Source organism: Rattus norvegicus, chromosome 15, assembly GCF_036323735.1.
Source record: "Rattus norvegicus strain BN/NHsdMcwi chromosome 15, GRCr8, whole genome shotgun sequence".
In the NCBI taxonomy this organism is placed as follows: domain Eukaryota; kingdom Metazoa; phylum Chordata; class Mammalia; order Rodentia; family Muridae; genus Rattus; species Rattus norvegicus.
Genome location: NC_086033.1, coordinates 24,411,276 through 24,482,819, shown reverse-complemented (window position 1 = coordinate 24,482,819; position 71,544 = coordinate 24,411,276). Strand labels below are relative to the sequence as shown.

At 45.5% G+C, this 71,544-nt stretch overlaps 1 protein-coding gene and 1 non-coding gene across 6 annotated transcripts; one reads left to right on the top strand and one right to left on the bottom strand.

Annotated features, from left to right (window-relative positions):
- The first annotated feature begins 50,110 nt into the window (after nucleotides 1-50,110).
- On the top strand, nucleotides 50,111-59,944 carry Otx2 (orthodenticle homeobox 2). Of its 5 annotated transcripts, NM_001100566.1 has the most exons (6): nucleotides 50,360-50,446; nucleotides 50,598-50,673; nucleotides 51,397-51,559; nucleotides 55,129-55,344; nucleotides 56,317-56,468; nucleotides 58,300-59,944. In NM_001100566.1, the coding sequence occupies exons 4-6, from the start codon at nucleotides 55,248-55,250 to the stop codon at nucleotides 58,918-58,920; spliced, it is 870 nt and encodes a 289-aa protein (NP_001094036.1). In that variant the 5' UTR covers nucleotides 50,360-50,446; nucleotides 50,598-50,673; nucleotides 51,397-51,559; nucleotides 55,129-55,247; the 3' UTR covers nucleotides 58,921-59,944. The 5 variants fall into 5 exon arrangements, with proteins under 5 accessions (XP_038949211.1, XP_006251900.1, XP_038949213.1 ...); XM_039093283.2 differs by lacking the exon at nucleotides 51,397-51,559 and having other exon boundaries at nucleotides 50,111-50,446; nucleotides 56,293-56,468; XM_006251838.5 differs by lacking the exon at nucleotides 51,397-51,559 and having other exon boundaries at nucleotides 50,126-50,446.
- Nucleotides 59,945-64,855: 4,911 nt separating this feature from the next.
- On the bottom strand, nucleotides 64,856-64,962 carry LOC120097203 (U6 spliceosomal RNA). The gene has a single exon (XR_005494440.1). It is a non-coding gene; the product is annotated as a U6 spliceosomal RNA (small nuclear RNA).
- Nucleotides 64,963-71,544: the final 6,582 nt, after the last annotated feature.

Genomic DNA, 71,544 nt, shown 5'->3' with positions numbered 1-71,544 from the left:
TGACTTTCAGAAAGGAAATGTTTGTTTTTTGTTTTTTTTCAAATGACCAGTCCAAAGCAAAGTACCAAAATTAAATATATAGCAGGAGTGACGACTGGACTCAGAAGAAGCAGACAGACAGTTTAATCATTGTTATAGGTGCACAGATTCTCATGTCAAATTAATAAATCCAATATTTCTCAAACGTTGGTCACGGGGCGGAACACAGCGTTTCTCTTATTCCTATCCAGCCCTTTAAGACCTCCAGACCTCTAAATTCCACGCAGCGCCTATCACATGCTACTGAGTTGGCATGTTTGCAAATTGCATGCAGTGAGATTTTTCCATACCAACAGCCCTGTCTCGGATTCCCCAGCATCACGACCAAAGGAGTATTGCTTGCACATTTTCTCCTCTTCTCTTTGAGTTCGGTGTGGCAGCCTGCATTCCTCAGCACAGGCTACAGTCGGCATGGTAACTAGTTAGCAGCTAGCCGCTGCACTTGCCTTCTGCCAGACTTCAATTTCTTCCTAAGAGTCCCTTTTGGGGGGAAAGGGTGGGTGTTGGGGTTGGGGAGGGGTGGCGGGGGAGGGGGTGCCGGTATAGGAAGTAGTGAAAAGAGGACGGAGCAAGAATTAATTGGGTTGGGACGGTAGCGGGGGATGGGCAGAAGAATGACTTAAACGCGCTTTTTTTTAAAAGAGTTATCTGGTCCACCCAGGGCGTTGGTGCTAAATTACAAGGGCAGAGGGGGGAAAAAAGTCCTAATTGGGGTGTGGAGGCAGTGACAAACAAAGCTTGTCCGCGCCTGGAATCCTCACTGTTGATACCGCAGGTACCTCAAGGCGGTGGGAGTGATTACTGTTGACTTTGCGTAATTGCAGGGGAGGAGTGCAGGGAGCTGGGACAGGCGGGGCTCCACCCAGTGGGGTGGTAGACAGACACAGGCAAAACCTCGCAGGGGCTAAACAAACCGACTGACAGAGCTCCCGGCCTGTTATTAAAAATCTGGCAAAATGTTCATCTCTTGACAAAAAATGTAGGGAGACTAGTAATGCTTAGCTTTGGATTTTAAAATGGCTAATGCCAAGTTGTCTGTCAAAGTTAATAGGGCGTTGCTGCTGCTTTATGGAACAAAAAAAATTCTTATACATGTTATTCATTTATTCATTGCTAAAAAAAATCATGTATCTGCTAAAATTTTCATTTAGGAAAAAGGGTTCAAACGTGGTTAAACCTTGATTTTTTTTTTTTTTTTTTAAAGCGCTGTGACTGCAAACAACTTTTTCTCTTGTTTTGGGGATAATCAGAGCCACACTTTCATTAAAATGGTAACTGCTTCATTCCTTGACAATAGATTAAAACCTGTATCCAAGATTACACTAAAAGACATTAAACCTGCAATTATCTTTTTAACTTCTTTTGTATCAAGAAGTATGCTAAATGGTTAATTGACTGTTAAGTAGATAGCTCTGTGGTCATAGGAATTAATCAATATATTGACTATTTCACATGATGATTTAACTGTTTCTCCTTCGCTCTCCAGGAAGCCTTCCTGGGTGCCACTCTACACAAACCACCTTTCATTCTAAGTTTTACACACATATGAACATGTAAATTATCCTGGTCTTTGTCAAAATCTTTTGGGGGGGGGCTATTTCTTTTCTTATTGTCTACATTCCAAAGCTTGTAATTACAGAGGATTAAAAAAAAAAATCCCCAACCGGGAGTTGGTGGGAAAGGGGACTTAAATCTTTCTAATATTTAATTTTATTCCCTAGCTTGCTTAATGGAGCAATACATTTTTTTTTTATTATTAGTTTAGAACTGCTGTGAGTTTGGGGCATTGAGAGTTCATTTCAGTGCTGTGGTTCCCAAGCAGAAGACCCTAGATTTGGTCCCCAGCATGAGTTCAAAAAGCAAAACAAACAAACAAACAAAAATGTTTTTACAATTATCAACCAGAAAATTCCTGAAAGTTCCCTAAAACGTGTCACGTTTTCTCTTCTACGTCTGATTTTTTTTTTCTTTCAGTAAAATCAGTACGTTGACGAGGTTGATAGAGATGCTCGCTCCTGGGCCCTACCTAATGAACAGTTTGGTTTGGTCGCCCCCCCGCCCCGCCCCCTTAATTCTCAGGGCACCAATCAATCTACCAGCTCTTTGGAAAACAGAGACACCTGAAGCCTCCACGCCGGGGAAATACACAAACGTTCTTCAACTGCTGAGAAACAAACACGCCAATAGGAGATGGGCCGACTCCCCGCTGCTCCTGTTTGCTCACTGTGAGCTCATTATTTCGGCTGGGAAAGTCACTATATGAATTAATAGCAAATATCTCCGCTGAAAATAAGTGTTTACCAGTTTAGGGGCCGGGGGATTTTTGGCAAAGACCTGGCTTTTTGTCTGCCTGCCTCTCTCTCTCTCTCTCTCTCTCTCTCTCTCTCTCTCTCTCTCTCTCTCTCTCTCTCTCTCTTTTGGCGTGCGTATCCCTGAGGTGTGTAATTAGAGCAAGGGAATTTGCACATAGTACTTTGGGGCTTTAATGAATAGAAAACACAGGATATTCCAGCAATTTGGTGCCTAATGTCAGAGTGTGCATTCCCCGTGTGAGGTATCACAATAATAAGGGCTCCGTGACAATGAAAGCGCCCGCGATCCCATGCAAAGAGAAAGAAAAGTGACAGCATTTGTTCCTAAATTCCAGTACAAAATACATGAAAAAGAGCAATTTACATTTAAAACAGACAGACTTTGAACTTGAACGTACTCTCGGAATTAACGGCTGATTAACAGCTGAATATTGAAATCCTTCAGGACAAAGATCTTGGCTGCTGATATCAGGTTACATTACAAAATTGAATATACAATATCAAATGGTTCTAATCACAACTACACTGGCCTTACTGTTGCAATCCTGAACAGCTCAAAGCCTACAAATGAACTTTGAGCCTCTGGAGCCTTGGCGCGAAAGGTAGAAAGAGTAATCAGCATTTATTAAGCGCCAGTCATATGCCAAATGCATTTATTAAGCACCTGTTATATGCCAAATACTTTTGCAGGTTGGTCAAATTGAATATTTTACAAGTAGAGGACTCCGGCATAATCACCGTGCAAATAATAATAATAATAATAATAATAATAATAATAATAGTAATAGTAATAGTAATAATAGTAATAATATGTTTTTGCTGGAAAACAATAGAGTCAAAGGGATATAGCTCAAAGGTACAGTGCTTGTCTAGAACGTAGGAGGCCCTGAGTTCCTTTTCCAGTGTAAAAATACAAAACCCTCGGTCCCCAGCTCCGAAAAAAAAAAAAAAAATACAAAACCCTCAACTTAGGTAGACGGTCTACTGGAGACCATTTTGCTAACCTAACATGGTAGGTACACAGGGAGCAATACTCAGCTGAAGTGACCACACAGGGATAGCCTCAGCTATTAGTCAAGCTCTGCAGTGGTTCACCTAGTAGTTCAGGCTATCCCTCTTTCCCTTCTGGTTGCTTGGTCATTTTGTTTTGGTTTTGGTCTTAGTTTTTGAATGTTTCCCTGACTCTCCTGAAACTCACTCTTTAGAGTAGGTTGGCCTCGAACTCAGAGATCTGCCCGTCTTTCCTTCCTGAGTGCTGGGACTAAAGGTGTGGGCCACCCACACAGCCTAGGTTTGTTTAGTTCTTAATATAGTCTAGATGGTTTATAGCCTCTCTTCTGAAACTCACTATGCTGGCCTCCAACTCACAGATGTTCTCCTGCCTCAGCCTCCCAGTGCTAAAACTACAGGCATGAAAATTACACTCCTGGTTCGATTTGTTTGTATACACTTTATTTCAAAAAGAAATGAACATCTCACTGGTCCCTCATCCCCAACCCTGAGCTTTCAGTGATACGATGTATCCCAGGTTGATCCTGAACTCCTTACCCCTCTACCTCCTGAGTGCTGGGACTACAAGTTTGTGCCACCATGTTGGTTTACAGAAGATTGAACCCGGTGCTCCATGCATACTAGGCAAGCACCCTGTCAGTTCTTTCTTATGGGTAACATTTACTTCTAGGGCTGAGTTTAGAACCCAGGGCCTTGAGGATTCTGCAGTCAGTTACACACTCAGCTCCTCAAGTACAGTTTATATCCACTTTGAGAAACAAGCCAGGTGAGCCGTAGTGATGAGCTCTTGTAGAAGTCTAAGGGAAACGGAGACAGCAGGATCCAAGTTCAAGGCCAGCCTGGACCACACGAGTGGGGCTGGAGAGATAGAGTTAAGAGCCTTTGCTGTTTTTTTTTTTTTTGTAGAGGACCGAGGTTGAATTCCCAGCACCCACCTATGGCTCTGACAATTACCAGTGACTCCAGCTCCAGGGGATATAATACCTTCTCCTGGCCTCTCAGACACCAGGCATGCAAATGGTCCGTAGGCACACACTTAAGTAAAACAGCAGTGCATATTAAACACATAAATACTTCTTTTAAAAGTCAAAACAAAACAGAGGATCAGCTGGTAAGGTGCTATGCTAAGCCTGAAGATCTGAGTTCAATTCTCGGGACCCACATAGTGGAAGGAGAGGTGTGATTTCTTCAAATTGTCCTCTGACTTCTACACATATGCATAGTGTGTGAGTGAGTGTGCGTGAGTGTACATGTACACATATACGTACGGATCAGGTATTTTTTAAAACACCAAAATCTCCCTGTTGCACTTCCTGTATTACGGTTTCCTAAGGCATCAGAAAAACAGGTCAGGGGTTGGGGATTTAGCTCAGTGGTAGAGCGCTTGCCTAGGAAGCGCAAGGCCCTGGGTTCGGTCCCCAGCTCCGAAAAAAAGAACCAGAAAAAAAAGAAAAAAAAGAAAAACAGGTCAACCTTAAAACAAATCGCCAAGAGCGTTTAATACAGTCTAGGACACAGATCTTCAACAGAAATGTGGGACAGTGCCTGTGACCACAGCCAGAGGCTGGGACGTGCGTGGCTCCAGAATTAAGGCATTGACATAACAGAAAGAGCAGACTTCACCTTGCCAGGCCGCAGTTCTACCACATGTACACTGAAAGGCCAATCATAACTGACCAAAAATCTATACTTGGTTAATGACCACAGAGCCAGTGATAGGAAGCTGACTTAATCCACAAATAGGAGAATTCCTGCAGGATAAGCTTTAGGTAAATACTTACCTTGTGGTCACCACACGAAAACACCGGTCAGCCTAGGAGAGCCACAGTCCCCAGTGAAGTGATTACCGTGTTTCCACCACACCTTTCCCACAAGGACATTTCTGACAGCATCCACGCACTAAGTCCTCAGGTTAAATTGTTTTTCTCTCTAGAAGACTTTCTCTCCCTCCTTCTCCTTCCCTTGCTTTTCATCTTTCCTGGTCTCTTGGGGACCCTGAAGAACCACTAAAGAAAGAACCATATGTGTGTGTGTTGGGGGGGGGGTTGTCACTATTCTAATGCATGGTAAGGAAGAAGAAAACACGCTTGTGTGCTCTTCTGGGGGTGTGTGTGTGTGTGTGCGTGTGTGCGTGTGTGTGTCTTATTATCTTCATCAACAAGTAAAACAATTTAAACATGAAGATTTTGAAGGTAAGTGTAACGGTGCATGTCTCTAACCCCAGCACTGAGGGGCTGAAGCAGGAGATTCCCGAGTTCAAGGCTAGCTTAAGCTCCAGAGGGAGACCCTGTCTTAAAACGGAGGCAATAAAATAACATTTTAAACTAAAATGTATTTGCTAGTGTTATTATTTTGTGTGACGTAAGTGTGGGTGCGTGTGTCCCACGTGTTTTGGAAACTGTTTCTCTCCTTCCAAGGTGGGATTGAACTGAAGTTGGAAGTTGCTTTTCTCTTCCCCCAGCTTTACCTATCTCCCCTGCCCAACCAGGAAATATCTGGGGAGCGTTTGAAGGATAAGGCTGTGTATATTCCGGTTCCATCAAGACTCACTGACTCTACGATGTGGGTCCCGCCACAGGGTCACTACCCTCGCCGGTCTCTAGAGCCCAGTTTCCTCTCTACCCTGCTCAAATTCTCTGATTCACTCAGGAGTCCCTCTCCAAGCTCCTCCAATCCCTGGCTCTTCTTTCATTACACTGTGGTGCTGACAAAAAGTATCAATCATTCCTGGTTAAATTAGGTAGAACAATCTGCCCTTCTACGAATAAATGCGCCCGAGAGAAGCACAATTCTGCTGGCTGGCCTCGCGCTGAACACATGCGGGGCACAGTTCCTACTGTCCTTCACATGGCCTTCACCCTGTGTTTCAAAGCGGCTGCCGGTGAGCTCCGTGGAGCTCCTTCCTATCAGACGTAACCACACACACACACACACACACACCCGCCACCGAGTTTGAGCCCCAGTGCCATGAAGTAACATACACTTTTCTCACAAGAAAGAGTACAGACAGACTGAAGAAAAGGTCATCCAGAGACTGCCCCACCTAGGAATCCATCCCATTTGCAACCACCAAACCCAGTCACTATTGCTGATGCCAAGAAGTGCTTGCTGACAGGAGCCTGATATGGATGTCTCCTGAGAGGCTCTACCAGAGCCCTACTGATACAGAGGCAGATGCTCACAGCCAACCATTGGACTGAACAAGGGGACCCCAATGGAGGAGATAGAGAAAGGACTGAAGGAGCTGAAGTTTGCAACCCCATAGGAAGAACAACAATATCAACCAACCAGATACCCCAGAGCTCCCAGGGACTAAACCACCAACCAATGAGTACACATGGAGGGACCAATGACTCCAACCTCATATGTAGTAGAGGATGGCATTGTCCAGCATCAATAGGAGGGAAAGCCCGTGGTCCTGAGAAGGCTCATTTCCCCAATGTAGGGGAATGCCAGGGCACTGAGGTTGGAGTGGGTGGGTGGGTGTGGGAGCATCCTCATAGAAGCAGGGGGAGGGAGGACAGCATTTGAAATGTAAATTCATAAAATATCCAAGAAAAATACAATTTTTTTTAAAATAAAGACTTATTCATTTATTATATATAAGTACACTGTAGCTGTCTTCAGATACACCAGAAAAGGGCATCAGACCTCTTTACAGATGGTTGTGAGCCACCATGTGGTTGCTGGGAATTGAACTCAGGACCTCTGGAAGAGCAGTCGGTGCTCTTAACCACTGAGCCATCTCTCCAGCCCGAAAAATACAATTTTTAAAAAAAGAGGAGAAAGGAAGAGTACAGTCTAGGGAGGAAGCCTTCCCTCCTTGGCTGTCTTACTCTATCCCCTCTGCTTGTTCTCTTCAACAACCCCTGCATCCTTCTTTTGTCTCCTCCACAGTCAGCCACTTTTTATCATTCGGTTACTTTCCATTTCATCCAAACATTGAAGCACTTTGAATCTCCACACCTCACTCCCATACATTGGACTCACCGGTACCAGGGTTAATTCTTCACTTAGTAAGCTTTGGATGGACCGTTGGGCTCCCAACCAAGCAAGGCCAGTCTTCCTACTTGGGCTTTGCATCCCACTTCGCACTCTCCTATGGTATCGGCTAAAACGTACCTTATAACCTTCATTTAGCAATAAAGGCAAGGCTTCCTAATGGCTCAGCAAGTAAAAGCATTTGCCACAAAGGCCTATGGAAGCCAGAGCAGAAAGAGAGAACTAAATCCTCAGGTTAAATTGAGAGAAACGGGTTTTATTGTTCTTTGGTTGGTTGTTTTTTTGTTGTTGTTGTTTTGTTTTGTTTTGTTTGGTTTGGTTTGTTTGTTTGTTTGTTTGTTTGTTTTGAGACAGGAATTCTCAGTGTCGCCCTGGCTGTCCTGGAATTCACTCTGCAGAGCAGGCTGGCCTTGAACTCAAGAGATCCTCCTGACTCTGTCTCCTAAGTGCTGGGACTAAAGGCACGTGCCAGCACCGTCCGGCTGGAACTAATTTTCTGAGTGGCACACGTTTACTGTGGCATGTGTGCCTTTGCCAACAAAATTCCTCAAAGAAGTTATGAATATCTGATCTGTGGTCCTATTGTGGTTGTAAATATCTCCCATTCTCCCAAGCACACACCTATTCCTCCTACCTCCTTTCTATGAACATTCTGCCAAAATCGTCTTCTTAAGGACAACCGAGGACCTCACCTTGACAATCTCATTGTCAGTCTTGGGTCTTAGACTGTTCCCTTAAACCTCTTCTGGGTGGTGTCTCTCCATCTGGAAGCACAAGACTCAGACTTCTTCTTTCTCTCACTACACTAGATCCTTAGAGAACCCGTTTAGTCATATGACATTCATTCATTCATTCATTCATTCATTCAGAGTTTTTTGAGACAAGGTCTCTCTGTGCAGCCTTAGCCATTCTAGGACGTATAATGTAGACCAGTCTGGCCTCAAACTCCCAGAGATCCTTCTGCCTCCAGAGCCCTGGAATTAAAGATGTATGCTTCCCACGTGTGGTGATTAAAGGCTCACCATCTCTGGTTAGTCACAGAGTTTCATCATCCCTTCCCGGTGGTCCAGGCTGGCTTCTCTCTTCTACATGGTTCCTACTCTGGGCTCCCACTGTGGAACCAGAAGCTATTCCTTTAAGTGGGCTCCTTCTTATGCCCTTACTTAGTACCACAGCCCCCTTGGGCCTGAGACCCTACAATGCTCATGTTGGTTTCTACCCATACGTTCTCCTGATACTACCTACCCCGTAAACCTCCATCCTTTGTATGGGAGGTGGTAGGGGACAAAAAACAAAGTAACAAAACAAAACCCAAGACCACAAGGGCAGCTTGTGGCTACTGTGTCCAGCCCCATTAACTGTGTCACTAACAGCCATGGACTGTCACTCGTTGCCCCTAGTGAGAAAGCAGAAGGTTCCATCTAACATAGCCATTGAGAAGTCATTACTTCGGTGAATTTATTGTGGCCTAAATAAGGCCTGATCTTTAGTACTGTAAACCAGAAATACAGTGTGTGTGTGTGTGTGTGTGTGTGTGTGTGTGTGTGTATTTACTCACCTTTTTGTGCCCTAGTTTCTTCAGTCGAAAAAGGAATGAAGAGAGTGCTTGTCTTGTAGGATAAAAATTAAGAGGGTCACCTGTTTTCTGTAATGTCTGGTAACTACAAAGACCTCAACACACACACACACACACACACACACACACACACACACACACACACACGTTGAAGACTGCCCCCTGCCCCAGCATAACTGTAGCCATTTTGTTCCATGCCCACCAGTGATTTCATATTATTCCTGTAATATGCCTGCCAGCCATTGACACAGAAAAATAATCACATACCCTGCTACATTTTGTACATTTTTGAGGATCCCTAGTCTTCCAAAATCCACAACTATGATCTTCGCTTAGGACCCATCAAATTAAAAGCCAATATGAACTTCTATGTCTAGAAAGGCTTGCGTCAGGGCTGACCACCAGACCACACTTCCAGCATTATGAGCACACAGTGGCTTTTGCTGTTTTAGCCTTTTTAAGCTGACCCTGAGGAATGTCCAGCTCACGGCTTTGATCAATCAGTCTTAGGGTGTGCGTTCAGGAAACCATCCCTGCTTAACTGAGACTGGTGTTTGTGTAGTTCGTGGGGCGACTCCTGGACCAACAATATCAAATTAATCTTCCTTAGAGCAGAGAGCCTTGCTGCAGCTCACTAGTCAGATGCATCAAGATCCCCCCTCACATCCATTAAAAAGCCAGTATCGTAGGAATGCAAACCCCACACGTAGCAGGCTCCTTCTACAATCAAGGATTCCCAGCTCCATCACGCTCAAAAGCTAGGACAGTAATTGGAAGTAAGAAATGACCCTGCGTGTGAACCAAATTCTACAAGTCTGGAAGTTAAGTACAATTCTCCCTTTTTCAACGGACACATGGGGAGCAAACGCCAAGCTCCAGAAGTTGCAGCTGAGTGACTCTGTCCCACCTTGGCCAGAGAGATTTTCCTCAAAGGAAACATCTGAGCAAAGTCACTCTTAAAAACCGAGCATTGTTCATAGAAGACAAAATCCTCAACCTCCTAGTTACACAAAGGTCTGGCTCCTTCCACCTCTGCCTTCGGTATGAGGATCTGATAAGGCAGACTACACTTCCATGCCTCGCTCCTCCACTTTCCAACCCTGAGGATTTATTCACTTGTGTGGGCCATAGTTTCCTCTTCCGCCAAAAAGGAATGGAGATAGTGCTTATCTTATAGGATGAAAATTAAGAGAGTCACCTGCTTTCCGTGGTGTCTGGCAACTACAAAGAACTCAATAAACTTTATCTTTCATTATCTGCAACCTCTCGGGGCCTGCCATACCAGCTTTCTGTCCATCCCTTAAAACAGGCTACAATCTGAGATCTTGCCAGTGTGACTTCCAGACCAAATGCTTATCCTGTCAGAAGGATTCCCCTTATCCGCTAAGCATCCTTAGACCTAGGACTACTTTCTCTGACACATAACCCTGTAATCTTGGGATCTGTACCTGGCTCAACACCGGTCTTCTTAGAGACCATCTATCTACACAGTGGATATATTCCCCTCAGAGCAGTGCAGGCCTGCAGGCGCCCCATCTAGATTTGTTTAAATGAACACTTAATTGTTGCCAGACTCAGCCTGGAGAGCCCTCAGCCAGATACTGTCTTCCGAGGAAAAAGCTAGGAGAAAGTGGCCTTGGGGGACACTCTCAACATCCCAGGGCTGACAACCCCCTTCTGATTTGCACATTCTTTCTTTGTATGTGCTAATGAGTTTGCCCTGGTTTCTAGGGCCCTAAGACAACTCTGTACCCTAGGCTACATTTCAGTCTATTGTCTTTTAGGTTTTGCTCTCAAAGGGCCTCTGGTTTCGATTCTTCCTGGTTTGGGGTGATGGTGGACGGATGCCTTTGTATCTCTGTTGTTGACTTGCACCTGGACCAGTATTCTACCTGCCAGGGGAGACACCCTGGGGCTTGGGGGTTTTTTTGTATTTAGATATTTACTGGCTTTTAAACTCCACTTTACACTCTGAACTCCTATTTCAGTCTGAGGAGTATCTGCACCTTCCTATCTTGACATCTCCCAGTGCTGGTGGAGTCCTTACAAAGACCCAAAACGGGTTTTTCTGGGTTTTTTTGTTTTTTGTTTTTTGCTTTTAATATCTTTTCTTATTTTATGTTTATGACTTTTTGCCTGTCTGTATGTCTGTGCTCTGGGTGCATGAAGTGACCCAGGAAGCCAGAAGAGGGTGTCAAGTCTCCTGGCACAGAAGTTACAGACAGTTATGAGCGGCCTTGTGGGTGCTGAGAATCAAGCCAGATCCTCTGGAAGAGCCTTTCACCACTGGCCATCGATCTAGTTGCCCTGGACATTCTTGTTTTACCTCTGACCAATGAAATACACAACACTGTCCTCGCCATGGGAGGCGTATCATTCTCCCTTACATAGACAATTCCAACTGGGTTCACAGATGAGAGTTATAAACATAGATGGCCTTGGACAGTAAAGTAATCGAGACACCTTCGATATCTCTAGGTAAAGCTGACTCCTAGAACTCCGATGCTGTCCCTCTCTCAAAGGCTGACGCTTTCAAAAGCTGGATGTCAACAAATAGAATTGGAGCGCGCTATGCATCCTGAGCCCCTGGAAGTTTGCAAAGCATCGCTCCGGGGCTTTGGTATTATTTCCACAATGTGAAGACATAGTGTGGGCCAAAGAGGTGTGAGGAAACACCACAGCTGAAGGTTATGCTAAGCAGAAAGTACCAGGAACACAAACTAAGGTTGAGGAAAGTCTCTCCCTAGGGTATTTCTTGCTTTTATTTTTTACCCAGATCCTAGACTTGTGGTGAATTCAGATAAGCTCTTGACCTTTCTGGGTGATTATCCAAAGTCAACCTTCTTGTGTCTGAGGGTCACCTGTAACTCATTAATCTCAGCCCGGCATTGTTTTGCAGGGATGTCTGTTCCATTTAAGATAGAAAACTCCTATGCAGATAATGTGGTGGGTTAAGTCACTCACCTTTCATCCCTTGATGGCTGGGTTCAAACCGAACTCAATTCTGCATACGTCAGGATTACATTGGATGTGTTCTCTCCTCCCAGGAGCCATTTATCTGAGGGACTTGAATACCTAAAAGGGTGTCACACGCATCAGCATCCACTTCAGGGCCTTTACAGGAAATAGAATGGCCCAGAGGTTACTGGGTCAGAACTGGAGAGGAAGGCACTGTTTAGGGAATCTTGCTGAACGCAGGTTTTGGAGGAGGCTAATAGGGTTTTTGCCACCATCGGTGCTGCCCATAAGAGCAAGGCCACTCTCACTGTTCCATGGTGGCAAATTGCTCTTCATTCGGAACCTTCCATGGTTAGACTGCACTGTTGATCCCTGAGCCTGAGTGGTGGGGCTAACAGTCAACAAAAGGGGTGCAAACTGGAGGACTGATTGCTTGTTTTGTGCTGTGGGTAGAGCCTAGGGCCCCCACATATGCTAACTAAGGCTCTGCCAGTTAGCTGCATCCTTGGGTTTTTGTTTTGTTTTGTTTTGTTTTGTTTTTGCTTTAAGATAAGAGTTTCAGGTAACTCGGGTTGGCCTAGGACTGGGGATATCCCAAGAATGACCTTCGACTTCCTGATTTCACTGTGAGACTGCTAGAAGTCTAGTTAAGGGCTTTGTGTGTGCTGGGCAAAGTGAACTACAACGAAACTTTTTTTTCTTTTTGCAAATTTTATTCCGTTTCTTTTTTTCTTTTTTTTTTTTTTGCTTCTTTTTTTCGGAGCTGGGGACCGAACCCAGGGCCTTGCGCTTCCTAGGCAAGCGCTCTACCACTGAGCTAAATCCCCAACCCCTCCGTTTCATTTTTAAATTCAGTGTGCACGTGTCTCTGTGTGGATCCACATGTGTCTCTGTGAGGGTGCACGTGTGTCTCTGTGTGTGGAAGCACAGATGACCAGAATCACCAAAGGCCTAGGACCACCTAGAGCTGAAGTTACAGGAGGTGATGATTCCTGGAAACAGAGCTGGGGTCCTCTGCAGGAGCACCACGTGGTCCGGGTTTTGGTTTTTCTATTTTTCTTGCTTCTTCCTTTGGTGTTTTGAGACAAGGTTTCTCTGTGTAGCCCTGGCTATCCCGGAACTCACTCTTAGAAGAGGTTGACCCTAACTCACAGACATCTGCCTGCCTCTGCCTCTTGAGTGCTGGAGTTAAAGGCATGCGCCACCACTGTCTAGCTGTAGTACACGCTCTTAGCTGAACCCTCTCTCCAGCCCCTGGTTTTATTTATAATTATACATCTGAACATCCTTTTATTTACTGTTCAATTCTATTCCCTCTTCCATCAGGAAATACAAGTGTTCTTCATCTGGGCAAGAATCTGAAATGAGGAGTCTGGAGGAAAGTAATGGCCGTGCTTTTGACCTGACCTGTCAGACATGGTAGCCTAGTAGACATCACACCAGCTATAGAGTCAAGCTGACGGAGGGCTCTAAGCCTTCTGCTTGACTCCTTAAACACTTCCAGTGTCTGCTGCAATAGTTACAGCACGGAAATCACCAGAACACCTCTGCTGAGTTAGATAAGATGAGGCCATGTAAAATACTTGGAACAGTGGCCAGCCATGTTCCAGGGGCTCAATAAGTACAACCCCTCTGAGGTTTAATTTCTCCAACTTTACGATATAGAAACCAAATCTGTTCAAAACAAAACAGAATCAGAAAGCTGTGTCTGCTTAACCCCGAGGAACGCTTCGTTAGATGGAGACAGGCCGGTTCATCAACTTCCTACCCTTTCTCCTTTCTCAGCTGCCACCTCGCCTGCCCTGCCCTGTTGCTTCTGAATCCCATCCAGCTGCAGTACAAGGGAGGCCAGAGTGAGGACAGGGTGGGGACACTCAGCTCCCCTAATCATCTCCAAACAATGTCCATGTCCGACAGAACTGCTTATTCTCAGTGTCAGGCCAACCAAATCAATGCACAGAGCCATGTTTTTCTTTATAGGGGAAGTATCCATATATGTAAGTGTATGTGTGCTCACGCAAGCATGAAACACCCACCCATCTCCCACCCCCCCACACACATACACACACCCATACACACACACCCATACACACACACCCATATACACACATATACACACATACACGCACACGTGCACACACACATACACACACATACACACATACACACACATACACACACGCGTGCACACACACATACACACACATACACATACACATACACACACATACACACATGCACACATACACACACATACACACATACACACACATACACACACGTGCACACACACATACACACATACACACACATGCACACACACACACACACACACACACACCCCACACGATCAGTGACCAGCGTTCACACTCTCTGGACCCACTGCCTGTCTCTTCACCATGTTCTTGGTATCTAAGAACCATTTACACAAGTCTTATAGCTCTGCCCCAGGAGAAGTGTAAGAGGATGCTTGCATGACGATGAGGAAATAGAGATGGACCTAGCTCTAAGCGTAACACGAATATCTGGATCACACGCACTGTGAAGCATGCAATGGGCGTCGCGCAGCTGCCAGCTGGTTTTTTGTTTGTTTAGTTGTTTTGTTGTTGTTGTTGTTATTTGTTTGTTTTTCATAACTTGAGAACCACAGAGAGCCTCTGATACAATCCAGTTGGGAGGGCTGGGGGAGTTTGCATTCCCTCCCTAGCTGGGCACCTCACAAAAGGATGAGTGGAAGGGAGACAGAGGCCACCTGTTGAGTCTGGCTGCTGTTGCTGTCCTTATTTACTGGGGCTGGTTTGTAGGGATGAGGGATATTTTCTTCTTCTTTAAGAGGAAAAACAGATTTTTAAACTGGGGCAGTGGGCTCATTGCTTTAATTGTAACACTTGGGAGGCAGAGACAGGCAGAACCTTGAGCTTGAGACCAACCTGGTCTACAAAGTTTCAGGATATGTAGGGTTTCACACAGACAAACCTGTCTCGAAAAAACTAAATGAATAAATAAAATAAAAAAAATTAAGTTACGTTTGCTCATTGTATATATGGAGGAAGGACCCACGTGCTGTGGGGTTTGACCACTTGTAGGGTGTGTTCTCTCCTTCCAGCACATGGGCCCTGAGGATCTAAGTCAGGTCTTCAGGCTTTGAACCATCTTATCAGTTCTGAGAGATTATCCCCCCCCCCTTTTTTTTAAAGATAGGATTTGGTCTCAAACTCATAGAGATCTGCCTGCCTTTGCTTCTTCAGGAAGGCGTGTACCACTTCCCTGGCTATCTTGGAACTCACTCCGTAGACCAGGCTAGCCTTGAACTCATGATCCACCTGCCTCTGCCTTCCAGATGCCGGGATTGAACGTGTGCTCCTCCTCTGCCCAGCATTCCGCTTTCTGTTGTCATTCCCCTCTGGTTTGTTTATAACAGAATTTGAATTTGAATAACCCAGCCTAGTTCAAAAATCCTTCATTAGCCAAGGATAGCCTTGACTTTCTATTGTTTGTTGATGCCTCCTAAATGCTGGGATTCCAGGCACGGAGTACCATGACTGGCTGGTTTTTATAATTTTTAAATAGTTCACAGCCTGCCCGTCTATAGAGCTAGTTCCAGGACATCTAGGGCTACACAGCTACACAGAAAAACCCTGTTTTATTTTATTTTATTTTTTTTTTTTGGTTCTTTTTTTCAGAGCTGGGGACCAAACCCAGGGCCTTGAGCTTCCTAGGCAAGCGCTCTACCACTGAGCTAAACCCCCAACCCCAAAACCCTGTTTTAAACACACACACACACACACACACACACACACACACACACACACACTCAAGAAAATAAATCTTTAAAAAATAATACATTACTGTTTAACTATTTTTTGTCCAAAATTTCTTTTGACCTCCCCTCTATTTAAAATTGTAGTAGAAATTCAAAAGAAGGCTTTCATACTATGGAAAAATTACATGACATTCACATTTCAATGTCCAGGAATAAAATTGTGAACATGTGTTCATTTGAATACTATTCATGCTTCCAGAGTCGCCACAACTTTAAAAAACAAAACAAAACAACAACAAAAACAAAAACAAAAAAAAAAAACAGGAAAGGCATCGCAACCGTCCAGTAATGTTTTCCCTTCAGTCGAAGGGAAACATAGAGATACTGAACCGATGCCCCTTGGTTTACCTTGAAGCTTCAGAATCCACAATCCCAATTATGTGTTTAAGGGCTTTCTCACATAGCTTGATTTTAAGCAAGAAGAATGGATGGAAAGACCCAGGGATGTAGAGGAGAGGCTGCGTTGCTAGTGCTCCTGGGACTGGTACAGCCCACAGTCCTGATTCAACTTATTGTGTGGCACTTGCAGAGGCCGAGTCCTCTTCCCTAACTGCCTCCGTCCTCTTCCCCAGCTTTTGAGACAGGGCTTCCTACTGTCCAGGCTGGCCTCCAACTCTCTAGCAGCCAAGGAGGAACTTGAACTCCTGATCCTCTTGCCTCGCCTCCCAAATGCTGGATGGCAGGCAGGCACCACTGTGCGCAGCCTTGCCTCCATCTTTCCTCTGTCCCCTACCCTCAGTCCATAGCTCAGTCCCTTAGCTATCCCACACCATACTTGGGCAGTCATTTCTCCACATTCTTCCTTTCCCGTCTCTCCTCATTAAAATGACATCTCTAAAAAAAGTAGTTAAATACATATATACACATATACACACATATATACATATAATATATGTACATATAAACTACTCATGCAGGTCCCCCAAACAACTGGAGCAGGGGCTGTCCCTAAGCTTGCTGCCTACCTGTGGATCCTGCACCCCTAAATAGACAGCCTTGTCTGGCCCGAGTGGGAGAGGATGTTCCTAGTCCAACAACAACTTGATTGTGAGGTGGGGATATGGGGGGCTAGGGGATGGGAGGGTGGGAAGGGTGGATGGGATGATGCCCAGAGTGGGGCTTCCCCTTTTAAGGGCCGTGGGGAAGGATGTACTGGGAGGACAGGGAGGTTAGATATTGGGTTGTAAAGTGAAAAATAAATTTAATTTTAAAACCCTCCATAGTTGATTCTAATGTTTAACTACGTAGTTCTACGTCCTACCTCAAATTTTCATTCATCCATTGCTCAGAAAGGAAAGTTTCAATGATGTGTTCTTATCCATGCTGCCTTGAGATGGGATTGGATGCTCTTCCCTGTGCTATGCTAAGTCAGGCCTATTCTCTGGTCTGCCACCTTTACCTTGGTTTTACTTTGGTCTCCTGCTTTCAAACTTAAACTTTCCCTACCATCCTTCAGTAATCAAATAGTGCTTAGTTTTAGTCTAGTTTCTTTGTTTTTTTTTGTTTGTTTGTTTGTTTGTTTGTTTCTTTGTTTTAGACCAGTCCTATCTGGTCCAAGCGGTGTTTGAACCCCCCCCTCTTCTTCATCATCACCACCATCATCACCACCATCATCATCATCACCATCACCATTATCTTATTTTATATGTATAGATGCTCTGCCTGAATGCATGCTTGTGCACCACATGTGTGCCTTATTCCCACAGAAGAGAGTGTCACATTTCCTGGGTCTGAAGTTACAGTCATGAGCTGCAGTGTGGGTGCTAGGGGTCAAACCCAGGTCCTCTGTAAGAACATTGAGCGATCTTAGCCGCTGAGCCATCTCTCCCTCCCTATGGTCTTGAACTCTAAGGCCAGCTCGGTGGCACACACCTTTAATCCCAGAGTTTGGGAGGCAGAGACAAGTAGATCTTTGTGGGTTCATAGCCAGCCTGGTCTACAGAGTTAGTTCCAGAACGTCTAGGGCTACACAGAGATTAGTCCTTCACTGGAGGACTAATTAACAGAAGAGCACCCAACCACTCAGGCTTGCTCTTAAGACCCACTCTGTTGGAGATTTCTAGAATACAATAATACAGATAAATACAGATAAACTACAGTCCCATACTGTATTTATTAGTCAGGATTCTCTAAACAAACAACTTATAGAAAGAATCTCTGTCTGTCTGTCTGTCTGTCTGTCTGTCTGTATCTGTTTAAACCTATATACATATATAATATAGATATAAAGGTATCACAATGGCTTACAGGCTGTGGTCCAGCTAGTCCAACAATGGCTGTCTACTAACAGAAGGTCCAAGAATCCAGAAGTTCAGACTACAAAGCTGGATGTCTCAGCTGGTTGTCAGTATATGCTGGAATCCAGAAGTAAGCTCTAATGACAATTAAGAAATGGACTTGCTAGCAAGGTGAGAGCAAGCTTCCTTCTTCCATGTCCTTATGTAGGCTTCCAGAAGATGTGGCATGGGTCAAAGGTGTGTGTCTTCCCACCTTCAAGGTCTGGACTAGAAGTGGATTCACCCACTTCAAACCAAGAAAAAAAAATCCCTCACGGATGTATGCATGGAATTAATTAATTCCAGTTAATTCCATATGGAGACAAATTGACAACTAGGAATAGACATCACACTGCACATTAAGCCTTCAGAATTTAATCAGTTCATAACAAAAAATTTGCACCTTTGAATAACATGTATTCCTTCCTTCTTTCTTCCTTCCTTCTTTCCTTCCTTCCTTCCTTCCTTCCCGTCTGTTAGGAACAGAGCATTCTAGAACTCAGTATATAGCTGAGGATGATCCTGAGCCCCCAGCTTTAACCCCTCAAAGCCAAGGCATCTGCCACCACACCCAGTTATGTGTCTCCAGAGCTCGAACCCAGGGCTTCATGCATACTCTACCAATGGGGCTACAGCCCCATCCCTGCTCCTACATTTTCTTTATGTGTTTCTCCACTGATGGACGGCTGGATGGTATTCATACCTTGGCTACTGTGATGCTGATGTCTCTTGGAGCTGCCTCTCCCAATCATTATTTTAAATGTTTTGAAATGAAATAGGACCTTGCAACAGGTGGTGATGGTACACACTTTCTAGCCCTCGGGAGGTAGGCAGATCTCTGGGTTCAAGGCCAGCCTGGTCTACAGAGCAAGTTCCAGTACAGTCAGGGCTGCCTGCCTTTGCCACTCTCTGAAGTGCTGGTATTACAGGTGTGAGCCACCAGGCTCAGCTAGCCTTACTTTTTTGAGAAAGTTCAGGAGAATTTCCCACAGTGACTAAAACAATTTTTGTGCTCCCACTGCCAGTATGCAAGCCCCTTCCGCATTCTCATCGTCTCTTCCCTCTCCTCTTCTCTACAGCATCCTGACAGCGGTGAGGTGAGGTGAGGTGAGGTGAAGTGAGGTAAGGTGAGGTGAGGTGAGGTGAGGTGAGCTTGTAGAACTAGAGTTTCATAAAGGTTACTCATTGTCAGAGCCCGAATGTGCAGAACTAGAGTTTCATAAAGGTTGCTCATTGTCAGAGTCCAGATGTGCAGGGCGGGACGTGCCTGAGGGAGAGCCAGAGATCGGACTTGCCAAACCAGCTATCAGCCCCAAGGACACTGACCATCCGTAGCTACCCCCTCCCCTTCCTTCACCCCCCTGAGTGAGATGAGTCACCCTACCTGCCTGCCGAGCTGCTGGAGAGCACGTACTCCTTGCTGATGTAATTTCGCGCCGAAAGTAACTGTGCACCATTTGAATTGACCAATCATGTGCAACCGCGTGAACGCCCCTTACCTCCCCTATATAAACCCCCGAGTCTGGAGGCTCGGGGTCGATTCCTCTGTCTCCTGTGTGAGATACGTGTCGACCCGGGATCCCGCTAAGACCTGGGATCTCGTTAATAAAGCTACCTCTTGCTGTTACATCAAGAATGGCTCCTCGTGATTCCTGGGGGCACCCCACCCTGCGATCGGAGCGAGAGACGTGGTTCCCCGTTTAGGGGTACGCTCTTTCATTTGGGGGCTCGTCCGGGATCGGAGCGTGACCCCCCGGAACCCCGAATGCCCCTTGGAGGTACGTTGGTGTGAGTGTTGAAAGCGGCCGCCGTGTATGTGTATGTATGTGTGCGTGTATGTTGTGCTTCTCGTACTGTGTATTGTGCCATGGTCTAAGGTTTAATTTGAGTGTGCTCGGGTGGAAGGGCTTCCCACCCCGAATGTGAGCGCACCCCGTATTTGAGTGCACTCGGGCGGAAGGGTTTCCCGCCCCGGACAGAGAGTACACTTGGGCAGATGGGTTTCCTGCCCCGTATTTGAGTGTACTTGAGCGGAAGGGTTTCCCGCTCCGGACAGGCGCCTGTGAGTAGAAGGGTTTCCTACTCCGAATAGTCTTTTTCTTTCTTTTTTTCCTTTTTAGAAAGCGCACCGGGGGACGCCCCAATCGCGCAGGTTCTGGGACGCGTGAGAGACGTTCCATGAGCCGAATTTTGTCGGGAGGACCCGGCAACGGACAGTCAAAAAGATCTGACTGTGACTTGACTTCGGAGGTTGCGTTCGGCTGCCTATTTGAGTATAGGCATGGACAAGTGTGCTTAGATGTGTTAGTGTCTGTTGTCTGTATTCTATTCCTGTGTTTGGTATCCCAGAAGCAGCTAAGGTTAAGCTGAAGTTTGGGCCAGGTACTGAAGGTACCAGGCATCTGTGGAAATTGATTATAGGATGCTTTGTCTTGGTCTTGTTTGTCTGGATTGTTTTCTGTGGTATTGTAAAATAGTGTTTTATCTGTGCTTGTGCTCGCAGCCAGCTGTGATAAGCTGGGGAAGAGTTAAATTTTGCCTGGGAGTAAAGAATCTTAAAGGCGGAGTTTCAGCAGGTATGACACTTAGTGCGTAGCTGCCTAAAAGATCAGAAATGCTGTTAACAGGCTATAAAGGGAGGACAGGCTGTGTTAGAAATGCTACAGGAAGAATAATCTAAAAAGGCTGAGAGCTAGGTGGGGCTATAAGGAATTTCTGACATTTGCTCACAGTAGGAGAGCGCTCATTTAGAGAAGTTCTTTAAGGAAGCCTGCCTTATCTGCGGTCTTTATTCCAAGGGAGGAGTCAGTCTCCAGCACTAAATTACTTGGAGGTGGCCAAGGTCAGGATTAATGTTTTCTTTTCCTTGGCCCCTTTAAACCCAGTGAGACAGTTTGGTAAAGGGCTACTACTGAGGTCCTGATAGCCCCAGGTGAACTGGTTACAATTCTTTTATCAGCCCCCTGGCATCTAGCACCCAGGTTCTAACCATCTCTCCATCCTTTTGTTATTAGTTGTTACTAAAAGCCTAGTGTCATTTGGAGGCAAGTTCTCTTGAGAGACAAAGCTACGGAGCTCACACTGAAGAGAGATGCTCCTTGAGGGAAAACCTAACTCTAGAGAGATAGTCGATAACAGATTGGCTGCCTCTCTGCTCACCTTTCCGTTTCATAGACAAAGCTTGTGCTTATTTGTACAATGGCCTTTTCGTTCCAAGAAAGGCCTCCTGGTTTAACTGTGTGACTAAATGCTGTTTGCCCTCTTCGGTAGACTCTATTCTCAAGATTCTCTTGTTTTCTCACCATCCCATTTGATATGCTTGTTAGTAACTGTTACAGGTCTTCTTTACCACCGAGGAAAGACGGAATCCTACTAGAGGCCAGAAAAAAAGGGTTCCAATACGGATAGAAGGCCCTCACTTCTGCCTGCTCTCTTCATACCCCTGAAGGTAGGGAGTGCTCCAGGTCTGCCCCCAGGCTCCAAGGGTCGGTCTCCTAGGGGCTGGAAAATGCCCCACCAATCTGGCTAAGATAAGGAAAAGATATGAAGAGAAAGTTACAGAAACTTGAAGGGTTAAGCTAAGTCACTGAGAGAGTTATTGTAAGTTGTAGAGAAAATAAGTTGATGCGTGGTTCAGGGTCTGTGCAGAAAAGTGGACAGCACCTAATAGCTGTAGAAGAAGATGCAGAGAGACTGAAAAAAAAAAAGAAAGAAAGAAAGAGGATAAAAAGAGCAGGAAGCTAGGGAAGAAAAGAGACAAAAAGAAGAGGAAATTAGAGAGCTAAAGAGAGATAGAAGACAAGAGAGGAACATATACTGGCCACAGTAGTTAGGGAACCTAGGAAGATAGTACCTGGCAACAGAAGAGAATTCCTGGCTAAAGATCAGTGTGCCTAATACGAAGAAAAAGGACATTGGGTCAGGGACTGCCCCAGAAAGAACAAGAGGGGACACTGGAGAGCCTCTTGGTGCTGGCTATGCACAGAGATAGAAGGGAAGCCCGCCCAGTTGTTTTGTGGAGACAGGGACCCAATGCTCTGTGCTCCTATGCCCCCCAGTGGGCCAATATCCAAAGACCTTGAGTGCAAGGGGCTACTGGCAACGAACAATATTTATGGACTGCCCGAAGAACAGTGGACCTTGGCGTGGGCCGGGTAACCCACTAGTACATGGTCATCCCTGACTGCCCCTATCCCTTGCTCATGAGAAATTTGCTGTCCAGAATGGCTTGTGTGGGCTGAAATGGCTGGGTGAGGCCATGTGTATGCATATCTGCAGACTGTGTATGTGGAGCTTAAGACCTATCTCAGTGCACCAGTACCTGATACTGGGAGATGTGTGACTTAGTCCTGATCTGCCTGGAACACATCACTCCTGCCAGCCGGGCACTAACAATTATCACCCAATCCAGGACTTAAACTGTGATAGAGTGGCTGATGTTCTGCCTTTGAATAGAGTGTCCCAAAAGATGGGACCACTGGTCAGCTGCCATGGACTAGATTCTCCACCGGTTGGGGACAATCTGGTCACTTTGCTGCCCAATCCGGACCTGGAGCCACCACAGCACAAGTGTCAAGTACTGGCAGAAGCCCATGGGTGGAGGAAAGACCTCTGCGACTGGCTGATTGACCCCTGCTGAAAGCCGAGGACCTTGTCCACAGACGGGAACAGTTCTCTTCATGAATGAAGGTCAGAGACAAGTGGGTGCTGCCATGGTGGACAACACAATGTCATCTGGGATGGCTCAACCCCCCAGTACATCAGCGCTGCAGATGCCTTTGCCATCTCTTGGATGCCCTGATGAAGCCAACAACTGTGAGTACTATTCATTGCTCAGGATATCAGGAGGGAAGAGATTCAGTGACATGGGGCAATAACGAAGCAGATCAAGTGGCTCGAAAAATGGTTATGCAGGAGCCCATCCTGGTTGCAGGCCTGCAAGAGACAGCCACTGAGAACTAGGATTGGACTAAGGGATGGCCTCACTTAGAAAAGGCCCAAATTGCTTAAAAGATAAAGGGCAATGGCACATTGAGGGGAAAGCTATACTTCCCAGAGAACAAAGAAAAGACTCACTTTGCCAAATACAGAAATGGACTCAATTAGGAGATAAGAAGTTTGTCCAAGTAGTTAAGGTGTATGTAACAGACTTTAAGATTTTAGCCAGAGAGACAGTAGAAAGTATAAGGTATGTCAATAAGTGAATGCTTAGCAAGCAAACAGGGCAAAGAGACCTAGAGAGTTTAGTGAAAAGTCGAAGTGAACTTCACTGAGATAAAACCAGAAAAATATAATCACAAGTATCTCCTAGTGCTTGTAGATACTTTTTCAGGAATAGATAGAAGCTTTCCTCACCAAACGAGAGACGGCCTCTGCAATCATCAAGAAGATACTGGAAGAAATCTTCCCCCGATTTGGAATGCCCAAGGTAATCTGGTCAGACAACGGCCCTACTTTCGTTGCCAAGGTAAGCCAGGGTGTGGCCAAGTATTTAGAGGTCGATTGGAAATTACATTGTATTTACAGACCTCAAAGTTCAGGACAGGTAGAGTAAATAAATAGAACTCTAAAAGAGACCCTGACCAAATTAAATTAACCATGGAGACTGGCGCAGACTGGGTGACACTCCTTCCCTCTTGCTCTCTTCAGAGCAAGAACTACCCCTTTCAGATTCAGCCTTACCCCCTTTGAGATCTTATATGGGGCCTCAGCCCCCCTGACTGTATTAGATGATGTTACTGAACCAACATGTCATAGTGCCATAGTAATAATGATTTGTGTGCCAGGCTAAAAGACCTACAGGTGATACAGAAAGAAATCTGCTCACAGCTGACAGCAGCCTATGCCCCGGAGACCCCTGAGACATCCCATCAATTCCAGGTTGCAGCTACACTGAGCCCAGACATTCGAGCCTCACTGGAAAGGACTGTACCTGGTGCTGCTGACCACCCTGACAGCTGTCAATTCTCAGCCCTCACCAGCTGTGTACTAGCTGTTGGGGCTGAGAGCTGGGACCTAGAGGGAAATTCAGTCATGTTTGTCCTGGGTTCTATCAAGATAGGTGTGGGATAGGCTTGATCTCCATTACAAATTATGTAACATTGCATATGTTAGTACTCTTAACACTTCTTGGGACTGTGCCTCAGGGATCACAGTCTGTATAAGCTTAGAAGTTCTAAAAGCTAGTCATGACCTTGGTGGATAGGCTTGGATGGTGTCCAGGTTAGAATCCTCATGTTAAGACAACAATACCAAGCTGTTATGCTAGATGAAGCTGAGTTCTCCATGAAGTTCTAGGATTAGAACTATTAACAAAAAAAAGAAGTGGGGAATGTAGAACTAGAGTTTCATAAAGGTTACTCATTGTCAGAGCCCGAATGTGCAGAACTAGAGTTTCATAAAGGTTGCTCATTGTCAGAGTCCAGATGTGCAGGGCGGGACGTGCCTGAGGGAGAGCCAGAGATCGGACTTGCCAAACCAGCTATCAGCCCCAAGGACACTGACCATCCGTAGCTACCCCCTCCCCTTCCTTCACCCCCCTGAGTGAGATGAGTCACCCTACCTGCCTGCCGAGCTGCTGGAGAGCACGTACTCCTTGCTGATGTAATTTCGCGCCGAAAGTAACTGTGCACCATTTGAATTGACCAATCATGTGCAACCGCGTGAACGCCCCTTACCTCCCCTATATAAACCCCCGAGTCTGGAGGCTCGGGGTCGATTCCTCTGTCTCCTGTGTGAGATACGTGTCGACCCGGGATCCCGCTAAGACCTGGGATCTCGTTAATAAAGCTACCTCTTGCTGTTACATCAAGAATGGCTCCTCGTGATTCCTGGGGGCACCCCACCCTGCGATCGGAGCGAGAGACGTGGTTCCCCGTTTAGGGGTACGCTCTTTCAAGCTGAGCTGAGCTGAGGTGAGGTGAGGTGAGCTGAGGTGAGGTGAGGTGAGCTGAGGTGAGGTGAGGTGAGGTGAGCTGAGGTGAGCTGAGGTGAGGTGAGGTGAGGTGAGCTGAGGTGAGGTGAGGTGAGCTGAGGTGAGCTGAGGTGAGCTGAGGTGAGGACTCTCACAGTATTGACCTGTCTTTTCTCACTAATGATGCCGACCATCTTTTAACCTGTTGGACATTTGTATGTCTTCTTGAAAAATACCTATTCAGGGCTGGTAAGATGGCTGAATGGGTAAAGGAGCTTTCTACTACGTCTGATGACCTGAATTCAATCCCCAGCTCCTACACAATAATAAAGAACAAGGCTGACTGTCTTCTAGCCTTCACGTGTACACTGTAGTGCAAATACACACAGAGACACAAACGCACCACACAAGCACACACAAATTAATTAGTTAAATGTAAAAAAAAAAGAAATACTCAATATCTTGACCCATTTCTCCATGGTGGTATTTAATACATAATAAATTCAATATCTAAAAATAAAACAACATATATATTGAGGGCCTGGGGATGGAGCGCAATGGTAGGCGTTCATCTGCCTATCCTAGGTGAGACTTTCAATGCCCAGCATTGAAAAGTAAAATAATTAATAAGATAAAAATTTTGGGGGCTGGGGATTTAGCTCAGTGGTAGAGCGCTTACCTAGGAAGCACAAGGCCCTGGGTTCGGTCCCCACCTCCGAAAAAAAAGAACCAAAAAAAAAAATTTTTTTTTAAATCTGCAAAGACTCCAGATATGTAATTTCTTAAAATCCTTCTAATACATTTTATTTTCAAGTAGTTTGTTTGATAGTATTCAAGAAGTCACTGCACCTACTATTCCTCTGAAAAAAAAGAGGAAAGAAAGAGTAAGGAAATATTCACTAACAGTTGACAAACATTAACAGGGCTTGGGCGCTCAGCGGGAGAAGGCTTGTCTACAAAGTGCTATGCCGGGGTTCCATCTGCAGCAAGGGGAGATGCTGGGATGGTACGTGAAATGGCTCACACTCATGTGTGCATTTTAGTTGGTGGATCCTGCTTCAAATGTCATGCAGATGGGTGAGCCCCACTGGGCTCTGCATTGTTTCTGCCAAGGCTGGGGATGAAAACAAATAAGCCACCCAACAAAACCGAACAACCCGAGAGCATTCAACCCCTTACTCCTCTTGACCTGACAGTTTTACTTCTAGGAATTTATGGTTTTTTAAAAAAGATTATTCCCATCAAGGTAACGCCCGTGCACATGAACTGTGCCATGCATGGTATGTCTGAAAGAGGAGCCAGGTCCCCTGTGGAGATGCTTTCGTGAGTCTAATTCCAGCTTTGCAGGTGTGAAGGCTATTCAAAACAATAGAGAGATGTGTACTAGTTAGTCGTCTGTGTGCAGGGGCACCACGGCTCGAGTTCAAATCCAGCCGGGTCTACAGAGTGAGTTCCAGCACAGTCAGGGCTCCACAGAGAACCCTGTCCCCCAAAAAACAAAGCAAACCAACTTGTTTTCTCGGTTGGTTTAAGGCCTTTCTTCTCTTCATTTTTCAGTGTGACTTTGAGTGATTTGAATTTAAGCATCGAGCATAAGGAATGTATCCAGTCTCGGGCACAGGATTCTAACAGCCCCATGAGCCACAAACTCCCTCCGTAGGTCAGCAGGGTGCCACTGGCACTCAGAAACGCTCTGCTTCTTTGTAAATGCAAACACCTAAGATTCCTCTGGTGTCATGTCAGGGGTTGAGTGGAGTTAGTGTTTCAAGGTCCCATAGATCCCAGCATCTCCTTACAACAGAAGGATTCTTTAACTGGGAGCTGACCAGCAATAACATGCTTGTGTAGATGCATTTTGTTGTACAAGAAGGCCTTGTACATTTTAAAGTTTAAATTATCTGCCTGGCAGTCGTGGATCACTTTTAACGCCAGCACTCAGGAGGCAGAGGCAGGTGGGTCTCTGTGAGTTCAGGGCCAGCCTGGATTACAGAGTGAGCTCCAGGACCACCAGGACTACACCAAGAAACCCTGTCTCAAAAAACAAACACGTTTAAATTATCCGGTATACATTGCCGTCTTATTTACTATAAGCTGTCTAATAAGTTTAAACGTAGATCTCTCTTTGTGTTTAGTGGCAGAAGAAAGAGACCATGTGTCAGCTGGATATCTTGCCTCATACCTGTAATCTCAGCAATTGGGAGGCTGCAACAGGAGGATTGCTGTGAGTCTGGGGCCAATCTTAGCTAAGGCCTGTTTGAAAACAAAGAAAACAAACAAACAAAACCGAGGGCTCCCTGACACAGCTCTGTGGGCAGAATGGTTACCAAGCAAGCAGAAAGCCACCTCAAGGTTAGATCTACAGCACTGAATAAAGCAGGCAAAGCCATCACCTATAATTCTAGCCGAAGGATTGGCAGGTCACGGTCCTCCTCAGGAGCCCAGTGAAACTGAAGTTAACCTGGGCTCTGAGAGACCCTGACCAAGTCAATAGACACCTCAAAGCCAGTAAACCTGGGGTTGAGGTCTGTTATAGTTCAGGGGCAGAGCACTGGTCTGGGTTTGAGTCCCCAACACCATAAAATAAGTAAGTAAATAAAGAAAGAAATAAAGAAGAATAAAAACCAGTAAACAGGAATTTACCTCCAGGAATCATAATTAACAAGGCAGTAGGGTTAAAGCTCCCTATTATGGGGAAATAGGGTGGGGGTGCTACCCTCCTTTCGGACTAAATGGGGCATGTGGAGAGTGCGCACACCCCAACACTCTCCTCCTTAAAATGAATGTCACTCAGATTACAAATTAAAGTAATAACCTCCTGCACCCAGGTGGATAATTGTTCTCACAGTTGTACTTCTCATTTGGTGTTTATGGGAAGCACTTTAGAATTACTTAATATGATTTTAATGGTGGTGGGAAAAGATGTCAGAATGCTCAAAGAAAGGAACAAAGGCAAAAGGAGGCCAGGAGCCACGGACACTGCATCGAGTGGCACTGAGACCCTCTGCAGGTGCGTGCAGTGTGGCTGGAGGCTGGGGACCCCCCTTCGAGGGCTGTGAGTCACTCCAGTATCCTGCTTTTCAAAGGTGGTGCAGAATGTGCCTTTTCCGGTCCCCGTGTTTAAGCTATTTAAACAGCTACGTATACACGACCCGCAGAAACCAGAGCGAGAAAGGTCCTCAAGCGCTTACAACAAGCACTCATTAAAAGTGTAAGGAGCCCGGGACGATGGCTCAGGGTTGATGAGGCATTCAGGGTCATCTCCAGCTGTACAGGAAGTTCCCTACCTGGTGACCCTAACTCAAAAGCAAACAGACACAAAAAAGTGAAAATAGTTACTCATTATACTCTAACATTAAGAAGCCGGGAGTGTGGTGTACACATTTAATTCCGCAGTAGAAGGCAGATGGATCTCTGAGTTTGAGGCTAGCCTGGTCTACAGAGCAAGTTTCAGGATAGCCAGAGCTACACAGAGAATCCGTGTCTCAAACAAACACCTCCTCCCCCAAAAAAAGAAACAGCATGGTGTGGGGGGAATCAACCCCTGAGCATACCCACTTATTAATAGCCCAGCATTTTTGCAGCAGATGTATTTAACCTGAACAAAGCCGGGAGGGTTTTGGTGACTAATGACCAGCCCTGGTCTCTACAGTGGAACTAAACATTGTGACGGTCAGTACAATCAGCCACCCCATGCGTGGTTTTGAAGCGTCGTAGATTTAGCGAGGTGCTGCGATGAGTTCGTTCCCACACTTTGGAAGAGCACACATCGTTCTGCTCCTATCAACTCTAGACGAGCTGTAGACTGAGTCACATGCCCCTCCTCAGTTGGCGTTTGGAACTGGATCATCACCCAGAAACTCTCTTTCATTGATTTCGTCTAGCCCGAGATCAAGACTTCAGAAAGTTTCTTTGTTTTGTTTTGCCTGTTCACTGAGACGGGCTTTCTATATGCTGCCCGGGGTAGCCTCGAATTTCCGAGTTCACATGATCTTCCCTCAGTCTTGAGGAGATTCAACTACAGCTGTACTATATTGGCTCATCTCCAAACATCCAGGAAATTCATATCAATTAATTAGTTAGTTACCCTTGAACTACCTGCCCAAATCTTTCTATTGTGACTTTCTGTCTTGAGGTCAGAGCTCACGAAGGTGGCCCAATGTATCTTGAACTTGTACTGTAACTCAGGTAGGCTCTGAACTGAATTACTCCTGCCTTAGTCTCTTTAGTAGCTGGGGTCACTGCTGAAGGAAGTTTTTTTTAAAACAAATGAACATACTAGGCCACTCATCTGATTTTTAAAAAAAAATCATCGTATGTGTGTGGGAGGTGTACACATGCTACGGTGCGTGTATGGCTATCAGAGGAGTTCTCTCTACCAACCATGTAGGCTCCAGGATTCAAACTCAGACCATCAGGCTTGGCAGCAAGCACCTTGAACTACTGAGCCATCTCACAGGTCCAAGACTCCTTTTTGAACCCCAAATGCCATCCATTTTGGCATCCGGGTTATTTTGCAGTTGCTTAATTAACTATTTCCTGTGAATGTTCAGTGAAAGTAGAATAGATTATAGACTACCTTTTCAGAACTATATAGATATATAGATATAGATATATAGATATGTATGCATAGATATATATAGATATATAGATATATGAACACTCATGCAAAGTCCTTATGGAGAGAAGAGAATGCAAAAGAACTCCACAAAAAAAAAACACTCAAAAAACTTCATGAGTGGATGCTGATGGCGATTCTCACTGAGCACCGACTCCCCCCAGAGAGATCTTTATCTCTCAGCCTGTCTATGTTGTTCACCCAATTGCATAAGGTCTCTCAGCTGCTCTGTGTAGTCCTGTCCATACCCCTGTTCCTGCTTTCTCTTCACCGTCCTCTCCTCCACACTCCTCTCAGATCATCTTCATATCCATTAAGGCCCAACAAAGAAATCCCTTCTTCCTTGGGGTCTCCCCTGAGTTCGGCTGTATCACCCTCTAGGACAACACTGGCCACTTGGTGCTGGTGTCTTTGGTATCATCCTATTTTGTGGCTAACTTCTTTCCATGAATATTTCAAGACACTTTTCAGTTTTCTGGGACTGTCTTTAGCCCTTAAAGAATCATTCTTTATCCTTCTCCACTCTGCCCTGGTCTTGTTCTCAAGTCACTATCTGAACTTGGTCATCAAAAACCATATGCAAGGGTATCAGAGTATGGGAGAAAAGCAACGCAGTGTCCATTCAGCTCTGTGTCTGCCAGGAGGCATGGGGTCAGCCTTTATGTAGCCCAGCCACTGACCCTGTCTGTCATGTGGCTTTTCATTACATAGAGCACAGTTATAGCTAGCTAGCCATGACTCCCTTTGACCTCTAACTTCTGCTGTGTGTGTGTGTGTGTGTGTGTGTGTGTGTGTGTGTGTGAGAGAGAGAGAGAGAGAGAGAGAGAGAGAGAGAGAGAGAGTGATTGGCTCCCCAGTGTCCATGATCCCCCATATTTCTCCATCCCCTACACCTTCCCTTATTTTTGCCAACACATTTATAAGTAGTCCCTTCGTTAAACTCTCCTTAATTACCATTCTGGAGAGCACCAGCCGTTCCTTGCCAGGACCCTGGCTGACAGAGGCAGCAACTATAGTGTTGCCTCTGTGTATTCTCTCTTTGTAGCCCCCACCATGTCTGGCTCACTGTGGGTGCTCAGCAAACACTTGCAGAGGCAGGGAATAAAGCCAAGTATAAGCATCAGTACCTGAATTAACATTTTATAATTAACAGGAGGGGCCGATTTTTATGCATTCAATTAATAAGAAGATTTACCTTACTCGGAGCGACAGTGAATGCTTGTAATTCCAGCACTAAGGAGGTGTGTAGGGGACGGGGGTTCAAGGCCAGCCTGGGCTACATAATGAGACCCTATCTTAAGACAAAACCAAAACAAAAACAGAAAAAGAACTAAGTAAAAGAGTCATCTCATCCTTCCTTACAAATACCCAAGTATGGTACCAATCATCTCTCATCCCTGCGCATCCGAACAATAGGAGTAACTGACTTCCCTTATAAAAGCTCATTTGTCTAAACGCACCTATTCTTTTGGGTAAACTCAGGTGATTGGACTTGTTGAACTAAACTTCTACTCTTTTCTTCCTTCTCCCCCTCTTCCTCTCCTTCCCTCCCTCCCTCCCTCCCTCTCTTGCTTTTTAAAGGACTTACTATGCTGATGACCCAGGCACAATGTATGTGCCCTTCCTTGCTCCCAGTTCTTTCTTTAGATGTGGTTTTGCATATTTCAATCGGGTTGGTAAAAAGTTAAGCGAATGTGTGAAGAGACAAGAGTTGGCAGTCTCTTCTCAGCTTTGGTTACCTCTCTTTCCCCTGTGCTTCCAAGGTTCTACCCGACATATGTCTGTCTCAGGTGGGTGGCAGCCGAGTGTGTATTAACTCCGTGAACGTGATGGAGAAAGACAACTGTACTCAGGAAGGAGGTGGGTACTTCTTGTAAGGCTACACAGATACTCTTTCCCCTGTGGGTTGCTGCAACATACGCCCAGGCTCTTCTGCTGCTGCTGCTTCTTGTAACAGAGTGGCCTAGGACTGTGGAAGACATGAACGCCTTGAATGCGTGCTTGAACTCCCTGCTCTCTGATGCTCAACCTTTAAGCTGTTCACCAACATTAACAAAGCGGTGTGTGAGAGCTCAAGAGTTACTCTCAGAGAAGAGTACTCTTCAGAAGGTACTAGTCAATGAGAAGCAACAGTAGGTAGCTCGTAGTGGAAAAGGCAGCGTCCTATTCACTAAACTCCAAGCAACAGTGGATGATACCAGGTTGAGATTTAGAAGTATTAACTTCAAGGGGTCAAAAAAAGGGAGAATATATTTCAGCCTAATGAATCATCATTTTAATCACTCTGGGATTAAATCTGGCTGGCAGACTCGAGTATCTATTTTTCTTTGCCTAAAACTTTGAAGAGAAGGGGGGAAAAGTGTATTGAACTAATTCTAAAATTTTAATTTATTAAAGAGATGTGGCTGGAGAGAGACCTTGGTCAGTAAAGTGCCTTTTGTGCGAGCAGGAGGAGCTCCAAACCCCAGAGAAGAAACTTAACCAATCTGACAAGCTCTGGCCAGTGAGAAGTATTTTAAAAAATGTTTTTGAAGGTGGATAGTACCTGAAGAATACAGGAGTGACCTCCGGCTTCCACATGCACACATGCAAGTGCACCTCCAGGAAAACACACACACATACACACATACATACACACACACATACATACACACACACACACATACATACACATACACCACACACACACACACCACACACATACACACATACATACACACACACATACATACACACACACCACACACACACACACCACACACACACACACACCACACACATACACATACACATACATACACACACACATACACACTCACCACACACATACACACACACACCACACACATACACACACACACCACACACATACACACACACACCACACACACATACACACACCACACACACACACACACACATACACACAAAGAGTAAATGGTTTATTATTAATTAGTGGCAGAGGACTGAACACCACTGTCATCAGAAGATGTGGGCAGCCTTGCATCTACTTTTACCATTGTCGGGTAAAGTCGGGTGGGGTTTCCAAAGGTAAATATAACAAGCATTGTAAAATGGAGAGTTTAATCCGCTCTAGAGTCTGACCTTTATTGAATTTTGACTATATTTGGAGTTCAGATTGTCCTAGCCTACCCACCCTCTAGAGATAAGGAGTAAATAATCAAATGACCCAAGTCAGGGCATGGAAGCGGTAAGCAGAAGACACACCAACGCGGGAGCTGCAAGCTCCACCTCCTTAGCTTTGTTCTTGAGGAGGGTCCCCCCCACCTACCCCTCCCCCCCACCCCTACCCCCACCCCCGGGTTCCATTCTACTTTACAGTCCAACAAATGACAATGGGGATGAAAAACAATCTGAAACCACTTCTTCGTGACAAGTAAAGTGGTTTGAAAAGACAAGCAAAACAGATAAAGAAACATTTTACCAACCGAGCAACCGCAAGCTGCTCAGGTTCGAGGCAGAAACCGGGAAGTGTGGGCACGATTTCGAAGCCCCGAGGAAGTCTTTGAGTTGAGTAATTGAATTAGGGACAGCTAGCACAGTTTTATGAAAGCAATACCTTGTGTACCTTACTACTCGGAGTGCTTTAGAAGGCATTACTGTCTTAGGAAGAAAATGGAGCACACTGGATTCCATATCATTGTTAAAAAGCCACTGGATGCTTTAACAATGAAGATTGTTGGCCAAAACCACATCTATTGTGTAAGGTAAAATAGCTCGTTGGATTAAAAAATTGTTCAAAACCTGAAAAAAAAAGTGAGTGAATGTTAATGGTAATTTTTTTTTTAAAGAGTGGTTATCAGTAAGGGTGAAATAACAGCTCTGAGAGCAAATGACTCAAATTGGAAAAATACGCACAACTCAACCTCATTACACCGGACTATTATGGTTTCTGCTCTAACGCCACGTACTAAAGTTCCAGGTATTGTGAAGCCTATTATGTTTACTGTCTTATAATAACCTGCTTTTCTGAAGAAAAGGTGGGAAGAAAGGGGAATGTTTAACAGAATACCACTCAGTGTGTCGGCTGGGATTACTGAAGCACAAAGCCTCTGGTTGGCTTTTTTTTTCTTCTTCTTTTTCTTTTTCCAACTCAGCTATCACAAAATTACACATATGTGTTTTCATCTATCTATAAAGATACAGCATAACCGGAGGCCGGTGAGATGGCCCAGCAGGTAAAGGGACTCACTGCCCAGCCTGTGACCCGAGCTTGACCACTGGGATCTACATGAGGGAAGGCAAGAACGGGCTCCTTCCTGCATGTTGTCCCCTGACCTACACACAGACATGCCACAGAACAAATACACACAGTAAACATACATATATACACATACATATATACACATGCATATGTACGTGCGTACACACACACACATACATACATATGGCTAGCGAGATTGCTCTTCACTAAAATGAAAGTCATGCTCTTGCTGATGTCCCAAGTTCAATTCCTACCGCCCACATTAGGCACCTCACGAGCGTCTGCAGCTCTGATCTGGTGCCTGTCTCTGACCTCTGATGCCTCACATGCTCAACACCACACACGGCTAAAAGTAAGAGTAAAAGCAAACACGTTTAAAGAAATCCATACGGTTGCTAAGACTTAGGATAGCATAATCAGTAAGTAGCCCTGCCTTACCCATATTACCATTTCACTGTCTATAGAGACCTCAGCTTTTGACAAAGCACTAACGCCTTCTACGTCTGCAAACACATACGGACGTTTTATGTCGCTGATAGAACTGCGTCATCATGGTCTGTCACCAAGATTCTGTGTACGGTATGAACTCCTAGCCGAAACCTTATACAACTGAGAATAACCAAGTGTTTGTGTGTCCAACTCAAAAATAAGATGTGAGCATTTCCAAATCCATTATTCCTACCCCAAGTCTGGTATTTTTAGTGTATGTTTGAGCATAGTGTGATAGAGACTGTTTTGATGACTTAAGGCAGGATATATTTTCTTCAGTCTTTCCTAAGCAATTTTGTGCTTTTGTTTTGTTTTTTTTTTTTGTTTTTGGTTCTTTTTTTCGGAGGTGGGGACCGAACCCAGGGCCTTGAGCTTCCTAGGCAAGCGCTCTACCACTGAGCTAAATCCCCAACCCCAAACCTGCTTTTGTTTTTCTACACAAGCTCTTACTTTGTATTGCTGGCTGGCCTGGAACTCAGTATGTCAAACAGGTTGGCCTTGAACTCACAGAGGTCCACTGCTACTGCCTCTCCAGTGCTGGAATTAAAGGCTATCATTACCTTGCCTGGCTCTTTTTCTTCAGAGCCTTTTTATTAAATTGGACTTATTTATTTATTTATTTATTTATTTATTTATTTGTGTGTGTGCGTGTGTGTGTGTGTGTGTGTGTGTGTATGTGTGTATGTGTGTGTGTCTCTGTGTGTGTCTATGTGTCTGTGTCTGTGTTTGTGTGTGTGTGTGTGTCTGTGTGTGTGTATGTGTGTGTGTGTCTCTGTGTATGTGTATGTGTGTGTGTCTGTGTCTCTGTGTATGTCTCTGTGTGTGTGTATGTGTGTGTGTCTGTGTGTGTATGTGTGTGTGTCTGTGTGTGTATGTGTGTGTGTCTGTGTGTGTGTATGTGTGTGTGTCTGTGTGTGTATGTGTGTGTGTCTGTGTCTGTGTGTGTGTGTCTCTGTGTATGTGTATGTGTGTGTGTCTGTGTCTGTGTCTCTGTGTATGTCTCTGTGTGTGTATGTGTGTGTGTCTCTGTGTATGTCTCTGTGTGTGTATGTGTGTGTGTCTGTGTGTCTGTGTCTGTGTGTGTGTGTCTCTGTGTGTGTGTCTCTCTGTGTGTGTATGTGTGTGTGTCTGTGTCTGTGTGTGTGTATGTGTGTGTGTGTGTGTGTGCACGCTCATATGGCCAGGCTCTAGGCCAACCACTTTTATCCACTGAGCCAACTCTCCAGCCCTTCTGAGTAACACACACACACACACACACACACACACACACACACACACTCAGAGAGAGAGAGAAAGAGAGCTACCTACCTTAACAAGGGCAGATTCCATGCCAAGTAATATCTTATTGTAAAGCCATGTCATAGCTTAAATTAGAACTTAAACGTTTTTAAATCTTGTAAAGTCTTCAAAGCTATGGAAAACTGATATTCATATTGATATAGGTAAATACAAATTTTATCCAGATGTGGTGGTTCATGCCTTTAATTCCAACCCTTCTTAGACTGATGTGGGAGGATCAGGAGTTCAGGGTTAGCCTACATTGGAGACCCTGGACTTTTGTTTGGTTTTTGTTGTTATTGTTACTTATTTGAGCTTTACTTGTTTTGTTTTGTTGTTTTATTTTGAGATAAAGTCTTGTTATATATCTCTGGCTGTCCTAGAACTCCCTACATAAACCAAACTAGCCTCTGATCAACCTCTCAAGTGCTGCAATTAGAGTACACCTGGTCACATGCCCATATGTCTTTAAACAAAAAAAAGGCTTATATTTATATTAATATATATGTATATATATTAATGATGACTATTATCTTGATACTCAAAAACTTTAAAGTTTATTTGACTGTAAGTTTTAGTCAGCAACCTAAATCTTTTTAAGAATTGAGCAAAGCTTTTCTTTCTTTCTTTCTTTCTTTCTTTCTTTCTTTCTTTCTTTCTTTCTTTCTTTCTTCTTTCTTTTGCTCAAAACGGAGTTTCTCTATGTAGCCCAGGCTGTCTTAGAACTCTCTCTCTAGACCAAGTGGGCCACAAACTCACAGAGATCCTCCTGCCTCTGCCTCCTGAGTGCCTGGACTAAAGGCGTGCGTCACCACCATCTGACTGCATAAATACATCTTACTGCACGGTTTCCTGGTAAATATATTCTTATATTTGTTTTAGTAGAGATGAACTCATTGAACATGTATATTAAAGAGCAAAACAGCGGCCGAGGAAAGAAGATAAAAGGGAAGCTGGCCATGTTTCAAATTTTCTTCTGCTTCCCTGAACATAGGCAACATTGGGTTTGAGAATGAAACCAAAAATAAAAGTTTGCTTAAATGGAAATGAACCACACATCTTAACTGCTTGTCATGGTCGGCTCGGGCTACTGTAACAAAATACTACAAACTGGGTGGTTTAAAAACCACAGAAAGTCCCTTCTTATCACTCTGGAGACTGGAAAAGCTAGAGGCAAATGCTGTATGCAATGGTGGCTACTCCAGGTACAACAAGGCTGTCAGAGAGAAGACACCAAAACCTCTGTTATGTCTTTACAGAGTCACTGATTTTGTCCATGAAAGCCATGCCTTTGTGACATGATCACCTCCCAAAGGTAATACCATCCGTCGTCTTAGGGGCCATGATTTCAATATGTATATTTTAGGGGAAATGCAAGCATTCAGGACATAACATTCCAAACACATTGAGATTCATAACTTTTTAGTGTACACAAGTTCACTCCAGCTCAGTAGTTCTGAAGTCTTTTTTCACATTGCTTTTGTTTTGTTTCAGGCAGGGTTTCTCTGCATAGACGAGGCTGGCCTCGAACTCATATATCTATATATATGTATACAATGAACAAGAAACAAACAGAATAGAATGATCTTCTTCTTTGGCTTAAAGCTTTCTTCTTTGACCCCTGAAACAGAGACAGAGGCAGGCAGATTGTGAGTTTGAGGCCAGCCTAGTCTATAGAGAGAGTTCCAGGACAGCGGGGCTACATAGAATAGCCTCATCTCAAATAAAGAAAAAAACAAAAAAAAGGAAAAAGAAAGGAAGAAAGAAAGAAAGAAAGAAAAAGAAAGAAAGGAAGGAAGGAAAAGAAACTCACAAAGAATATTTTTAAAAGAAAACTGTTACATACATAGCAATAATATTAATGTTTTCTGTGTTGGTTATATGATCCCAAACATGAAACATGAAGAAATTTGAAAATAAATAAATGAGAGATTTTTTTTAAAAAATCTGAATTAGTGATACTATTTATATATTGGTTATAATTTCATTTCTACAGTGCTAGTAATATTTTATCTGTCATCTATTTTCCGCCATCAGCATTTTCCCCCACGACCTTCCTGTCAGTTGGGCCAGGTGGTTCTCTGGTGCAGAGGGCTCTCCTCTGCATTCCAGGTTCCAAAGCAGCATCTCTGGTCCTCACCCAATAGATGACAGTCGTGGCAACCAAAACTGTCCCCAGACACTGCCAAATGTCCCCCTGGGAGGCAAAAATCACGCCCCCACCCCACCCCAGTTGAGAAACACCGCTCTACAGTAAGTTCCTGCTATCCAAATATTTTGATTATGTTTTTAACTGTGGCCTACTACCCTGGCTGCATTAATCACGCCATGGTTCACATTGATCACAATGATTAAAGGAATTACACATCCACTCTGGCACTCAGGCACTTACTACCAGCCTCTTAGATAAAGTCGGGGAATATTCAGGGAAGAAATTCCTATAATTAGAAAAAAATAAATAAAAGATCGCGTGAAAAGCATATAGATTTTTGGTTGTGGTAGACCGGGATCAAATTACATCCATTTGCTGACGTGGACCAAATGACTCAAAGAGAGCAGCTGTTATTGGCTTGTGCAACCCAGCAGATCCTAACATGGCTTCAGAAAACGAGACACTTCCTGGGTATTTACCTGAGGTACAGAAGATGCCCATGACTCACCGTGGCCTACTGACCAGCAATGTTTTCTTCTCTTCCTTGTCACTAATCAATTTCTCTTAATGCCTGTAGAAAAATAAAACAAAACTATAACACATTCAGTGGCTCCCACAACCAAAATATTATTGTGAAACTAACGTTAAACATTTCACTGTTATTTTTCCTAAAAAGAATATATATAAATATATGAATATAAATATTCATATATGTGAATATATGTATATATATGAATATATTTTTTAAATGGTCCTATCCTATATGATGAATTCTGTAGCTTCCATACCACAGTTCCTCTAGAACGTCAAGATATTTACCTCATCACTACAGGATTAGTGGACGTAGATGCTCTTTTGTCTCCTCTAAGTGCCCCAGTCCTTGTGGGTTAATTAAATACAATCCACAAACATCATTAAGTTTTTAGAGGACCTACGTCTTTAAACACACAGCTTTGATTTGGACTATTCCCTCCTTTTTAAAAAAAAAAATCTGGAAAACAAAATGTGACTTTTCGAAACTTAGTTAATTTAAAATTCACCCTTAAAAACAGGAAAGAAAGCACTCTAGTGTGATGCTGGGGTTGCCTTCATCCCAGCATGCCCCACCACTGTTCTCTGGACGGCAATCACAGGACCCAGACATCAAGCTGTGGAAGAGGTTCTTCCAAGCAACAGCATCTGGCACTTTGGCAAAATGAGCAGGCAGTTGCCCCGGTGGCTTCGGAGTTGCCTCTGGGTCTGTCACAGGGTATGGCTGCTGAGAGAGGGTCTGGAACCTCGTCTCCATTTGCATTCTACCAACCTGATTTTGTCTATCTTTTGGGCATCAGAAGCCTGGTGGTTCTTTCCATCGCTCCTGAGGTACTTTAGTAAGTCTTCCTGTGCACTTCTCGCATCCCTTACAGAAGTAGATAAGCATGCTGGCACCAGTATGCAGAGCGTTCTACTCAGTGCCCCCACCAGCAAGAGAAACATAAATGAATGGGCTAGTCTGCGTCCTGAATATTTTAGGGCTGCGTTTTTTTACCATCTTGACTTCTAGTAGATGACTTTGTCGGTTAAGTTTGATAAATGGGTATTTATTAATACGAATACCTACTTAAACCAAGGAAATTTTCCTTTTGCTTTCTGACGATGGTGCAATCTAAGCTGCTAAGGTGGTATAAGACCACAGGGGCTTGGTTGAGGGGCCCATGAGCAGCCACGAGTATAACTCTTGGAGAAAGCATGAACCAAGGAGCTCTCAAACCCTCTTGCCTTGAAGGAAACTTAAAGCCAAAATTAGAACGTAAAGAATGAGCGTTTCACTGTTGTTTTGCTTTTTTGTTTATTTATTTTTGTTTGTTTTTTTTTGCTGTTGTTGTTTTCTGAATGCTTCAAGGACAGACAAACAAAATTACTCGGTATTCTGAATAATTTTCATAAAGAGTATTAATTAATCACCCCTCTGCAGCCCACAGACTACGCTTGGGTGCTGTGACCAAAAAGACAATGCAGCTACCGGTGAGGACAGGGTTCAAGAGCTTGAGGGAGTGCAGGTCTACAGGATAGCATGACTGCTCTAGAAGGACAAATACTTAATCCCCACCAGACCCCCAGATTTCACCAGAAAAAAAAAAGCCTTCTAACATTGGCCACTTCTACAGAAGCTTTACTTAAATCTGTCACCTGATCACCATATTCGACAGCTCCAACCTGTGGAACGATAATCGTCCTCATATCTGTTTTATAGACAAGAAGCAAAGAAAATGGAAAGGGGGAAACGATCTCGATAAGAAAAGCTGCATCTGAATATAAGTTGGCTGTTACATAGGAAATTCTAAATTTAAAAAGGAAATAAAACTCATCAGTTTCCAAAATTGCCAAGTCGTTGAAGCTAAAAGGCCCCAAACAAGTAAATATGTAATGACCGCTCCTAACTGAGATAGGGAATTTCAGAAAATCACAGTTGTTACTCCTTTGAATAATTTTTCCCATTCTTTTAAGAAATAAGACTATAATGGCAGCGTAGACACAGATCGGATCCATAACGGCGCAAAAGAACACGCTGTTAAATCTAAGATTTGTTTTTACTACTAACCAAACCGATCAAACACCCAATCAGACAACCAAACAACAACAGAAGGTCTAACAACTGCAGAAACCCTTCGCTGAGGAGCACAGGCCTCTCTGAACACATACATATTCAGTTGCCCCTGACTTGAGTGCTTAAAACACATCAAATTTGCAGAGTAAAAGTCAGGTACTTTCCTGAATTCCTCTTATCAACCTCCACAGTTCTTCCTGGAAACCGTGCTGTGAGGGAACAGCATGGGCCCTCAAAACCTTAAACAACATATAAGTCTTGTCGGTTCATCTAGAAGAAGGGAGATGATAGAGAATTTTAGATCAAATATGTATTCTGGCAACTTGCTTCTTTGCAACAAGAAAGACAAACAAACAGAATAACAGTTTCCCTGACCCGAGCCTGATCATGTCTGCAGACTTTATTAATTCTTGAGATAGGGGTTAGTGATTTAACTTCGTGGTACAACGCTTGGCTAGCAAGCACAAGGCCCTGGGTTCAATTCACAACAGTGGGGGGAAAATTAACAAGTGATTCTTGACAGTTACCTAATATACGGACTCCCAGTTGTGCTTGATGAATAAATGGATAAAACTGAATCCATGTTGTAACCCACTTTAAAGTGTGTGTGTGTGTGTGTGTGTGTGTGTGTGTGTGTGTGTGTGTGTGTGTGTTGGAGGCTTTTTGGATTGGTAATCACCATCTTTAGATACATCAGAGACTTCAATGGAGATTGTTGCATGTGATAATTAAATATATTTCCATCTACCAAGTGTGGATAAATTTGTTATTGAACAAAGAATACAATCTCATTTAAAGACATTATGGAGGGTTGGCAAGGCAGCTCTGAGGGGAAGGATGCCAAGCCTGACAACCCAGTTTGCCCCTCAGGACCCACAGGATAGAAGTAGAGAACCAACTCCCACAAAGTGGTCCTCTGACCTGCACACATGGCACATGTATGCCTATGCAAACACACCCCACACACACCCACACACACACACACCCCACACACAACACACACCATACACACACATACACATACACCCTCCCCCACCCACATACACACACACCCCACACACATACATACACACACACCACACACACACACACATACACACACACCCCCCACACACATACACACACATCCCACCCCCACACACACCCACACACACACATACACACACACAATTTTGTAATAACAATAATAACTATGGGGAAGAGGTTGTGAAGTCAGGTGTAATACTTGTATATAACCCCAGTACTAAAGGAGAATTGCCGTGAATTCAAGGCCAACCTGGGATATATAGAAAAACTCTATCTCACAAAACCAAGAAAGAAGAGAAAGGAATGCGGAAGGAGAAGGACCATGTAGCCTAATGCTAAGTATTTGGGGCACCATTTGGAGTCTGCTGTTGACCAAAGTTGTATCGACACAGTGCCAGCCTCGAAAACATGTAAACAGACTTCTTAACTCTTGAGGGTAAGGGGAGAGATTGTTTGATTTATCATAGGGAAAAAATGTTGCGTCCACAGACGGTCTCTTTGTAAGGGACACTTACATGCAGGCCTTGGATGTTTCCATTTTGTCGCCACAACACGGGTGCAACTGAGGCCCAACATCCCATCCACACTCAACACCTCCAGACCAGCCGCTTTCTTCTATGTTTCTCTGGCTTGTCTTGTGCATCAAAACAAGAGAGCACACTCAAAAGGAAGCTGCTTTCCCAAGAATCATCCAAAAATACATCATCTATGTTCTGTTTGAACTGTGCCCTTTACATGATGCCTCTAATGCTCGAGTTCGGGAGCTGAGAACCGGAAGCGATTCTATCTTCCACTTTTTTTTTTTTTTATTTTTTGCTTGTTCATTAGTTGAGTAAGCTGCCAGGAAACTGCCACTTAGGCTACATGTCACTGTCTGTTGCTAAACTAGCTTAAATGGCATTTAAGAAATTATTTAGGAATGCCGTTATGGAGTAGCTCTCCGAAGTCAGACACATATTAATAAAGACGCCTTCAAGCATGCACAGGTCGAATGTCAAGAAACAGATACCCAAGTACAAGAGTCTGCTATTGCACCTAGGTGGTTGTGTAAGTAACTCTCGGGGTCCGGACTGTCCCCCAAAAGACAACCGTTTGCTTCACCAATCTAGGACACTTAGTCCCCTCTTTAATACCCAGCTGGCTCACATGGCCGCCTCCAAAGCTGACTCTCTGGCTTGGTTGGCAAGTGGTAACCGGCAGAGGACCTTAACTGACTTTGAAAGGACGTGAGAGAGCTTTGGATACATTATGCAGGGAGGAGAGGCTGTTCATGGACCGATGGAAAGGTGGCGAGAAGGTTCCTATGTAGCTGATAACAGGCTTTCAATCAAATCTGGTTACAGTGCTGAATCCCACCTGCCTGGCCCGAAGAGTTAGCACAGTGGCCTTGGGGCTTGAGGGTGGAGGAGGGGGGTGATGGACAGGACCCAACACACAGCAGATCTTCAGAAGCATCGAGAAGCTCCCCAACCCATGGCTAAAATGAAGTCTGTAGCAAGGTGCATAGGCAGAAACTAGAGGGAAACTGGGACTGGGTGGTTAGAGGGACACAGAACAGCACGTGTTTAATAGTAGAGCTCCCGTGACGTGTCCCTTCAGGGAAAGGGGATGTGTCCAGCTGGACCTTGGAGAATGGTCCCTGCTTTCTCCGCGAGGCTGGATGTGGACCAGTGCCTCAGGGCAGCTTCAGAAGGCTGTCTGAATCATACCTTTCCCTCCCAGACACTCAAGCCGGAGTTCCCAGCCATAAACTTCCCCCCCAGCTTCCCCCTTCACTGCAAGTGGCTGCTGGAAGCCAGACGCCTCGGACTGCGGCTGAAGATCCAGGCTGCCCAGCGGACTCTTGGTTAGGACAGTGCTAACTCCCGGCTGCTCCTGTGGTCTGAAGCTGCTCCCTGGTCCCCATTGAGACAACGGCGGAAGCTGGGGGGAGGGGTGCGTCACAGATGGACTCTCCACCTTTCTCAGCTGCCTAGGCCCGGACTGGGAGGCTGGACTGGAAAAGGAACTTGGGGCTGGGCTGGGCTAGTTGTGTAGATCGCTAGGCAGGAAGGTCTCCAGAGAACGCAAACTCACAGCCTGTTCTTTCCCCACCCTGTACCCGGCACAAAAGGCCCGGAGACTGGAAAGACAGTTCGATCCCTCGAGTCCCCCATTCCAGAATGCTGGTGGCTGCGGGCCCAGGCCCCACATTTAGAGTGGTGTTTGTTCCACGCCAAAATCTCCAGCCAGGGTTGCCTTCCAGCTCTGCTTCGGGGGTACCCGTCGACCCGGCTCCGGGTGCGAGTTTTCAGTGGCTTTCCCTTCATCCACGAAGGCAACGCTCAGAGCCGGTCGCTGTGCCTTAGCATCCCGAAAACAGGACGTGCCAAAGTCTAGGACAGGTCGCGACCCCGCCCCTCCCGGGGACCCCACGCGCAACCGCGAGCTCACAAGTAGACACGGAGAGCCAGGAGCGCCCCACACGCACACTCATGCTTTGCTCCCCACGCTGGGGAGCAAAACTTGCTGCTTCGGCCGGGTGTTCTGGTGCCCTGCACACCGTTCTTGCCCAACACGATCTCGGGTGGACAAGATTTCCCCTGTAATTTCTTCACTCAGAAGGCAGCCCAGCCTACTTGGTTAAACTTCTCAAAGTGTTTCAGGTGGCTCTGGGTCCCCCAAATCCTGCAGCTCACTGGGGCCGGGGCCGCCCTTACCCAGCTCTGCGAGCGGGCGCGAGATTTGCGCCACACTCGGGCACCCGAGTGTTTCCGTCCCGTCAGCGCTGCCCCAGACCCTGAGACACGCGGTCACCGGCTCCCGTCGCCGCGCCAGACAGGCTGGAAAATCCCCGCCAGACCGAAGCCAAGCCTGGGCCGTGCACCTTAAGAAATCCCAAGTAAGGGATGGGTGAGGCGGGGAAGGAGGGAGCCGGGGGAGTTTGTCCAGAGTGCCTCAGGTAGGAGCCCTTCTCCCGGACTCTGATGCGACTGCATTAGGGTTAATGGCAGCCGCCTGCTTCTCATTATTAATTGTCTTTGTGTTTGAATAAAGTATGTAATCTTCTTCCCAACCACACCATTAAAATAAGGTTGCCTTTTCAATTAAGAACTGTCGTGAGCACAGCAGTCAATTTTGCTAATGAAGACGCATTATATTTTCCCTTAAAAAAAAAAAGAAAAAGAATGAAAGAAAAAGAAAAGAAGAAGAACCCAGCTTTTCATTAGGCGCGATTATGGTTAAAATACACGAAGGGAGTTTCCCTAAAATTGGGTGCGAACGTGTAGTGCATTAAACGGCAGGCTTTTAAATAAATTGAAATCTCTTCAGATAAAAGGAAAACGTGGTTCGTGAACATTTCCAAGCCCACTGCTTTCAGACTAGTAAAAGCAAATACGATGAGTTTATTTATTTGCTTAGTTTTCCAGATGCACTTAAAACAATGAAAGCGAGATAATTGCAGGTAGAACAATTCAAGCAAGTACAGCGGCTAGCTGAAAATACTCTGTAAACTTTGGGGAGCGGGGGTGTGCCCTGCTAGTTTTCCGATGAGTTCTTGAGCTGAAGCTCTGAGTGCACTCTGCCCATCAGAAGGTCTTACAGCCCTTACTTGGACACTTCAGCTCCAGCACTCACGAGTTAAGTGCGTGGACTCCGTCCTACAGTTTGTTTTGGCTTCCTACCCTTCTTCCAACTTTCCGTCCTTGACCCCCTCTTTTAAAGGCAAATTGAAAGCCAATCAACATGGTAAGACTGCTTAAAAGTCTACGCCTTTGTGATAAGCACATCCTCCGCTGTCCTACAACATAAAAGGTGGCAAAGTTGTGCGCTCGAAGTTTTAACATGCACTGGCCACTCACCTTCAGGGATGTGAAGGCGCAAAGTTTGGATCCATGGAAAATGAAAAGTGTGCAGTCAGTCATTTACTAATCTCAAAGTTGGGGAACATGCAATCAGGAGGGTCTATCAAGAGCTGTGTGCTTTTAGTTGATTTTTTAAAATTGGGGTTGTTTGTTTTTGTTTGTTTGTTTGTTTGTTTGTGAAATGGTGTTTCAAATAAGTCTCTCCTTCATTCAATATGACAACTCTGATAGGAGACACATTTGAGAGCAGCATTTGAGGGGAAAAAAAATATGCCAAATTCTTCTAAGTAGAAGGGAAGTTCCTGACAGCAGCAAGGCTTTCCTTTGTAAGACAGCATCAGTGGCTTCTTGCACACATGATCTTTTCCAGGTTTGGGGCGTTATATCTTTTAAATATTGAACTTCTTCTTTTTTTTTTTTTAATCAACTAGCTCCTTAAAATGATCTGCAAAGAGTGGGAAATTAGATTTTCGATTAAAACCTTATCCCATCTCGAAGGATTACTTTATATTGATTCTTAAATATGGCTACAATTGATGGACTCTAATTAAAAATCCAAAGAAAAAGTCTGCCTCGCCTGTATAAAAGAAGCTTTTCATATGCGGGAAATAAAGCTTTGTAAAAGGTTACAAATAAAAGATTAGAGTTTTATCCAAACTAGTTTAAAGCTTCACTGTGGTTTTCTTTTCTTCTTCTTTTTCTCCCCTTCCTTTCTTACAAAACCATTCCCGGGTCTTTTCTTCCCCCAGTTTTAAATGAAGTTTGCAAACAGGCAAGATATTGGAGTGTAATGGTTGGTTTTGCATCAGCTCTATAGCCCAAGGCTGCTGCTTGCAGTAGAATTGATTTCAAGGAAACTTTAAGACCAGCAGAAAATTATGTAAACTGACTGGTACTGTCTTCTATCAATCTATCCAAATCTCTCTCTCTCAAACACACACACACACACACACACACACACACACACACACACTCATACATCTCCCCCCCCCCAACACACACACTCACACAGCCTTTATTCTCCCTCACCCTAACCCTGCCCTGAATACACCCTACTCTTGGTCTTCATACTCCCTGGGACAAGGACAGTTGACTAGCTCCAAGCTCACACTCAGCTCATAAATGTCTCACAGCACACATCTCCCACTTGTCGCACAGTCTTAATCCGGTTCATTCCGGAACAACACATTACTCCTCTTTTCCTTTTCCTTTTTTTTTCCCCCTAAATTGGAATTTGCCTCCTGTTCTTTCATCAAGACGGCACAATCCTATCTTTGAAGTGATTTCTTTTCCCTTCACCCTCTTTTCTGAAGCAACTGAAATACAGGGAAGGAGTGACCCACGCTTACTTCATAAGCGGTGTGCTGCTTTACGTCCCTCACCCTGCCCGCACTGCCTTAAATCCTGTTAAGAAATGATCAGAATTAAGCTTGGCAAGTTTCAAAATAAAGTCATTTCTAAAAAAAAAGAAAAAAGAAAAAAGAAAAAGAAAAAAACCTAGTGAAGAATTAATTCTTTTTAATAGGTGATGATTCTCATGCAAAATGTGGTTACTTCCCTTCCCCCACACTGTCCACTGAATTGCTGAAAAGATTTGAAATTAATCTTCATATTTCGGAAGTTAGTGTCCAGGGAGTCTAACTACTCCCCCCCCCCAACACCCCCACTGCGCTCTTGAGGGATATGGGGTTTTCTTCTTTTTTTAATTAGCCTGGAAGACTCCAGAGATGGTTCTCCCCTCCCCCCACCCACTCCCACAGTTAATAAACTTGGAGGAAACTTTGGAATATTTTAAACGAGCCTGGCATTTTGGATGGAGAAAACTCAACCCAGTTAGTGCCACGCATAAGTCCAGATTTCAAAACACGACTATCAGCTATCATGTGGGAACTGCACACAAGCCTTGACAAATAACTTGGTTTTCTGCATGCTGCTATTTTTTTCCCCCCAACTCGGCTTCTGAGTCTTCACATCTCATCAGCCTAGCAAAGTAATTGTACACACAGCAACCAAAACCCACCCACTAGTTAATGAGAATTGTTGGAAAGCACAAACCACCGCTACCTTAAGTCAGCTTCATAGGAAATGTTTTTGCTTTTTCAGATGGGAGAAAAGTTAAACTCCAGATATAGGAACTCCGATGAATGAATAGGAAGTATATTGGAGGCTCAAGAACTTACTGAAAATCAAGAGATGTTTCCATCCAAGGAATCTTTTTCTCCCATCGAGTTTCTAAGGTTTTTTTTTTTTTTTTTTTTTTTTTTGTGAAGCAGCCCACCCTCTCCACCAACCCCCCCTCCCCCAAAGCCAGTGGCTTTTGTCCTGACCTAGAATAGGGTTTGTGGAAACAGTACCTGAGCCGGGCTGTCTGCAATTTCCAAATTGACAAGAAGAGACTGGAAGATAAAAAAGCATGTTCTTACAGGTGAAGAGCAATTTTGCAACTTTTCCAGGCGACACAGGAGAAAGCCTGCCTGCTACCAACTGCTGGAGAGTCTGGGCAGAATTCCTCTAGAAAGAAAAAAAAGAAAAGAAAAGAAAAGTCTTTTTTCCCCTTCCCTCCCTTGTCTGCATCTCTGTCTCTGGCTCTCATTCTCCTCCGTCTCTTTCTTTCAGATCCAATCTTTTGAGAGCTGCAGCATATTGCTAAGCTAAAGGGAAATTCTCTTTGATAAAGTGGTGTTTCCAGCTTCTGGGTTTTAAAACCTAAATCTATATTCAAATCTGGCTGAAGGTGTGTTCTGGGATTTATGAAAAGCCTCTTAAAGGGGTAAATTTACCAAACCGTGACAAAATCATCACGATCTTACTTTAGACATCTGAAGTGGATGAGAATTTTAAAGAGACCCTTGTTTATTTAACACTGTCCATTTCCAACTGGTGGTTTATTGGCCCTGTATTTCTGCGAAGTTATTAGACTAGAGGGCAAAGGAGAAGCGGGGGCTTGTGTGCTGCCAGCCGCTGAAGGGGAAAGCCCTCCCACGCTGTATCTAACAGAAATCCTCCACTGTCTATAGCACTCCGGAATTTTCTGGGAGGTTTGGCTGCTCTGGGTCTTCTCAGGACTACATCTCAAACCTTTGCCTGGAAGTTGAGAGGTTCCTAACGTCTCTGGACTCTACTGCAGATGGATCGCTTTCTCTCCGATTTTTTTCACTTACTTCGAGTGACTCACAAGCTCTCGCTCTATTTCTTTACCGCACCCCACCCTCACTGTCCCCAAGGCCTTGCTTTACTACATCCATAATGGTCTTTTTTTTTTTTTTCTTTTTAGCTCTTTGATGCTTTCAACATCATTATGATCAAACTGGGGAGAATTCTTTTCTCGGGGTGGGAAATCGCCTCTTTTTCGAGAGATTCGCGTGGATTTGCCCTTCCAACGTACAAAGCACGATGGCTCGGACCAAGAGCCAGGACCTGCTTCCCACAGCCCGGGCCACGGGGGACAACTGCCTGGGACATTTGTTTACCTCTCCTAAATGAAAGGCCTTGGGGACAGTCGCCAGGTGTTTCTGCACGGTGGGGGCGGGGTAACAAGGAAAGGTCCGTACTCACCCTCCCCCCAAGCCTAGGCCCCACAAAGTCGTGGCTCCAGGGAACGCGACAGCCAGGGGTTTTCTTCGGACTGGAGCAGCTACAGAGGAGCCAGGAAGATCTGGGCAAGCCCGGAGGCGCTCCAGGGTTCGTGGAGCCTCCAGGACCTCACGCTCTTAGAACACACCTGCAAGTCAGCTGCGGCAGCGGAGTGCCCAGCCTTAGGCCGAGCCGGAGCCGAGCCCAGCCGGGCTGCGGAGAACTTGCAGCCTCGTGCGCACTCCCGTAATTCGCTAATTGCTGTAAATCCCAAGGACGGCCACATTTGATTACACATACAGTATAAGAACCGACAACAAAGCGACGAATTAATTACCAACTTCATTAACATAGGTCCCCAAATTAAAGGCAGCGAGCTGTTTCTTTGGGCCCGCTAGCAGTGGTGGCGGTGACTGAGGCAGTGAGGGGGTGGTGGGTTTTTTTCCGTTTTGTTTTGTTTTGTTTTTTTTCCTTCTGCATTGGGAGTTGAGGGGAAAGCTGTCTTCTCCCCCCCCCCCCCATCCTCCACACACTCAGCAGTAACATTTGCCCCCACCCCACCCCGTCCCCTAACACTCTGTCCAATGTGTTTCTGCTCTTCTAGAAAACAGTCGGGTCCGGGATCTGAACCTGAAGAAGTTGAGTTGGTTGGTCCTGCTGCGTCCCAGCTCCCGAGTTTCAGCCTCAGGCGAGGGCGATTCCGTCCCTGGTAACTCCCAGGCTCTGCAGCACCAGGAGTTTATTCTTAGGCAGAAACTATTGCTACTGGGGGCTTTTTGTCACCTCACACTCAGGCCCGGGAGATTTGAGGTATCCTCCTCCCTTGTCCCGAAATCTGCCCTGGGGGTAGACTTGGGACTTCACTTTTTCTTTTACATCTTGCTCTGGACTTATCAAATTGAAAAATCGTGCCCGGAAACCCAGAGCTCCGAGACCAGGGGTTATTTGTAAGGGGTTGAAGAACAGCGAGGACGACGACGTTTTCAGAGAGTTCAGCCTTGTGAATCTGCATCTGTCTATACTGCATGTTCCCAGCTCCGTCCCGGATTCGTCCACTTTTCACCCCCTTTTCCCCCCTCAGCGCCCTCTGGTCCTCTTTAAGAGGACATAGCCCTGTTTTTAGGGTTAGCCTGGGTTTGAGTTCTGCCTTGGACCCACACATCCTTTGCTGGTGTTGGAATCGAAAACCCGGCATTACTCCCTCCCTCCTTCCCCTAGCTTTGACTTAAATATTTTCCTCCCCTGCGTTGTTTGGTGTCCTTCCTCTAAAATAAAAACAAAAAAAAAAAAAGAAGAAGAAGAAAAAAGAAAGAAAAAAAAGGAGGCTAAGAAAGGGATATAAAAGAAGAAGAAAAGACCGAAGAGGGAGGCCTTCCTGTCCATCATTTTAATTACACAATTAGTTCACATGCTCGGGCCCATAATGTATATTTTAAGCGCAGCCCAGTGTTTTAAAGAACGTTCTGGTAGTGTCGGAGGCCTGGATTTCTTGCCTGCTCTTCCCCCCGTGCAGCAGCGGCCTGTTTTCCTCCCCCTGTTGTGTGTTTTTATTATTTTCCCTCTGGCTTAGATGTGTCAATCATTCTCTCTCTGCCATTGGTTGGAGAGTTTGCGTCAAAAAGTTGCCAGAGAGGCGCTTTCTCAGCAAATCTCCCTGAGAGCGGAACCTTCCTCAGCTCCAACTCAGCCTCCACTCTTATTAAAAAATAAAAATCGCTAAAGGAGCGCAGTCGCCACATCCACTTTGTATGTATCGCGGACGGACACACGCCTGTTTACAACTCTGGCCACTTCATTTCGTTTTCTTTAAAAAAAATATTTTTTTTGGTTGTTTGACTTTTTACGGAAAGGTGAAGACTACAAGGTTTTTTAACTGAATGCTCTTGATTTCTTTTAGGATAGCTGGCTACTTGGAATTTTGAAGGATAATTTGATTTTTTTTTTTCTTTTCAAGCGTCCAATGCGGCTTTAAGGTAAGTGTCCGTCTGTCTTGTCTATAGCGCTATCTTTGTGTTCCCCAGTCACCTCCGCACCTCCAATGTGCAACTCTGCGGACGCGGAACTTCCTCCGTGGAGGAGGGGGGTGGATGTATTTTATTTTTCTAATGATAATTTTGAGACGAAATAATGGCCATTAGGAAAATTTGACGATCTTTAGAAGAGGGCGGGAGTGGGAGGGAGGAGAGCGCGTGCTCCTGGGGGTCGCTGCTACTGTAGAATGTCGTAGAAATCCGACGAGTCTAATCTGGGAGTTGGGGAGGGGTTTTGTTCCTGCGCCCACGCTATTCATGGCTTCTCCTCGCCAGCTTTGCATTTTGGCCCCTAGATTTAGCTGGAGTCCTTAGGCTTGGTTCCCAGAGTCCATGACAAAATGATGTTTGTGTGATGTACCTAGGTTGGTAAATTAAAACAACGATAATAAGGTGAGCGCTTCCGAAGGCCGGAGCCCTGATGGCCGGCTCCTTCGTCAGCGGCGGGGACAGCGGGTTGCCCTTAGACTCCTCAGTTTGCAGCGGGAGCCGAAACCCGAGCGGATAACCGAGGAGGGGGACAGCGCTGGCGTCTGGTTACTTCCGCGCCGCCCGATTTTTTTTTTTTTCGTCCACTCTCTCCCCTAAGCCTAGTGCGGCTCTGCTCTCCGCCTCTTCGCAAAGCCTCCAGGGCTGGCTCTTCAATCCCCTCCTCCCTATCCCTAGGAGTGCGGCTCCACCAACCCGGGAACTGCACACTGAGGTCGGGGCTCCTGGTCCAGATCACCCGGCCGAGGCCGCTAGTTGGACAGGTTTTAAAGGCGACTCTGCCTAGTGTGGTTCAGGGGACGCGCGCCCCAGCCTCCGCGCGCACCTGGAGCGGCCAGAGGTGAGAGTGAGCGCCTGGATGCTCCGGGTCAGAGACCCCGGAATCCCTCCCCTTAGGAAGGACTTCGTGTCCTCAGTTGTTCTGTGTCTGGGGTAGCATCGTGGCCCGTTGAGCACTTCTGCACTGCCTTTTCAGGCTTGGGGACAATGAAGTGTCGTGGGTCAAGGCCAACCTCATACGGAGGGGCTCGCCGAGGCCCAGCCCCTGCTCTCGGCCTGCCCCCAAAAGGAACTAATGGAAGGCGCCCGCTAACACCCGGCCTGGGCGACAGGTCCCGCTGCAAACTCGGACGAATTGGAGGTGTTGATGAGTTCAAGGGACTATTGAAAGCCAGTGTCCGATTTCACTGGAAAAAAAAAAATCTAAAAACCTTAGAGCCCCAAACCGATTTCGTCTTTTAGAGGGAGAAGAGTGTGTGGAGAGAGGAAGAAGGCCCAGCCGCGTGGGCCTGCGGTGCTACACCACTTGGGGAGGGGACCCGGAGAGGGGCTGCTCTTCCCTTGAAACTGTGCCCTCCATCCCAGAGCTTTGGGGGGTCAGGATTTCGCCTGTTCACCTCGGGATTTTTCCGGTCACCGAAAGTTATTAGCACCAGAGCGGAGTTGAGCACAAACTCCTCCCCCAGAGTAAGGTAGACACCCAGGCCTCCCCTTCCAGACCTAACACCGGGGCTTCTTCCAACTATAATTAATAGTCAAGACCAGCCCTTTGCACATTTATTTCTCTCTCCTTAGCGGGTGGTGGAGTTGTTGATTCCCCGGGGCCAGAAACTTTCACTCGAATTGGCGGGGCAGAGGCCGGCGCCGGCTGTTTTCCAAAAGCCCGCGTACCTCTTCCTTCCTTCTTTCCGCCTCTCGGTCTTCCCTCCTGCCTCAGGCCAAGTCGCCAGTCCGCGAAGTTTTGTTTCCTTTCTATCATGCAGAAAATTAATCAGCCAGGACGAGAAGCAGAGCTGAGCACGACGGCCTGTAATTAAGGGACGTGTGCCCCTCGGATTATCTCGTTAGTTTATCAAGAAAACATTTATTATAATTAATTCTCGGACGAGGTAATTATTATTGAGCGAGGACACAGCAACTGGTAGATGGGCTTCTTGGAAGAAAAAAAAAAACACCAAGGAGGGGGGGTTTAGAGGGGGAAGCGACAGATTGCATGAATTGACCGTTAGATATAAGGCTGTGCAGGCCGGCGCAGGCAGTGGAGAGGGACCTTGGGCATCGGGGCTTCTGATCTGCCGGGCTGCAGGACAGGGACGCCGGACCCAGTCGCTTGCGCCTGGAGGAAGGGCACTCGGGGACTCGTCACGCTACCGCCGTTTACTCCTAGGTATGAGCTCTCAGAAGCCATCTCTCCTCGAGAGCGGTCACATTAACCCTTATGTCTTAGAAAGCGAGTCCCCACCCCCATCCCCTCTTGCACTGTGCGTGGAGTGAAAGCTAGAATGGAACCCTTAAAGGCTGTGGAAGTTAGATGGAAGGGCCCGCAGCCCTCTTTATCTACCGAGCCGTGTTCATTATCAGGGCTCGCCGTGGAGAAGTGACTGTGGCTTGGGTTGGGTTTTCCTCCTTTTTTTTTTCCTTCCGCCCACACCTCCAGGAGGAAAAGTGAAAATAGTTTCCCTTGACATTTTGAGCCGTCTTGGCTCTCCAAGAAGGACCTCGCCCCGAACTTTCTGTTACTGCCTTTTATCGTGGAACATGCTTTTTATCGAATGATGTGTTTAGGCGTTCTAGTTGGGGGAGAGCTAGACTAGTAAATAAATACACTCCTCATCTTATCATATATAACAGTTCAGAACTGCCCAAGGGAACAAGAGTGTATTTTCAAAGAAGTCCTCTTTTAAGAGGGTATTTAAATAAGGAACGACTGTGTTTTTAAATCTTGAAAGGGGGAAATACAGAATATAAAGCGTTCTCTGCAAAAGCAACTAGTTTTAATCCAATTCTCTAAAAAGGACATTTATAAAAATCACATTTTAGGGTGGGAAAATAAGACTTATGTTCTGGATTTAAATCAGGAAGAAGTCACAGTTGAGTTCTGTTTGTGAAGCTTTTTTTTTTTTTTTTTTTTTTTTGGCCTTTGTCTCTTAAGGTAAATACGAATAGCTAAAGTCTTAAATTTTCATTAACGAACTTTCATTATGAAGATGACAGAAGATCAGCCTTGTATCCGCCATTTTGAGGAAGTTTTCCAGAGTGTCAAAGTTTCAAAGCAGAAATCTTTAAGTGCCTTATTTTTGGAAAATAAAAGCCAGCCTTAAACATCGCCCGCCTGTATTAACATAGACCTGGCGGGGGAGGGGATTCAGCGAAGGAACACAGATAACTTTTTCTCCCCCCCCCCCCAGCTCTTTCTCTTACAAAAGTGTAGGAAATTTGAAAGGTAGAGAGAAATCCTATTAGTTCCATAGCTTTGGATGTTTATCGACTTCAAACCTAGAAATGCGGGCAAGGCAGCTCCCTCTCATTGCTGTCCCTGAGAATCCAAAACCCAAGAAAATTTGCCTCCCACAGGATCTGCAGCCTCCTTATATCAAAATCATGGCAGCAGCCGGAGGAATGCATCCTCCGGACTTGCAAAATGTGGGGACAGCAGTTTATCCGACTTTACTTCAGTTAGGATTCTAACTACTGCATTTCTGGCGAGCCCAGTGCTGCTCTTCAAGACCCCCCCTCCCAGTATGTTTAAATTAAATATTTGATGGGTGTCGCTTAAAAGTTAAATACTTGTTTGTTTAGCTATACTTCTTTAGACACATATAATCAAGGTCCTCCAAAACCCTAATAAATCTGTTACTTACTTCGAAATCTAATTATCCAGACTACTAATTAGGTGAAAATGATTACTGGAAATGACTTCAAATGTGGGGTAATAGTGATTGGGCAGTTTTCACAAGTTTGCTGTTCAGCAAGTTGGTGCTTTAAATGTTGAATGCGTTTACATTTTAGGTTCGCAGCAGTTGAAAGTGGTAATAGTAATTAAAAAAAAAACGGCTAAGATAATTAAAACCTCTACCAGGGAAAGGCAACAGTCTGGGAAGAGGTAGATTTCTTGAATTGTTTCTTTGTTTCTCACCAATGGGCTTTGTTATCAGCATTATTTATTTAGCCAAAGAGTTCTTTGTCTCTGCAAATGGCCCCAATCAAGTTTTGTTTGAGACAATTAGCTAGTGGCAGCCAATGAGTCCTATGCAAATGTTGGGATAGGAATGTAATGCCTGCATTTGGAGGCGTGGGGTTTTGTTCTTGGGGAAGGCAGAGTGTAATTGCTTTCCTCAGGTCAGTTTTCTTTCTTTTCTTTTTTTTTTTTCTTTCTTTTTTTTTTTTTTTAAGTTTAGGGTGGGGGTGGGGAAGACAGGTTTATCTGGTCTCTCTCCATCCCCTCTAGTTTTAGAACTGCTGGGGGGAGGAAAGGACGACGGGGGAGGGGGGGTGCGCATCTGCAACTCTTTAAAAGCCTGTGCCCAGCGTCACCCGGCTTCTTTTTAGTGAGTGCTGGAACGTGGGGGAAGCTGCTCCCTCCGAAGCAGTAAACCAGCGTTTCTGTTTGTTTGTTTGCTTTGCCCTTAGTTCCGTCACTCCAAATCCACCCACCAAGGACCCTGACCCTGTCCACTCCAGGCGAATCGAGACCGTCCGGCTGGGTCCCCCCAATTTGGGCCGACTTTGCGCCTCCAAACAACCTTAGCATGATGTCTTATCTAAAGCAACCGCCTTACGCAGTCAATGGGCTGAGTCTGACCACTTCGGGTATGGACTTGCTGCATCCCTCCGTGGGCTACCCGGGTAAGTGAGTCCCGCGGCATTCTCGATTCCCCACGCTCGCCCCTCAGGAGCTTCGAGGTTGGAGGGTGCGCTGTTCTCACTCAAGCTCAAGGCGGGATTCCCAAGGTGTTTTCCTTGCCACAAAACTGCCGAGTGCCCCTGAGCCTTTACTGACCCAGGAGGGAACAAGAGGCAGGGAAGAGGCGAATCTGGGGTCTGCGGTAGTAACAGAACCACACTGCTCCATTCTTAATTCGAGTGGCTTGGCGACATTCATTGGGCTAGGTCGTGGAAGGTTGTTGACCTTGTCACTTGAGCATGCTCTTTGCGTACGTCTCCACGCCCAATTCCTAGCTATTCTCTGGGAGTAGCCGGATTCTCTCTCCCTACTGTCCCTTACAGTTCTCCCTCGCCAGGGGCTTCCAGGGGCTTCCGGTACGACGCTGTCCCAGCTCTTTAATCCTCAGAGGTGTGGCTTCCCTCCAGGTGCCAGGCAATTTTCTTTTCTCATCAGATTCCTCCCTCCCCCGACCAAATACTCATAAAAGTATGAACTATGTCCCATTTTAAAGATAAAAGAACAAAGGTCCCCGCGGTGTTAAAATACCGTGGGAACTGGCTCGGCGTTCGCCGAATGACCGAGGTTCGGTCATTCTGAACCTCTTGCCCTTGCAAAGCCTTTAACTTTGCTGGACAGCCTTTTCTGGTGTGGTCTGGCTGTTGTTGTTGTTGTTGGGTTTTTTTTTTTCCTTGTTTCCAGAATTGGGCGAGGGGGTAGGAATTGTGGTTCCTTATTTTGTTAATTTTCCAAGTGATTTGTAGCTGCCCTCCGGGGGAGGGGGGTGGGATCACTGCACTGGAGTGTCCCTATGAGGTTCTGGAAGGGGGGCGGTGAGAGGAGGGAGGTGGGGGAGTCTGAGGACCAAGGCAAAAGTCCTGTGACTGAGAAACTGCTCCCCCACCCTAAAGGGCCCTGGGCTTCTTGTCCTGCAGCCACTCCCCGGAAACAGCGGAGGGAGAGGACTACTTTCACGAGGGCACAACTTGACGTTCTGGAAGCTCTGTTTGCCAAGACCCGGTACCCAGACATCTTCATGCGGGAGGAGGTAGCACTGAAAATCAACTTGCCAGAGTCCAGGGTGCAGGTAGGGCAGGTGCAGACACTCTGGGTTTCTTGACCTTGAATCGTGGATTATACTGACGACCCAATAGGATCTGAGATGCTTGTCCCAGACCAAAGAAGAGTTTGAAATTCTAAACCCTCAAGAGCCAGGGGACCATTCTCCTTTTACCTCCCATTTGCTTCTGTCCCGCCTGGACTGCAAGGTCCTAAGTTGAAGATGAGGGCAGATTTCAAAGGAAGTCACGTGGTCCTTGTGTGGCAATCGTCTTTGCGGACTTGTGTGTTGGGAGCAGGGCTGTGGAGCTTAGTTCCTGGACAGTCCAAATTAAAAATAAAAACCAAAAAGCCACAAAAATAAACAGAGCAACGACTTTTCAAGGCCATACCTAATTTGGCGACAAAATTAGAAAAGGTGCTCTTACCAAATAAGTTGACAAAATAAATGTGTGTGTGTGTGTGTGTGTGTGTGTGTGTGTGTGTGTGTGTGTGTGTGGCGGGGGGGCTGGCTGTGGGAGTTGACTTTTGGGGGACAGAATTCAGTTTTCTGGCTTTGCCATTTAACAGACTATTCAGTCTCTGTAAAGATATTCTCATTTTCTTACTCTACTTATCCCTGTATTTGATTCTGAAAGGGAGAAAGTCTCCCTCCTGACTGGAAAATAAGCCCTATGTGAAGCTCCTTGGTGCTTGGCCCCTCAACTCCTCCCTCCCCCATCCTCCTACTCCCTTCCCCTCCCCCCTCAAGCACACTCTTCCTTTGGATATGGCATGGTTTTGAAAGTGCTGGACATCAGTGTGAACTACAAAGCAGAAAACAGGATTTTTCAAAGTGAGTTGGAAAAAAAAATTTAGCACTCGTAAGTCGTGACCCAAGGCCTTCACTAGAAACAAACTGGCTTTGGATATGTAGTGCTGCTAAGGCTGGCCCTGAGGTTTACACACTTTTAAGACCCAAATGGAGAACTCCTTCAACAGAGTAATCAAAGACCTGTAGCCAATGACCAAGCGTGGTGTTTTTTATCCCAGCACTAGGGAGGCAGAGGCAGGTGGATATCTGAGTTCTAGGCTAGCCTGATCTCCTGCTCCAGGACAGCCAGAGCTATGAAGAGGCAGGACCTAAAGCTGGGACAAATCTCAGTAGCTACTATCATAGGCTCCTGCACGACAGAATGCACGAGGCTACTGCTAATATGAATTTCCAGATTGGCAGGCTGAGTTTTAAGTTAACAAGTTAGGGAATTGGTGTAGAGAACAGAGTAGGCCGTGCGCGAATCTGAAGGCACAAACTTGAGTCTTGAAGACTGATACTGAGGTCTGTCTTTGAGCTCAAAGCAGAAACCACACAAGTCAGTTCATTCACTACAAAGAAGCTTTCACTGGCTCAGATCTCCTCTCCACAGGAGCATGTCTTCTTGGAGATTTCTTTTATGAGTCTAGGAGAGACAAAATGCTAGGTCGTGGAACCAGCCTCCATATTAGCTGTTGCTTCCTGGACAGCGCACTGTAAACTGTTTGAACTCAGTCTGCTGGGTGACATCCAGCAACAGAATACTTATCTCTGAAAGACATAGACAGCCATCCCAAAGTACAATGAGGTTTCTCTCTGTAGAGGAAACCTAATGGAAGAGCAAAGTGGAGAATTTTTAGCTTATGATTAAGAGTGTTTACCTTACGTTTTCTTGATATAAACTGTGCCTAAGGTAGACTTTCCCACAGTTGGAGAGACAGAGGTGAGAGTGCTTTCTGCGTAGCCTCTAAGCGGCAAGGGAGATTGTCTGGTTGTTTAGCCGTGCAATCTGGGAGGACTCTGGGGTTGGTGTGTCCATGTTAAAGAAGTTTCTTTCCCTCTCAAGGTATGGTTTAAGAATCGAAGAGCTAAGTGCCGTCAGCAACAGCAGCAGCAACAGAACGGAGGTCAGAACAAAGTGAGACCTGCCAAAAAGAAGACCTCCCCAGCTCGGGAAGTGAGTTCAGAGAGTGGAACAAGTGGCCAGTTCACTCCCCCCTCTAGTACCTCAGTCCCAACCATTGCCAGCAGCAGTGCTCCAGTGTCTATCTGGAGCCCGGCCTCCATCTCCCCACTGTCTGACCCCTTGTCCACCTCCTCCTCCTGCATGCAGAGGTCCTACCCCATGACCTATACTCAGGCTTCAGGTTATAGTCAAGGCTATGCTGGCTCGACTTCCTACTTTGGGGGCATGGACTGTGGATCTTACTTGACCCCTATGCATCACCAGCTTCCTGGACCAGGGGCCACACTCAGTCCCATGGGTACCAATGCTGTTACCAGCCACCTCAATCAGTCCCCAGCTTCTCTTTCCACCCAGGGATATGGAGCTTCAAGCTTGGGTTTTAACTCAACCACTGATTGCTTGGATTATAAGGACCAAACTGCCTCTTGGAAGCTTAACTTCAATGCTGACTGCTTGGATTATAAGGATCAGACATCCTCATGGAAATTCCAGGTTTTGTGAAGACCCGTAGGAGCTATTTTTTCTTTTTTTGTGGGTGATTTTTAAATATGCTGGGCTGGACATTCCAGTTTTAGCCAGGCATTGGTTAAAAGAGTTAGATGGGATGATGCTCTCAGACTCCTGGTCAAAGTTACCGAGAGGCATAGAAGGAAAAAGGAAGGGCCTTAGAAGGGTCCATCAACCAGCAACCTGAGATGGATAAACTAATCTACTTAAGATTCTGTTATAGTTCTAGATCATTGGTTTTTCTGATTTGCAAATGATTGATCCAAATATATTCTAGCAACACGCAACCAAACACCACTCCAAGCGAAAATCAAACACAACTGAGTAGGGGAGGGAAGGTCATGGCCTTCAAAGCAGGCGTGATCTGATGTTTTAGCCAATCTTTGGTTGACTCTTAGGAATGGACAATGTCCCAAGCTCATTCACGTTTCATGACCAACTGGTAGTTGGCACTGAAAACCTTTTCAGGGCTGTGTGAATTGTGCGACTGATTGTCCTAGATGCACTACTTTATTTAAAAGAAAAAAAAAAAAAGCTGACGCTCATACGGAGTCAATATGTAGTTTAAGAGACAATCAGTGTGTGTCTTATATAAATGGTACATCTGTGGTTTTTAATCTGTGCTAGACTTCAAAACTGTGATCTCCTGTTATTGTATGCAACCTTGAACTCCACCTCCACAGGGGTTCTTCTGTGATTAAATAGGTTATAATTATAAGCAAAAATTCAGAGCAACTGAATACTGATCTAGAACGATTTACCTTTGGCTGGAGGTGAGCTGCCCTGCTGTCTCTGGACAAGGATCGAGAAGAAGCAAAAGGAGCCTAATTCGCCCGTAATTTAACGTTGGTAAGCCTGGCAGTCAAAAAGACATTGGTCAATTGCTCTGACCCTGATGAATTTTAAACTGAGATCATTGTCATTTATGCTTGCAGATGTTAACTGGAAGTTATATATGCATAAACCCTTCCTGGATTTGGCTGATATGTATAATTATATTAAAATGGTTCTAGCACAACATTGGGTCCAGTTTAATTTTACACCATTGCTAATGAAGGAAAAGCCCTGTGTTCAGCTTCACTTCTGACACGTTTATTGGAAGGCAGAGAAGACAATGGCGTTTTACACCTTCGTTTTTTAGTTTTTCTCTTGCTGATCTGTGAATGAACTAGACGGGAATGACAGTGATTTGGAAACGTCAGTGACTTCCCTCAGGATTGTTCCTAACTGGAAGTCACTCGTCCCAGTCAGCCATTAACATCGGTTCCTCCCCTGATACAAGCTTGACTTGCTAGGCACCTTGTCAGTGTGGACCAGTAGAGTTTTGGTGTTGTTGTTTTGTGGGGCATGGGGGTGGACTGGAATAATTCAGAAAGTAAGAATGTCAAGAATTTCTTGTTTCAGTTCTCTAAGGGCATTTTCCCCCCTTTTCCTTAAAAAAAAGGCCGAGGTAAAGATGAGAGGAGGAAGTGCAATCAGAATCTGAATGGAACCCAGGGATTTCTTAACAAAAGAGAAAACTTTAAAAAACCTATAGTTTCAGGAGTCAAACACCCGCCATCAGTGCTGGGTGTGTGCGTGTGCGTGTGCGTGTGTGTGTGTGTGTGTGTGTGTGTGTGTGTTTGTGTGTGTGTGTGTTTGTGTTTGCTGGGCAGGGGAAGAGTCCCATTTTTGTTGTAGGAGTTACTAGAAAGGACATGACCCATGGTCCTTGGTGCTCCTCTGGTAAAAACTACTTAATTTCATCTTAAGCATCTTGTGTTCTTATTTGACCAAAATTCAATGGCTGTTTATTGTAGCCCTGCAAATGAAGGTTGCCAGTTGTAACCATTTTGTTTTCTGGCCATTTCAGTTCCCATCCCTAGCTGTGCTTTATGAATCCCATCTAGTCTTGGCTTAATGAGTAAAAAAAATGTTTTATTACTGAATAAAACTCTACAGCCACCAACTGTCAAGTTGGATGGGTAGATCCTGGACCTGGAGAGACAGTCATTTGTACTCCAACCTGAAGTGACTGACATTGGGGCCCCAGAGGCTTTAGGCTTTCCTAGATCTAGCGGGTTTTTGTTTTTGTTTTGTTTTGTTTTTGTTTGGTACCTCCCGAATAACCAATTTCTTACATTGCCTTTGGTTTTCAGGAAACTTAAGCAAGGACAGGGAAATCACCTTACAAGCAAGGATATCTGGCAAATACAGCAAATGACTTGGTGTCTGCTGGGTCTGTAAACGAAGTTAGGAAGTCTCTGAAGCCATTTTTTTCCTCTCGTCATTTTTGCACAACTTTGTTTAGCTGAGACCACACAGTTAATCGCTTTGAATGGACGCCCAAAGTAGAAAGGGTTTCCCAGGATCAAAGGCAAAGGGGAGGGGGTGGAAGCTAGCGTTGGCTTAAAGACATCCAGATTTCTGGTAGCCGCTCCTAGTGAAGACTTGGTTTAATCGAGTCAGTAAGTTCCACTCTGACAGATATTTGCTGAAACGATTCGGCTCCAAATGAGTCTGGAGGCTGCTTAACCGGAAGCAAGGTAGCAATATAATCATGGGGGGAGGGGTGTAGAAGTGAGGCACCGGGACTGGCTTTACAAAGCTCTGATGCGTCGCTCTTTGGATTTCACTTTTGGAGTGTTCCGGTCATAGGTAAAGAAGAGAAATCCCACCAAGCCAATAAAGTGTTTAGAAAATGGTCACTTTCCTCTAATACTCCTTGTTCCTTTTGATCTCACCTCTTCTGTGTCTGAACCCTCCCCTCACCCCCTCCACGAGGAAGCCTGGAAAGAACAGCTGCCTAGGCTGGGCGGAATTTAGAGAAACAGCCTGGTGCCCGGGGTGGTCGAGGCAGCCCACAGAAGGCTGTAGAGACCATTTTCAGGGCTACCTTTCCTAAATCTGTTGACAAACTAGTTTCCTAGGAAATCATCCTAGCTGTGCCCGGGGATCGGAGGAGTTGGGGCGAAGGCTGCAGGCGGCGGCTCCAGGGCCACACATCTCTGCCAGGCAGAGATGGAGTCCCTGGCCAAGCCCGGTGACTTTCTCGTGGGGGTCCCTTAAGCCCAGTCCCCAGACTTGGAGAGAACGAGGATCACAGCCAAACCCACTGCCACGCCTGCAGCCACCAAACTCGGTCGGAAAGGGCAGTAATGTGTGTGTCTTTGAGACACTTCAGACCCAGCGGAGTTCAGGTGTTAAATCAGTTTCGGGGTTTGGGGAGTGAGTTGGGAAATAAACGTCCAGCTTCCGACCGACCAGAGGCAGACAAGCGGCGTCCATTTGGCCAAAGCTGAGAAAGCCGACTTGGAGGAGACGGGGGACGACTGGCTTTGCTGGGTTTGGGAGGTTGGGGGTGGGGGGGTGTTCGCTGTAGGAGGCTCGGGAGGGGACAGCTGCTCCCGGAAGCCTGGAGGAAGCGGGTCGCTCAGCATGCAGGTTCCTGGGGCGCCCAGCTGGGCTTGCCCTTGGGGACTTTCAAGGACAGCCAGGTGCTTACGTAGTGAATACACCGAGCTCGGCCCTCTGTTAGGAGCCGGGTTCTGACTCTGAAGCTTGAGAAAATTCATTGAGAAAACTCAGCCTCGTTCATCCTTACTCCCACTCCTCTGTATTTCGTTTCCCTGTGAGCGTTGGCTGGTTTTGGTTTGGGATTCGGCGCAAGTTCTGGGATGGAGAAGCGGCTCCTTTCAGTGTCTCTTAGGTAAAGACAGGCCCCATTCTAGTTACGTGCAGGGCAGAGGCCTCATACAAGTGCCCGTCACCGTTTAATCAGAAGCTGCCAGCCAGGCCAAAGTCACAACACAAGTTCGAACCCACCCGAGATTACACTTCCCGTGAGAAACTCGCTATTGTTATTAAGACAAAGCTGTAACCCCAAACCACATCTGTCATCGTTAGGTGGTGTCTACTGCCTGCAGAGGTGTGTTTTAAGTATGCAAAAGACGTACACAAAGAAGCCGGGCAGGTAACCAACGCTTGCCATTTAAAAAGAAACAGAAAACCGGATGGGAAAGTGCTTAACCGATTGGTCCTTGACCCGTGCCTAGGTTCTTGCCTTTTAAATTTATTTTTATTTGTGAAGCCATCAGGAAGGACAGCTACCCTTTCTCCTTTGTGCGTCCTTATCACAGCATCTGCATACTTAAATTTGCGACCAGAGCTCTAAGCACCTCTGCTTTTCTTTCCTAATCCTCCCTCACCCGGTCTGCGCAGGTTCCTGTGATAAACCTCATTCTCCCAGAAACACCATTTCTGCTCTTGGATTGGTGGGGCATAAAAGACCAAAGACTGCCTACTCCTCCAATGGGGAGAGCAAGACCCCTAATGAGAGCTACCCAGATATTTGGGGGGGGGGGGTTGGTTCTGCAACTGCACAGATTATAGGATTTGTCTCAAACAGAATTCACATTACATGTGAAACTGTGGTACACCAGTGTATTGAGACACATTGTGTGGACCTGTTTGGGGAGTCTCTTTCCAACTGCTTAAAATAGCCATGTGACTTGAACTGGTGTTTGCAAAAATTGTTTTATGCTACATTCGAGCAGGATGTATATATGTCTATATTATTTGGAAAAGGTATTCTGACGGAAGCACTTGGAAGGAAACGGAAGCAAGAAACGTGTGTACCGGGGAAGCAGCTGGGGAGGAAGTAGGTAATGCATTTGAAAGGGCCTCTACTATGCCACAGTCCTCACAGCCCAAGGAGGTCCCTCCCAAATGCTAAATAGAATTGGTCAGACTTCCCCTCCCGCCAGCACCGTGTTTAAAAACCAACCTGCTGTTGATTGCAAACAAATAGTAAACAGATTCAAATAAAGGAGCCCTACCAGGTCCAATCCATTTAATTAAAGATGACTGTGGGTGCCCAAGCAGCCAGACCCTCGTCAGGGAAGGGTAACTTCAAAATCTGTTTTTCTCCTAGAGGGAAAGTCAAACAGCATGAGGTCTAGGACTTTTATTCCTTAACCTCCTCCCCCTTCACCTCCGATTCTTAGCTGGAAACAGTATTTTGAAGAAAACAAATAGACAAGCTGAATGGAAAAGAATCCCATAGCAATCATAATGGTAAGGTCTGAATTGACCTATGTGGGCTCCGGGGATCGGGGGTGGGATGTCCCTGTCTGCCCCTTCACCCTACATCTAGTGTCAGCCTTAAGTTGTCCATTTGTGAGAATGAGAAAGGGCCTTTCATATAGAGGATTCCTTAGTCGACTTGATATCCCCGGGGGTCATTTCCAGCCTGGAGATGTCCTTAAAAACAAGATGCCCAGGTCCAGCAGCTCTCTGGTTATTTACCTCACCCACCGCTCATGAAGGGACCAACAAATACTTCTCGGAAAATATTGGCTGGCTAGCATTTGTGCCCACATTCTCAGATCGAGACTGGAGGGTAGGTTCTTAGAGACACCCCGTGAATGTTCTCCTTCAGGCCCTGGCCCAGCTTTAATCTCCAGAAGCCTTTGACTACAAGCAGACCATCAAAACTTGGAGTTATTAAAATGTTTCTAGAACCAATAGTTACATTTTAGGATCATGGACCATTAATAACAATCTCCTTAACATTCAAATGTCTGTAAAATGTGTTGATAGAGGATTACTGGTGCCTAATGGGCGTTATGTGATAACATGGGCTCTGAATAGTGAGGTTGGGGAATGGGTGTCTGACCACAGCTACTCGATTATCAGCTTACGGCTAAATCTTTTTTTTTTTTTTTTTAAACTTGTGGTGCTCTTAAGAAAAGGCATTGTCCCCAGCAAAGCCTGAGACTTACGTTCATCATTTAACCTCTGAACAACCAAGTACAGTTCTGGAAAGAGGAAGAGAAAAACCTTACTGTAGGCACAAGGTCACCTTCAAATGTAAGGAGGCGGTTGTGGGCAACCACCCCTCCTTTCCCTGGTCTTTTTGTTTTTTTTTTTTTTTGTTTTTGTTTTTGTTTTTTGTTTTTAACACCTTATGAATTTGTGAGTTACTCTTGCGCAGTGGCCACACCAATCTTCCCTGAATAGTTCCAATTTTTGCATATGTGCTGCGGAAGCCAGCATTCTTTCCTTGATCTTAATGGAGCTCTGCCTGAAATGGGGGGTGTTTCTGGAAGTTCCAGGCCCTTGCGGGTGGTGAGGTGGAGGACAGAGGAGGTCAGGCTAGACGCAGACATCCTTGGGCTAGCTTATAGCTCAGTTCCTAAAGGACAGCTCACTCTCTCCAAGGGCTATTCCTGGGGGGGGGGGGGGGGGGCTTTGGGCACCACGGACAGCGCCAAAGCTCCGCTGGAAGAGAGGCTCGACGGAGTGGGTTCCACAGCTTTTGGGGACTACTTGGCAAAAGCATCGCGTTCCCTTTCTCCACTCCCACCTTTCACTCAAAAAGCAAGCGCTGGAAAAGGAGCAGAAACCCATAGGATGTCTCTGACTGCAAACCGCACACTTGCACCGTCTTGGGGGCGATCCCTTCCCGCAAGCAGAGGCCCTACTAGTGACCGGATCCCGGGAGGGAGAGATTACTCTAGGGGCTGAGAGGCAGTTCTCTGGCCAATTGCATGAGACAGTGAAATCATGACTCTCCCAACCCGGAAAAAAAAATGGGGCCTCGAAACTTCTCAGGCGTCCTAAGCCGGGTTGGCTGCAGCACGTGGTCCGGCTGCCAGCTTCCCTGTGGGCAGACAGTCCTGCTGACCTCGCAGAGCAGAAGCTGGGGACTCAGAGTCCGGAGATGCCGCCCTTCGCGGGGAGCCCGGGAGCGCCAAGGATCGGAAAGATCAGAGAGCCACGGGATGAGGCAGCGATCTCCCCCTCATTCCTGCCCACGTGGGCGCATCACAGAACAACCCCAGACTGATGGCTAAGCAAGCCAGGCTTCCTCCCTCGGCTCCTGCGGTGAGCAGATGCGCCAGCAGAGCTGGACTTGGCTTCTGTGCTCAGACCTGAGCTGGGTCTTCATCCCTGGACCAAGTGTTCCAGGGCTAGGGACCGCAGTCAATGTTGTCCCCAGTCCTGACGGAAGTGCGTCCATCCCAGCACCCAGGGCCTAGGGGGGCCTGGCGGAGGCTTCCGGTTCCAACTAGGAAGGCTTAGCAGCTGGTGTATGGCGCTATCTGATACGCTGTGCCAGGGCCCATTTAAGGGCTTGCTTTAATGAATTGGCCTAAAACAAATTTTGAGTTAGTGTTTAAACAACTGGTGCACACCCAGGACCATTTCTTCCCCGATTCGGTCACTTCTGAGTTCTTTTTGGTTTGAGAGTTCCAATAGAATGTATTGCTTAGCGTTAGGAAAATTTTAATAGAAGAGTCAGCTGTTTGCGTAACAACGTAATGTGTGTGCTGTATGTGTTTATAACATATTTCACCTGAGGCTACCACTCTGGTAGAATATTTGCATCAATAAAGTCCGAGGTTCTAGTCCCAGTACTGCCAGGGGAGAGAGGGGGAGGAGGGGAGGGGAAGAAGGTCATAAATTAATGAAAATAGATAATTTTGGGGAAGAGAAAGCTACAAAAAAATTAAGTTAGTCAAGTCTAATTGAATTGCATTGTTCAGCCCTTCTGGTTCATAAAATTCATTTTATTTTGAATTCTAGTCTAAGTTGACCACTCGAAGCTTTAGAAGACTCAGAAGCATCCATCTATTGGTTACCCCCTTTAAGACAAACGTATGGATTTATCATTTTATTTAGTCTTAAAATGGTTCCTCTAACTCAGAGACCGAGGAGCAGCGGGAGACTTGACATAAATGGGCATTCAGATTTTCAGTCACTTACAGTTTGAGTTGATTAAACCACTAACTGATTTCTGAACATTTAAAATGGGCACATAAGTCAGGCATGGGGAGAGGGGAGGGTATGTGCTTTTAAACCCCAGCACTCAGGAGGCAGAGGCAGACTGATCTCCGTGAGTTCAAGGCCAACCTGGTTTATAAAGTGAGTTAGTTCCAAGGACAATCAGGGCTACCTACAAGAGAAATCTTGTCTTTAAATAAATAAATAAATCAAGTGGGCACATAGACTCATTCTCCCTCCTCCCTTACGAAATAGTGAGATAGAATTTTAATACAAGATACCGAAGGAGCAGATGAGGGTATCCTGAGATTGATACCCTTATCAAACTTACAACAGGATCTATAACCATCCAGAATGAACAGCTGCTTCTTTGTGTGGTGCATGTATGTTGTTAACAGTGAGTTTAGGGGTAGAGATTGTTTCTCAGCAACCTCAAGAAAAACTGGCAGCCCTGTGGAAGGTGAATCCACCTTTCACTCCTAAAAGCTTGTTTTATTTATTTTATTATTTTTTTAGATGTATTTATTTATTCTATATAAGTACATTGTTGCTGTCCTCAGACACACCAGAAGGGGGCATCAGATCCCATTATAGATGGTTGTGAGCCACCATGTGGTAGCTGGGATTTGAACTCAGGACCTCTGGAAGAGCAGTCAGTGCTCTTAGCCACTGAGCCATCTCTCCAGCCCTTATTATGTTTTTTAATTCTTGGTTGTTTTTTTTTTTTTTTCAAGACAGGGTTTCTCTGTGTAGCCCTAGCTGTCCTGGAACTCACTCTAAATCAGGCTGGCCTTGAGCTCTCAGAGATCTACCTCTGCTTCTGTCTCCCAGGTTCTGGGATTAAAGGCATTTACCACCACCATCCGGAGGAAAGTTTGTTTTATTTTTAAGCAACATATTATCAGAAGTCTCTGTAGAAGTCTGACCATGTAGGCTTGACTTGAATGGTTGTTTTCGAAGTCGTTTATGTATCTTAAACTTCGGATTAATGAAAGAGATAAACAAGTGTTTTTAGTAGTATTTCCAAATGTAAAGTAGACAATGAAAGCCTGGGGTGTAACAGTGGTCGAGCCCTTGCTGAATAAACGTGTGGCTCCATGTACGTGCGCAGTCTCCTAGAAGACGCACACTCAGATATCAGTAGAATGTTTCCATTTAGACTATGAAGCCTATTTAAACAAAACAACCAATTGTTTGGCCCCAATTAGAACCTTAGAAGATTTGCTGGAAGGTGGCAGTGCACACCTTTAATCCTAGCACTTGGGAGGCAGAGTCAGGTGGATCTCTGAGCTTGAGGCTGGCAGGAGTGGTCACCCCAGAGTGAGGACCAGCACAGCCAGGCTTCACCAAGAACCCTACCTCAAAACAACACACACACACACACACACACACACACACACACACACACACACACACAGAGAGAGAGAGAGAGAGAGAGAGAGAGAGAGAGAGAGAGAGAGAGAGAAAAGAATCGGAATTGGTGTGTTATCCCTAGTTTATCTCCAGTCTTCTCTCTATCTCCCTACATTTCTCTTCCTCAAGCTTAACAACCAGGCCTGGGTTCCTCAGTATTTCTATCAAAACGTTTTTCATTTGAGTGACTTATCCCCTTCCCCCCTCAAGACATCCCAGAGACACTGTCTTTTCACGTTTCCTTGCCTGGCTTAGGATTTGCTGGCCTGGAACTTGTTATGCGTCTCCTGCCTCTTCTTAAACACTGGGACTAGAGGCCTGCTTTGCTATGCCCAGCTCTGTTACAATTCATTTCCCTTAAAGCTTAATGATTGTCGACGCTGGACAAAGCGATAGGTAAAGAGAGAAGATGTGGCTGCACTGTTGGACTGGAAGGGGTCAAAATCAGACGGGGGACACAGGATGGAATAAACACTCACAGGATAGATATTCTTAATCTATACCCCTTGCCTGTTTTCCCCCCGACCCTCACCTCCAGTCTTGTCTGAAAGGCTATCTTCCATTAGTGTAAGAAGTATCATCTGTGGGTTTATTTAGCATTTGATCTTTTTGCAGAGGATTCCATTTAGAGTCACCATTGCAGCCAAGATTCGGATCTGGTCCTAAAATAGTCTGAACCAGGTGACCTCAGGCAAGGAGACCCAAGATACTAGCAATTTATTTCATATCAGCTCCCAGGCCATCATCAGATGATAACAACCCTTGGACACTGTTAATCTCGGCTTGATTCAAACCGGTGACGGCCAGGTGAAAGGCAAGAGTGTTATCTCCGAGACAGTCCTGTGGCCTTCCACGGAGTGCCAGCTCGGCCCGCACAATTGAAGCCTCTTCTTCAGTGGTGACTTAAACATCTGTTGTATCCAAAGTCTTTGGTCTTTGTTGGACTGAAAGGTAGGAGGGCTTTATCGAAGAAAATGCCCAAGAGCTAAGACGTGGGAGTTTAGAAGCCAATACAAATTTAAAAGGTTGTGAAGGTGATTGCATGTTCTCTACCCAATAAACTGTGAACAACATGCATTTGATTAGAAAAGGCCTCTGGAAATGAATGGTTTTATCCAAAAGAGATATAGAAAAAAAAGATCTACCTTCAAATGTTTAAAAAGAAGAAGCAAGCATTAGAATTGGTTTTACTGCTTTGGAAACGGCTTAATGTTTAATGTTTGCGAGTGGTCCGGTCACGTGTCATTACAGACCACCATAGACTAATTTGGTAACAGCTCAGGGTGAAACAAAAGGGAAAATGGGAAAACAGCAGAAAATAGAGTCTGGCCTAGTCAATAAAAGATGCCCTATGTGGTGCTTCTCTAAAGGGAAAGGCTGAGCATAGGGAAGCACTCTTCAGAGACACAGAGGTGTCTGTCCCAGACTCTTGTCCTGTGGTTCCTGGCTATAGTTTGAGAGCACCATACTTTCATTGTCCTGAAGTAATTTTCCCCCTTCTTGTATTTCAATGTCCTTATTAAATGGTAACTTGATTTTGCTAGATTTCTCTAGAATAGATAGATTGAAAAAAAAAAAAAAACAGTTGAGGTCTCAAAATATTGAAGATATCTTAATAATATGCTTCAAACTTTTAAATTTCATATATATTTGCCTGTCTGTTTGAGAAGGGCTACGAAGGTCAGAAGAGAACTTGTAGAAGTCATTTTCTTCCTTCCTCCATGTAGGTTCCGGGATTTGAACTCAGGTCAAAAGGCTTGGCCACAAGCACCTTCACCTACTTCACCCATCTTGCCAATCCCAACAATATGTTTTTGGTTTTGCTTTTTAAGATTTTATTTTTATGTGCATTGGTGTGTTGTATGCATGTGTATCTGTGTGAGGGTGTCAGGTCCCCTGGAACTGGGGTTACAGACAGTTGTGAGCTGTCATGTGGGTGCTAGGAATTGAACTCAGGTACTTAGGAAGAGTAGCCAGTGCTCTTAACCGCTGAGCCATCTCTCCAATCCCCAATAATATGTATTTTAAGTTTTATGTGTCAGCAAGAGCTTCCGTTCCTTTTTGCTTCCTGTCTACGGAGACAGTGTGAGCGGTTGCTTTAGGAAGCTCCTGCTGCTGCCGGGACTTGCACCCTCAATCTGTGAGTCAGAATAAACCGCTCCCCTTGAGTTACCTCAGTTGGTTATTTTATCACAGAGAAGTAACACAAGGCAACAACTTCTAAATGTGTTAGAAAATGTAAAATTAATACATATTGTTAAATTCTTTTTTAAAAACTTTAAAAATATTTATTTTATGTATGACTATACTGTGACTGTCTTCAGACACTCCGGAAGAGGGCATCGGATCCCATTACAGATGGTTGTGAGCCACCATGTGGTTGCTGGGATTTGAACTCAGGACCTCTGGAAGAGCAGTCGGTGCTCTTAACCACTGAGCCATCTCTCCAGCCCATATTTTTTAATTCTTAATAGATTGACCCTAGCTGGAAAGTGGTGATGCCCTCCTTCACTCTGGAGGCAGGAAGATCTCTTAGTGAACGCACACACACCACATACAAACACACACACACACACACACACACACACACACACACACACACACAGACAGAGAGGCCCTAGGTCAGCAGCGGTGACGCATGCCAACCAGGGGAGTACTTTAGGATAGCGATTCAACATTCGTATCTAAAGGTGGACACTTGGGCTGGAGAGATGGCTCAGCGGTCTGGCCAGTGACTGGCGGGTGGTCATGGCACCATCTGAGTTCCCAGGCAGTATCTTCAGCACCATTACCACCGCCATCCGTGACCAGCAACAGTCAGCGGCTTTCGGCTAGTACTGACTGCAGGACTTTTACCCACCACGCAGGAACATTAGTGTCATTGGAAGAGGTGAAGAGAAAGCTACATAGCATGCCACACATGCACGGTATAGAGAGGTACAGACCAGCGTGACAGCACGGGTATGTTCATGTTGAATTGTATCCATGCCTTTCACGGACAGCCGGTGTCTTCTGCTCAGCAATCACACAGACCCTGAGGATTTTAACCCACAAATGTATTTGAAAAGAAGAGCCAAGACCACGCTGGTGGGCAGGGGGTCCTGTGGTAGAGAAACCAGCCATCCTAGTGATCTAAATATTATATTCAGTCCTCTCCATCTAAGACTTAAATGATTTCTCCATCACTGCAATTGGTTTTTTTCTCAGCTTCAAGTAGCCCAAATGCTGACCCTTGTTCACCATCCTTAAGAATGACACCGGCATACTATTACCATACGATCTGGGTTAATTCATCCCTGGAAACACTGTCACAACATGGTTTTAATTCCCTTCTGACTGCGGTTCGCACAGAATTTCCAACCCACTCTACACTCCCCTCCCGCCAACACTGGTGGCGTTTAATAAGAAAATGAGGTACATCTGTTTGATAGACTAATG

Coding starts and splice junctions, on each gene's coding strand:
- Otx2 (XM_039093283.2), top strand. CDS start 55,248: ATGATGTCTTATCTAAAGCAACCGCCTTACGCAGTCAATGGGCTGAGT. Junction 55,345..56,292: donor TCCCTCCGTGGGCTACCCGG/GTAAGTGAGTCC, acceptor CCCACCCTAAAG/GGCCCTGGGCTTCTTGTCCT. Junction 56,469..58,299: donor TGCCAGAGTCCAGGGTGCAG/GTAGGGCAGGTG, acceptor TTCCCTCTCAAG/GTATGGTTTAAGAATCGAAG.